Genomic DNA, 71,921 nt, shown 5'->3' with positions numbered 1-71,921 from the left:
TGGTTTGACAGGAGCGATTTCTCATAAACCCATGCTGATATGGAGTTAAACAGTTATTCTCATTGAGATAATCCAGAATAACATCCCTCAGAAACCCTTCAAATATTTTACCAACAATAGAGGTTAGACTTACTGGCCTATAATTTCCAGGTTCACTTTTAGAGCCCTTTTTGAATATTGGCACCACATTTGCTATGCGCCAGTCCTGCGGAACAGACCCTGTCGCTATAGAGTCACTAAAAATAAGAAATAATGGTTTATCTATTACATTACTTAGTTCTCTTAGTACTCGTGGGTGTATGCCATCCGGACCCGGAGATTTATCTATTTTAATCTTATTTAGCCGGTTTCGCACCTCTTCTTGGGTTAGATTGGTGACCCTTAATATAGGGTTTTCATTGTTTCTTGGGATTTCACCTAGCATTTCATTTTCCACCGTGAATACCGTGGAGAAGAAGGTGTTTAATATGTTAGCTTTTTCCTCGTCATCTACAACCATTCTTTCCTCACTATTTTTTAAGGGGCCTACATTTTCAGTTTTTATTCTTTTACTATTGATATAGTTGAAGAACAGTTTGGGATTAGTTTTACTCTCCTTAGCAATGTGCTTCTCTGTTTCCTTTTTGGCAGCTTTAATTAGTTTTTTAGATAAAGTATTTTTCTCCCTATAGTTTTTTAGAGCTTCAATGGTGCCATCCTGCTTTAGTAGTGCAAATGCTTATTTTTTACTGTTAATTGCCTGTCTTACTTCTTTGTTTAGCCACATTGGGTTTTTCCTATTTCTAGTCCTTTTATTCCCACAAGGTATAAACCGCTTACACTGCCTATTTAGTAGTGAAACAGATCAATCAACACATTCAGACAGGACTTACAAACCATTTACATCTTATACCTCAAGAACTGTCTATGCACAGGGGTGTGATATCCTCCACAAACAGCATTCCATTATACTGCAGTCCAATGGATAAAGAACTAATGACCACAAAATCAGCTTAGCTCAAGCATGCTAGATCAGCTTAGTCTCTGCTCGCTCCGCATCTGCCTCAACGCGTTTCCCTCCCGTGATGTACGTTCTTCAGGAGGCATATGGTATTCCAGTGCTCACTCAGAACACCACAGATGCAAGATGGAGCCTGGTTGCAGGTGTAAGTCCTGGTCTCCTTATATATAAGACAAAACCTTTTAGACCAGAAGATAGAGCCATCTCCATAGTACCAGACTATTCATTATTTGTCCCCATTAGCGGTGTTGCGCATGTCACCCCTTACATCTCGGTCAGTAGAGGCACTGACCCAAGATAATCTCAATACTTCCGAGTTAACATGCCCCCATTGTACGGAGCAGTATGTAGGAGGCACCATCTCATTCAGCGGTAGCCACACCGCTTGTGACAGCGCTCCACCCTTGGTATTATGGTCCCCTGTGCGCATGCGCCGCATCATGATATGGCGGGTGGAGCGCTGTGAGAAGCTGTGCGGTGATCGCTGCATAAGATTACGCTCACTCACTTACTGCCCTGCAATGGTGGCCCTCTATGCGCATGCTCCACATGACCTGGTCATATCAGTATAGAGTGGGTGGAGCGCTGTGAGAAGCGGTGTGGCTACCGCTGAATGAGATGGTGCCTCCTATGTACAGTCTTATATATAACGAGACCAGAGTCACACGGACTGTGATTTTCATGTATGTGTGAATGGACCTATAAACTCTATGAGTCCGTGTGTCATCCGCTAAAACAACCTGTAAGCACACGGACATTTCACACAACTGTGAGACTGTAGAGTAAGGGATGTTACAGATAACATTATCACTGCACGTCTCTCTGGGCCCGCTATGTCACCTCCTTCCGGGATCGCGTTACAATGGCGCCATAGGCACCACACGCGGTCACACGGCACATATGTAATAGACCCCTAACGCTACCAGCACGTCGCTATTCTCTTGAGCACTTTTGTGCCCTTCACCTCTGCGTACGGACGCGTGGTCTCTTGGTAAGCTAGGTCCTGGATCTAGGGGCCTTCTGTGACTTTGTGTGGATACCGTATATTCTCTTATGCTGCAACATCCTGTCTTTGTTTTTGAGCTCTCTTGACCTACTGTGCTGTCTACAATCACTGAAGACAATGTATGTGATTATACTACTTTATTTAGTCTCTGTCCAGTTGAGTCCGCCTCTCCATATAATAACTTCCTGTGAGGGATATTAAACCCAGGCGTGTGGGTGCATCTAAGTGGATATTGCCATTATCATTTTTCAATATTAAGCTAGAACATACATTACTTTGCTATATATCCTATTGTGGGGTAAACTACCTTTATGTAACCTCACGTCCCCACCGAGGGTCCAATATCATTGCTAACTGCTGACGGCTCCTAGATCTCCATTATATTTTGTACTTCCTATACCGCTTCGCCATTTGTTATTTTGCTTATTGTTATTTTTTCCACTACTGTTGATTCATGTTAGATCAATTTATGATGTATATGTATTATACTGATATTTTTCTGTATTTATGCTTATTTGTTAGAGTTCTGATGAAGGCCTAAGAATTGGCCGAAACGTCAACAACTACAACTTGGTAGTGCCGAATTTATCTTTGACAGTATTTGGAGTGAATATCCGATGCTTTTGGGCACAAAATATTAAGTCTCCTAAGAAACAGTTATATTATCCTATCAAAAAAGCTTGGAGAACTCTTCTTAAAATCAATAAATCTTTATTAAACCCAATAATTAATAAAACCTATAAATTATAGGGTAGCACATGATTGGACAATACATGTTACTCTCAAGTATGAAGTGGCATTAAACAATTATTTTTTAAAAATACATGATTGTTCTCGGACAAAAGCTGTTCTCATTATCTGGGATTATGGAACTATAGTCACTATATATCCACATAGAAAGGACTACAGTCACAGTCTCCATAAATACAGAATCAAGGGAAAGAATGCAGAGGAGAGTTGTAGATATTATTATATTGTTATACTGCCCTCTAGTGGGAGGGGAGGAACTACATCTTGTTGAAGATTTAGGACATATATCCCACTGCAGTCTTCCCTTTAGTTCCTTCGATGTATTTTGCAGAGAACACCGAGCACCAATTGATAGTTATGTATATCTCTCTTTATAAATCTGTATCATAGTAGCAGCAAGAATACGTATACAGATAATTTTCTAAAGTGCATTATCATAATACATTGCTGCAAGGGAAGCCTCATAAGAATTATGCATATAACCCTCTAGAGCGACATACCACAAGTTCAAACTGGAGGACCACGTGTGAGAGCCCCCTAACGTGCGTTTCGCATTGTTGCTTCTTCCGAAGGCGTGTGCCATGATTACAATTACAGGTCATATAGCCCTCTAATTATCCCCTGGTGCAGTACCTGCCCGATGCTGCCCCCATGAGAATCGCCGTCTCCATCATTAGTATCAGCTTCTGACAACACGCCTCCCACAAGCCACCACTCCACGCTTCAGAGCAGGGGTCGGGGAAACGTTGTCATAGTAACGCGTCTCGCGAGACCGCTAAGTCATCTGTGTAATTTCGCAATGCATCGCTGGGAACGGAAGCTGGCGGCAGCCGCGCGCATCGGGACAGCTTCGCTGGACGCCGGCGGGTGAGTATATAACTATTTTTTATTTTAATTATTTTTTTTTTAACAGGGATATGTGCCCACACTGCTATATACTACGTGGGCTGTTATATACTGTGTGGCTGCTATATACTACATGGGCAGAGTTATATACTGCGTGGGCTGTGTTATATACTGCGTGGGCTGTGCTATATACTACGTGGGCTGTGTTATATACTGTGTGGGCTGTGTCATATACTACGTGGCTGTGTAATATACTGCGTGGGCTGTTATATACTGCGTGGATGCTATATATTACGTGGGCTGTGTTATATACTGCATGGGCTGTGTTATATATACGTGGGCTGTGTTATATACTGCGTGGCACTCTATACTACGTGGGCAGTGTTATATACTACGTGGGCTGTGTTCTATACTGCGTGGCTTGTGTTATATACTGCGTGGCCTGTGTTATATACTGCGTGGGCTGTGCTATAAATTATGTGGCTGTGTTATATATTGCAATTCCTGTGTTATATACTGCGTAGGCTGTGTTATATACTGCGTGGGCTATGCTATATATTACACAGGCTGTGTTATATACTGCGTGGGCTGTGCTATATATTACGTGGGCTGTGTTATATACTACATGGCTGTGTTATATACTTCGTGTCTGCTATATACTACGTGGCCTGTGCTATATACTATGTGGCTGCTATATACATACATACATATTCTAGAATATTCGATGCATTAGAATCGTGCCACCATCTAGTAGCTTTTATAAACACGCATATAAACCAGTGGCATGACAGATCTTAAGTTAACAAACAATCTCTTTTATGTTTTTTAACGATACATATTACTAAAAAGTAACATAATTATGTGGTAAGTGAATAACCAATCTAATGGATATATAATCCTATCTAAAAAAATCAAGTGAATTACTACAGAAGTATCAAAAATATGTGTTATGAAGTGATGCACCATATATAAGTACAAGTGTCAGTGTTATTACAAACTATTATGTACAAAAATGATTCCTCATCACATATATACAGAAAAATCCTCTATAAAAAATTGATTATATCAAGTGATAATCCAAACTATCCAATCAAAAAATGTGATAAAATATTTAAAGTGATAAGTAATCATTCTCTTTCCTAAGAATAAAAAATAATCTTAAAAAACAAACACCAAGCTTCATAATATGTGTATATATCACAAAAATCTAAAATACGCGAATACCCAAAATTATATTGCTAAGGCCTCTTTCACACTTCCATCGGTACAGGTCCGTCGCTATGTGTTGGGCCGACGTACCGACGCACGTTGTGAAATTTGTGCACGACGTGGGCAGTGGATGCAGTTTTTCAACGCATCCGCTGCCCACTTGAACATTTCACTTGAACATTTCACTTGAAATGTTCACTTGAACATTTTTTTCAAGTTCACTTGAACATTTTTTCGTGCCGACGGTCCACCGAAACACGACGGATCCGTTGCACAACGGACGCGACGTGTGGCCATCCATCGTGATCCGTCGCCAATACAAGTCTATGGGAAAGAAACGCATCCCGCGAGCACATTTGCAGGATCCGTTTTTTCCCAAAATGACGGATTGCGACGGATGCCAAATGACGCAAGTGTGAAAGAGGCCTAAGGGTACCGTCTCACAGTGGCACTTTTGTCGCTACGACGGTACGATCCGTGACGTTCCAGCGATATCCATACGATATCGCTGTGTCTGACACGCAGCAGCGATCAGGGACCCTGATGAGAATCGTACGTCATAGCAGATCGTTTGGAACTTTCTTTCGTCGCTGGATCTCCCGCTGTCATCGCTGGATCGGTGTGTGTGACACCGATCCAGCGATGCGTTCGCTTGTAACCAGGGTAAACATCGGGTTACTAAGCGCAGGGCTGTGCTGGTGCTTTCACTTTACGGCCGGCAGTCAGTGAGTGCGGGAAGCAGACGGCAAGGGACCTGACGGACACCAGAATGTAAGTATGTAGTGTTTGGTTTTTTTTTACGCTGGTAACCAGGGTAAACATCGGGGTACTAAGCGCGGCCCTGGGCTTAGTAACCCGATGTTTACCCTGGTTACCTGGGGACCTCGGCATCGTTGGTCGCTGGAGAGCTGTCTGTGTGACAGCTCTCCAGCGACCACACAACGACTTACCAACGATCACGGCCAGGTCGTATCGCTGGTCGTGATCGTTGGTAAATCGTATAGTGTGACAGTACCTTAAGGCACACGGTCACATGTGCCGACTCCACCACACGAGATCTCAGGTGGTGGAATAAGTACATGCGAGCGAGTCCTTGAAATCAAATTATTACCCATAAACCAAAAGTAATCCTTGCACAAACCCACTAAATATGGGTCCGATACCAATGTTTCTTCAAGCAACAAATCTCGCATATTAAAATATGTACGAGAAATAATTTCTGAACCTTTTCTTTGCTATAAAATCCTTAACCCCACTTTCTGATAATCTTCTTCCAATGAACATCAGATTAAAAGATGGAGGATGAAAGGAGATAGGGGAATAAATGAACCTAAAAACATTAAGATCAAAATTAAAAAACAAATAACATATAAAACCAATAATCAAGTCATAAAAATGGTGCAAAGCTCCAAACTTCATTTAAACCTTTTTGGTGCAGAGAATCTACCCACCATATCCAGTGTGACTCAAGTTGAGCCAATCTTTTCTTCAAATCTCCTCCCCGGTTATTCAGATGGATCCTGTCTATCCGTCCAACCTTCAAAAGTCTTGAATCACAGTTATGTGCCAATGTAAAATGTTTGGGGATGGGTTTAAGTGGAGACAAATCTGAAATCTCAAAGGCCTTTCCAATATCTAGAACGTGTTCTCGCACACGAACCTTTAATTTCTGTGACATTAACCCCTTCACCCCCAGAACTTTTTTAGTTTTTTAGTTTTTCGCTCCCCTCCTTCCCAGAGCCATAACTTTTTTTTTATTTTTCCGTCAATATGGCCATGTGGGGGCTTATTTTTTGCGTGACGAGTTGTACTTTTGAATGACACCATTGGTTTTACCATGCCATCTAACAGAAAACGGGAAAAAAATTCCATGTGCTATGAAATTGCAAAAAAAGTGCAATCCCACACTTGTTTTTTGTTTGGCTTTTTTGCTAGGTTCACCAAATGCTACAACTAACCTGCCATTATGATTCTCCAGGTCATTACGAGTTCATAGACACCAAACATGTCTAGGTTTTCTTTTATCTAAGTGGTAAAAAAAATTCCAAAATTTGCTAAAAAAAAAAAAAAAATTGCGCCATTTTCCGATGCCTGTAGCGTCTCCAATTTTTGTGATCTGGGGTCGGGTGAGGGCTTATTTTTTGCGTGCCGAGCTGGCATTTTTAATCATTTTGGTGCAGATACGTTCTTTTGATCGCCCGTTATTGCATTTTAATGCAATGTTGCAGCGACCAAAAAAACGTAAGTTTGGCGTTTTGATTTTTTTTCTCGCTAAGCCATTTAGCGGTCAGGTTAATCCTTTCTTTTTATTGATAGATCGGGCGATTCTGAACGCAGCGATACCAAATATGTGTAGGTTTGATTTTTTTTTGTTTTTTTTTGATTGGGGCGAAAGGTGGGTGATTTGAACTTTTATATATTTTTTTTATATTTGTAAACTTTTTTTTTTTTTAATTTTGGCATGCTTCAATAGCCTCCATAGGAGGCTAGAAGCATGCACTACACGATCGCCTCTGCTACATAGAGGTGAAGCACAGAGCACATCTAGGTAGCAGAAATGCAGGGTAACTTTGAACGCCGACCACAGTGTGGCGCTCAAAGCAATTGGCCATCAACAACCATAGAGGTCTCAAGGAGACCTCTGGTTGTTATTGCAATGCACCGATGACCCCCGATCATGTGACGGGGTCAGCGATGCGAGAACAACCGGCCGTGCGGCCGGGAGCGCTAGTTAAATGCCGCTGTCAGCGCTTGACAGCGGCATTTAACTAGTTAATGGGCTCATTGCACGCACATGTCAGCTGTACAAAACAGCTGACATGTTGCGGCTTTGAGGTGGGTTCACCGCCGGATCCCACCTCAAACCAGGGGTTCTGCCAGCTGACGTACTATTCCGTCAGCTGGCAGAAAGGGGTTAACCCAATATAGATCAATTTACATGGACAAATTGCATAATAAATTACGCCTTCGGCCTCGCATGTTATATGCTGAGTTATTTTGAAGCTTTTTTCCCCACTGCTAGAATGGAATGAAAAGGATTTCTCCATGTTGGGACACGCTATACATTGGCCACATGGGAAAAAATCCCTTTTGGGGCCTTTGGATCCAAAAACATTGTTCACATTGGTGCCCTGATACTGACTCCTCACCAGTACATCCTTTACATTCTCAGCTCTTCTGTATGTAATTGAGGGATTTTTTGGAATATACAGTATTTATTCAACACCGAATCGTTAGTTAAAATGGGCCAATATTTGTTCAAGGCCTCTTATTTCCCTCAAGTGGTCATTATATGCTGAAATGAATCTTACCTCTCGAATCCACCCTACACTCTGCTGCCTGACTAATCCACCTGTCTCCCCGCTATTGCCTGGTCTCTCCTCTTTGCCAAGCCCTTCGCTGACTCCCCATTACCCAGAGGCTCCAATTCAAAACCCTAACCATGACATACAAAGCCATCCACAATCTGTGTCCTCTGTATATCTGTGACATGGTCACACGCAACCTTCTATCCTCTCAAGATCTTCTCTACTCCCCTCTTATCTCTTCTTCCACTACCGCATACAATACTTCTCCCGTGCTTCTCTCATACTCTGGAACTCTCTACCCCAACACATCAGACTATCGCCTACCAGGAAAACCTTCAAAAAGGACCTGAAGACCCATCTCTTTCGACAAGCCTACAACCTGCAGTGACCTTTAGTCTGCTGAACTGACACACAACCAGCTCTACCCTCTCCTAGTGTATCCTCACTCATCCACTGTAGACTGTGAGCCCTCGTGGGCAGGGTCTTCTCTCCTTCTGTACTTGTGTATGCCTTGTTTTGCTCATGTCTATTGTACTTGTCTATATTTGCCTCTTTCATGTGTAAAGTGCCATGGAATAAATGGTGTTATAAAAATGTATAATAATAATAAATTACCAACCAAGCTGGAGACTGCAGCTTCCTGGGTGCAGTGGTGGTTCAGCTATTACCATTGATCTGGTGACTTTACCCTGCTGTATGGAGCTTTGCAGCAGAAAGCTAAGTGCTGTATTTTGTTACCTCATCCCCTCTGTGTCTGTTCCTCTCCCCTTGTGTTTTTTAGCTGTAGGGGCTAGGCTAGTGGATCGACCCCACGTGCAGGGCAATGGGGTACTCGGCAATGCGGTACTCGGCACCGGGTCCTTCTGTCTCGGTTCTGGGGATGTCACAGTGGCCCGACCCGGTCCGTGGCCCTGTTGAGGGGCGCCCAATTAAAAGATGAAGTTTGTCAAGTATTCGTGACGCCACCTGTGGTATTCGGTCAGAATGACTGATGCTGCTAGGGGTCCGCTGGGGTGATGGATTGGCAGCTAGATGGTAAACCTTCCCACAGGTGAAGTATGTCCCCAGGACTTCCCAAGATATGTGGATGGTGATGGTGGACGTTGTAAGGCGCAATGAATAACGAGAACACAAAGGTTGCAGTCTCTTTACTGCAGACTTCAGTGTCCACAGTCCAGAGTACCGCTCACAGGGCTGGCTGAGTCCGACCAGTCCGAAGGCACATCCAGAGTTCCCTTAGCCAGGTAGAAATCAGTAGCCTTCCTACTAGTGCCTGTGTGTTGTAGTACCTCCCTGCTGAGCACCACGGGATAGTCCTCACAACCTTTGTAGATGTTTCTGATGTTCTCTCTCTCTGTCCCCCAGATGGTATGGATAGGACAACCCGTATGACAGGGTAGGCCTGGAGTTAATTTATAGGGACCCTAGAAACGCTCCTCTCCCACAGTTTGCCTCTGTGTCTTCTTAGGTATTAAGGTCGGGCAGCTAACTTGGAATTAACTGTCCTGCCGGTCTCTGAAGTAATACGTAGAGTCAGTACTCCCTCGGTGTTCCGGCCACCGGCTACGCGCCTCAGAAGGAGGCTGCCGATCTCAGGGCAGAACTCCTCCCGGTATTTTCTCCTTGTGCTGTGACTTCGTTTCTCACGCTCCACAATATACTTTGCTTCGTGTCCTTTCTTAGGATGCTGCCGCAATGGGGTGCAGGTGCAGCGCCGTAACGTTCTCTCTCTTGCTAGGCCTCTGTCAGGATCCCACCCCTGACAGGTCCTCTCTGGGTCAAACCCAGGCAGCTTCTGACTCACTTCCTATCCAACCCACCAGTTTTACCCGTGTGTGAGGAGTGCCCTAATAGATAGAAGCAAAGCTCCCCCTGGTGGACTGGAGTGTAAAGTGTAGTGTGTGACTGTGATACCTGGCAAGGTGAACTCCTTTAGTACCATCAGATGTAACATCACTCCCCCTGGTGGAAGAGCGACATTACTGCAACGACAAGGACTCTGGGGCGCTGCTGCACTAGCATCCTAAGCCGGCCAGTGCACTAGCAAGGGCAGTTTAAGGTGACAGTTTAGGGATGAGGTATACTGATGTCGGCAGGGGTAAGGACTTGCATAGGGAGTTAGGTGAGATCAGGAACAGAATCAGGTTGGAGCTCAGGAGGTGAACGTTCCTGGTTCCCTATTGTCAGGGCCTTCCTCTCCCCTATTCCATCGGCGTTGAGTTGCTGAAATTTTTGGTGACTGACCAATCGCTGGGTCATTTCACACTAGGCCAGTCACTCCGTGGCATATTCATACTAAATAATGGCACAGCTCTTCAATGCATTATGATTGCACACATACCTAGTCTTTATAACGATATTGCACTCATGGCCATTAGTTAGAAGCTGCTATTGATCTCTGGAGTAGGTAAGTTTTTCCTGAGTGGTACATATTGGGCCGTCTGAAAATGGAGTTTAGCCTAGGACAATTTGTCTGCACTACTAATTAACAGCTGTTACAATACCAAACTAGTTTAGAGAGAAACAGCCGCACACACGAAACTTGAAAGTTTATGCTAAAAATATACTTTTATTTGCGCATACAGTCATCACCAGGTGCTCAATAGCGTATGAAGAATTTGACGGACAATAAGTTAGGGTGAACGTTTCGACCAAGGATGGTCTTTGTCAAAAACTCACTTTCAGTAAAGGAACAGGGTATGCCAGGAAGATCAGTCCGGTATGGGCGGAATCTGTAAAGGTCCAGGAGCGCTATGTCCCTCTCATTGGTGATGCAGTCACCGCATCACCAATGAGACGGACATAGCGCTCCTGGACCTTTACAGATTCCGCCCATACCGGACTGATCTTCTTCCTGGCATACCCTGTTCCTTAACTGAAAGTGAGGCTTTGACAAAGCCCATCTTTGGTCGAAACGTTAACCCTAACTTATTGTCCGTCAAATTCTTCATTCGCTATTGAGAACCTGGTGATGACTGTACGCACAAATAAAAGCATATTTTTTGCATAAACGTTCAAGTTTTGTGTGTGCGGCTGTTTCTCTGTAAACATTGTGACTATTTGTTCAGCCTGCACGTTTCGCTCCTTGATACAGAGTGCACCACATTGTTTCAGACTGCGTAACAATACCAAACTAGGGCAGTCCCTATAGGAGAAAAACACAAGAATTATAGTGTTAACAAAAACCCAAATACATATAGGGAGTGTGGCAAATAATAATACCCACCCCCAGACTCACTAAATCCGCTCCAAAAATATCATATTTAGAAAAGGAGAAAATACGGAGCATCGATGAACAAAATATCAAAATTTAATTTTATAAATAGTCCATAATAAAACGTGAAATTCAATAACATTATATAGTAACATGCATGAAAAATGCCAAGAAATGCTGAAGGCCCCACCTCCCCACACTCAAATGGTGCCCCCACAATGGAGAGCATCAAAAAATCCCCCCATAATCACATTTAGTCAAATGCTGTGCAGCAATGGTCTCAATGGACCTGGCCCTGGTCCCAAATACCAATACCCCACACAAATATCCCAAAATGTAACTCTATCCCATGACAAATAAATAGGAGATAGGTATAAGTCCAGGGCTTACCAATAACGGGGGCAAGGTGGGGGAACAGCCGGAGAGTGGGAGGACCCCCTTGAGGAAGCAGCATGGCGTTGCCGCGAAACGCATATCGGGGTCCACTCTCCGGCTGTTCCCCCACCTCGCCCCTGTTATTGGTAAGCCCTGGACTTATACCTATCCCCTATTTATTTGTCATGGGATAGAGTTACATTTTGGGATATTTGTGTGGGGTATTGGTATTTGGGACCAGGGCCAGGTCCATTGAGACCATTGCTGCACAGCATTTGACTAAATGTGATTATGGGGGGATTTTTTGATGCTCTCCTTTTTGGGGGCACCATTTGCGCGTGGGGGGTGGGGCCTTCAGCATTTCTTGGCATTTTTCGTGCATGTTACTATATAATGTTATTGAATTTCACGTTTTATTATGGACTATTTATAAAATTTAATTTTGATATTTTGTTCATCGATGCTCCGTATTTTCTCCTTTTCTAAATAAGAATTATACTGTATTGTCACCTACTATCTATTCCTTACACTGGAGTGGCGTATAAACTTATGAAGTATATAGTTTGAGGTCTGGGGTCTGCCAATATGTGGCTGGTTTTCTGACTGTTTCGGATAACACGATACCCGATTTTAAGGTTTTTTTGTCTAGTCTCACTTGAATATAGGTCAATATTAAATAGTCTCCTGATGAGTCGCCTTTGGTGAGGACGATGAAACCCGTAGAAATGAGAGGCTTGGAGAGTGAGTGTGTATACGTCACCTCACACTATATACTGAACTGTGGGGTACATATTTTTTCTATTAGTCACCTACTGACTAACCATTCAGCGGGTGAACTATGGGTGTAGTTTTACATTTGGAATTAATAAAGTTTAGTTTTATCCTTTTATCAGCAAACATGAGGAATGACAAAAGACAACCCATTTCAGAAGATTCAATTTTGGTTAAAACTATTCCAACATTATGAACATAAAAAAGGCTTCTCCCCTATGTGACGTCTCTGATGTTTTTTAAGAGGTGATTTTTAATTAAAATATTTCCCACATTAAGAAAATGAAAAAAGGCTGCTCCCCTATGTGATGTCTCTGATGTTTATTAATAGTTGATTTCCAAGTAAAATATTTCCCACATTAAGTAACTGAAAAAGGCTTCTCCTCTGTGTGACTGCTCTGATGTCTAACAAGAAGAGCTTTCCTGTTAAAACAATTCCCACATTTTGAACAGGAAAATGGCTTCTCCCCTGTGAGAGTTCTCTGATGGCGATCATGATCTATTTTCCATTTAAAACATTTCCCACAATCTGAACAGGAAAAAGGTTTCTCCCCTGTGTGGGTTCTATGGTGCCTAACCAAATCTGATTTCTGGATAAAACATTTCCCACATTCTGAACAGGAAAAAGGCTTCTCCCGTGTGAGTTCTATGGTGATTAACCAAATCTATTTTCAATTTAAAACATTTCTAACAATCTGAACATGAAAAAGGCTTCTCCTATGTGTGAGTTCTTTGATAGGTATCAAGATTTATTTTCCATTAAAAACATTTCCCACATTCTGAATAGGAAAAATGCTTCTCCCCATGTGAGTTCTATGATGATTAACCAAATCTGATTTCCGGTTAAAACATTTCCCACATTCTGAACATGAAAAAGTCTTCTCCCCTATGTGAGGCCCCTGATGTTTATTAACAGTTGATTTCCAAGTAAAATATTTCCCTCATTAAGAAAATGAAAAAGGCTTCTCCCCTATGTGACGTCTCTGATGTTTATTAACAGTTGATTTCCAAGTAAAATATTTCCCACATTCAGTAAATGAAAAAGTCTTCTCCTCTGTGTTACTGCTCTGATGTCTAACAAGAAGCACTTTCCTGTTAAAAGAATTCCCACATTCTGAACAGGAAAAAGGCTTCTCCCCTGTGTGAGTTCTCTGGTGCTTAACAAGATGCCATTTCTGATTAAAACATTTCACACAATCTCAACAGCAAAAAGGCTTCTACCCTGTGTGGGTTCTATGGTGCCTAACCAAATCTGATTTCTGGATAAAACATTTCCCACATTTTGAACAGGAAAAAGGCTTCTCCTTGTGACTGCTCTGATGTCTAACAAGATGCCATTTCTGGTTAAAACATTTTCCACATCCTGAACAAGAAAAAGGCTTCTCCCCCGTGTGAGTTCTATGTTGATTAACCAAATCTGATTTCCAGTTAAAATATTTCCCACATTCTGAACATGAAAAGGCTTCTCCTCTATGTGACCTCTCTGATGTTTATTAAGAGTTGATTTTCAAGTAAAATATTTCCCACATTAAGTAAACGAAAAAGGCTTCTCCTCTGTGTGACTGCTCTGATGTCTAGCAAGAAGCGCTTTCCTGTTAAAAGAATTCCCACATTCTGCACAGGAAAAAGGCTTCTTCCCTGTGTGAGTTCACTGGTGCTTAAAAGGAACCTGTCACCCCCCCAGGCGTTTTTAACTAAAAGAGCCACCTTGTGCAGCACTAATGCTGCATTCTGTCAAAGTGGCTCTTTTAGTTTGGGTCCCTGCAAATGCTGAAATAATTACTTTTATAATTTGTCCCTGATACCTTGAAATAGACCTGGGGGTATCTCTTTTCCCCCGGACAGAAATGCCTCCCAGCCGTCACTCAATACTCTGCGCACCGGGCTGCGCCTCCTCTGTCTTCATTATTGTCCCACTGGGGCTCCCGGATTTACCGCCTTGTCAGTGACCACCGTGGTGCATCCCTCGCTTCCCAGACGACCTTCCGCGGTCAGAGTAGCAGCCGTAACAGCGACCACTTTGAGGGAGTCAACACGCAGCAGTTGCCCATGTATTCTGCTGCAGCCCTGGTGCCTGCGCTGTAAGTTTGAAGGGCAGCGCAAACTGCGCATGCCCGAAAAAACAACGGCGGAAGGTCATCTGGGAACTGGGAATCGAGGGACGCACCGCGGTGGTCACTGACAAGGCGGTAAATCCAGGAGCCCCAGTGGGACGTTAATGAAGGCAGAGGAGGTGGAGCCTGGCGCGCAGAGTATTGAGTGACGGCTGGGAGGCGTTTCTGTCTGGGGGGAAAGGACATGCCCCCAGGTCTATTTCAAGGTATCAGGGACAAATTATTAAAGCGATTATTTAAGCGTTTGCAGGGACCCGAACTAAAAGAGCCACCTTGGCAGAATGTAGCATTAGTGCTGCACAAGATGGCTCTTTTAGTTAAAAACTCCTGGGGTGGTGACAGGTTCCCTTTAACCCCTTTCTGCCATTAGACGTACTATTGCGTCCATGTGGGGTGGGCTTTACTTCCCAAGGACGCAATAGTACGTCATATGCGATCGGCAGCGCTCACGGGGGGAGCGCGGCCGATCGCGGCCGGGTGTCAGCTGTTTATCGCAGCTGACATCCGGCACTATGTGCCAGGAGCGGTCACGGACCGCCCCCGGCACATTAACCCCCGGCACACCGCGATCAAAGATGATCGCGATGTGCCGGCGGTACAGAGAAGCACCGCGCAGGGAGGGGGCTCCCTGCGGGCTTCCCTGAGCCCCCCGCAGCAACGCGATGTGATCGCGTTGCTGCAAGGGTCTCACCTCCCTCCCTGCTCCCTCCAGCCCCGGATCCAAGATGGCCACGGATCCGGGTCCTGCAGGGAGGGAGGTGGCTTCACAGAGCCTGCTCAGAGCAGGCACTGTGAAGGCTGCAGCGCTGCATGTCAGATCAGTGATCTGACAGAGTGCTGTGCAAACTGTCAGATCACTGATCTGTGATGTCCCCCCCTGGGACAAAGTAAAAAAGTAAAAAAAAAAATTTCAAATGTGTAAAAAAAAAATAAAAAAAAATATTCCAAAATAATGAAAAAAAAATAAAAATATTATTCCCATAAATACATTTCTTTATCTAAATAAAAAAAACAAAACAATAAAAGTACACATATTTAGTATCGCCGCGTCCGTAACGGCCCGACCTATAAAACTGGCCCACTAGTTAACCCCTTCAGTACACACCGTAAGAAAAAAAAAAAAAAAACGAGGCAAAAAACAACGCTTGATAATCATACCGCCGAACAAAAAGTGGAATAACACGCGATCAAAAAGACAGATATAACTAACCATGGTACCGCTGAAAACGTCATCTTGTCCCGCAAAAAACGAGCCGCCATACAGCATCATCAGCAAAAAAATAAAAAAGTTATAGTCCTGAGAATAAAGCGATGCAAAAATAATTATTTTTTCTATAAAATAGTTTTTATCGTATAAAAGCGCCAAAACATAAAAAAATGATATAAATGAGGTGTCGCTGTAATCGTACTGACCCGAAGAATAAAACTGCTTCATCAATTTTACCAAACGCGGAACGGTATAAACGCCTCCCCCAAAAGAAATTCATGAATAGCTGGTTTTTGGTCATTCTGCCTCACAAAAATCGGAATAAAAAGCGATCAAAAAATGTCACGTGCCCGAAAATGTTACCAATAAAAACATCAACTCGTCCCGCAAAAACCAAGACCTCACATGACTCTGTGGACCAGAATATAGAAAAATTATAGCTCTCAAAATGTGGTAACGCAAAAAATATTTTTTGCAATAAAAAGCGTCTTTCAGTGTGTGACGGCTGCCAATCATAAAAATCCGCTAAAAAACCCGCTATAAAAGTAAATCAAACCCCCCTTCATCACCCCCTTAGTTAGGGAAAAATTAAAAAAATGTATTTATTTCCATTTTCCCATTAGGGCTAGGGTTAGAGTTAGGGCTAGGGTTAGGGCTAGGGTTAGGGCTAGGGTTAGGGCTAGGGTTAGGGCTAGGGCTAGGGTTAGGGCTAGGGTTAGGGCTAGGGTTAGGGCTAGGGTTAGGGCTAGGGTTAGGGCTAAGGTTAGGGCTAGGGTTAGGGCTAGGGTTAGGGCTAGGGTTAGGGCTAGGGTTAGGGCTAGGGCTAGGGTTAGGGCTAGGGTTAGGGTTAGGGCTAGGGTTAGGGCTAGGGTTAGGGCTAGGGCTACAGTTTGGGTTGGGGCTAAAGTTACAGTTAGGGTTTAGATTACATTTACGGTTGGGAATAGGGTTGGGATTAGGGTTAGGGGTGTGTCAGGGTTAGAGGTGTGGTTAGGGTTACTGTTGGGATTAGGGTTAGGGATGTGTTTGGATTAGGGTTTCAGTTATAATTGGGGGGTTTCCACTGTTTAGGCACATCAGGGGCTCTCCAAACGCGACATGGCGTCCGATCTCAATTCCAGCCAATTCTGCGTTGAAAAAGTAAAACAGTGCTTCTTCCCTTCCGAGCTCTCCCGTGTGCCCAAGCAGGGGTTTACCCCAACATATGGGGTATCAGCGTACTCAGGACAAATAGGACAACAACTTTTGGTGTCCAATTTCTCCTGCTACCCTTGGGAAAATACAAAACTCGGGGCTAAAACATATTTTTTGTGGGAAAAAAAAAGATTTTTTATTTTCACGGCTCTGCGTTATAAACTGTAGTGAAACACTTGGGGGTTCAAAGTTCTCACAACACATCTAGATTAGTTCCCTGGGGGGTCTAGTTTCCAATATGGGGTCACTTGTGGGGGGTTTCTACTGTTTAGGTACATTAGGGGTTCTGCAAACGCAATGTGACGTCTGCAGACCATTCCATCTAAGTCTGCATTCCAAATGGCGCTCCTTCCCTTCCGAGCTCTGCCATGCGCTCAAACGTTGGTTTCCCCCAACATACGGGGTATCAGCGTACTCAGGACAAATTGGACAACAACTTTTGGGGTCGAATTTCTCCTCTTACCCTCGGGAAAATACAAAACTGGGGGCTAAAAAATAATTTTGGGGGGAAAGATTTTTTTTTTTAATTTTCACGGCTCTGCGTTACAAACTGTAGTGAAACACTTGGGGGTTCAAAGCTATCACAACACATCTAGATGAGTTCCTTAGGGGGTCTAGTTTCCAAAATGGTGTCACTTGTGGGAGGTTTCTACTGTTTAGGTACATTAGGGGCTCTGCAAATGCAATGTGACACCTGCAGACCATTCCATCTAAGTCCTCATTCCAAATGGAGCTCCTTCCCTTCCGAGCCCTCCCATGCGCCCAAACAGTGGTTCCCCCCCACATATGGGGTATCAGCGCACTCAGGACAAATTGGACAACAAATTGTGGGGTCGAATTTCTCCTTTTACCCTCGGAAAAATACAAAACTGGGGGCTAAAAAATAATTTTTGTGGGAAAAAATTTTTGTTTTATTTTTACGGCTCTCCATTATAAACTTCTGTGAAGCCCTTGGTGGGTCAAAGCGCTCAGCACACATCTAGATAAGTTCCTAAGGGGGTCTACTTTCCAAAATGGTGTCACTTGTGGGGGGTTTCTACTGTTTAGGTACATTAGGGGCTCTGCAAACGCAATGTGACACCTGCAGACCATTCCATCTAAGTCTGCATTCAAATGGCACTCCTTCCCTTCTGAGCCCTCCCATGTGCCCAAACAGTGGTTCCCCCCACATATGGTGTATCATCGCACTCAGGACAAATTGGGCAACAAATTTTGGGGTCCAATTTCTCCTGTTACCCTCAGGAAAATACAAAACTGGGGGCTAAAAAAATAATTTTTGTGGGAAAAACATTTTGTTTTATTTTTACGGCTCTGCATTATAAACTTCTGTGAAGCACTTGGTGGGCCAAAGTGCTCACCACACCTCTAGATAAGTTCCTTAGGGGGTCTACTTTCCAAAATGGTGTCATTTGTGGGGGGTTTCAATGTTTAGGCACATCAGTGGCTCTTCAAACGCAACATGGCGTCCCATCTCAATTCCTGTCAATTTTGCTTTGAAAAGTCAAACGGCGCTCCTTCCCTTCCGAGCTCTCCCATCCACCCAAACAGTGGTTTACCCCCACATGTGGGGTATCCGCGTACTCAGGACAAATTGTACAACAACTTTTGGGGTCCAATTTCTTCTCTTACCCTTGGGAAAATAAAAAATTGGGGGCAAAAAGATAATTTTTGTGAAAAAATATGATTTTTTATTTTTACGGTTCTACATTATAAACTTCTGTGAAGCACTTGGTGGGTCAAAGTGCTCACCACACCTCTAGATAAGTTCCTTAGGGGGTCTACTTTCCAAAATGGTGTCACTTGTGGGGGGTTTCAATGTTTAGGCACATCAGTGGCTCTTCAAACGCAACATGACGTCCCATCTCAATTCCTGTCAATTTTGCATTGAAAAGTCAAACGGCGCTCCTTCCCTTCCGAGCTCTCCCATCCGCCCAAACAGTGGTTTACCCCCACATATGGGCTATCAGCGTACTCAGGACAAATTGTACAACAACTTTTGGGGTCCAATTTCTTCTCTTACCCTTGGGAAAATAAAAAATTGGGGGCGAAAAGATAATTTTTGTGAAAAAATATGATTTTTTATTTTTACGGTTCTACATTATAAACTTCTGTGAAGCACTTGTTGGGTCAAAGTGCTCACCACACCTCTAGATAAGTTCCTTAGGGGGTCTACTTTCCAAAATGGTGTCACTTGTGGGGGGTTTCAATGTTTAGCCACATCAGGGGCTCTCCAAACGAAACATGGCGTCCCATCTCAATTCCAGTCAATTTTGCATTGAAAAGTCAAATGGCACTCCTTCGCTTCCGAGCTCTGCCATGCGCCCAAACAGTGGTTTACCCCCACATGTGGGGTATTGGCATACTCAGGACAAATTGTACAACAATGTTTGGGGTCCATTTTCTCCTGTTACCCTTGGTAAAATAAAACAAATTGGAGCTGAATTACATTTTTTGTGAAAAAAAGTTAAATGTTCATTTTTATTTAAACATTCAAAAAATTCCTGTGAAGCACCAGAAGGGTTAATAAACTTCTTGAATATGGTTTTGAGCACCTTGAGGGGTGTAGTTTTTAGAATGGTGTCACACTTGGGTATTTTCTATCATATAGACCCCTCAAAATGACTTCAAATGAGATGTGGTCCCTAAAATAAAATGGTGTTGTAGAAATGAGAAATTGCTGGTCAACTTTTAACCCTTATAACTCCCTAACAAAAAAAAATTTTGGTTCCAAAATTGTGCTGATGTAAAGTAGACATGTGGGAAATGTTACTTATTAAGTATTTTGTGTGACATATCTCTGTGATTTAATTGCATAAAAATTCAAAGTTGGAAAATTGCGAAATTTTCATAATTTTCGCCAAATTTCCGTTTTTTTCACAAATAAACGCAGGTACTATCAAATAATTTTTACCATTGTCATGAAGTACAATATGTCACGAGAAAACAATGTCAGAATCACCAGGATCCATTGAAGCGTTCCAGAGTTATAACCTCATAAAGGGACAGTGGTCAGAATTGTAAAAATTGGCCCGGTCATTAACGTGCAAACCACCCTTGGGGGTAAAGGGGTTAACAATATGTATTTTCTGGTTAAAAAATTTCCCACATTCTCAACAGGAAAAAGGCTTCTCCCCTGCGTGAGTTCTCTGATGTCGATCAAGATCTATTTTCCATTTAAAACATTTCCCACAATCTGAACAGGAAAAAGGCTTCTCTCCTGTGTGGGTTCTATGGTGCCTAACCAAATCTGATTTCTGGATAAAACATTTCCCACATTCTGAACAGGAAAAAGGCTTCTCCTCTTTGTGACTGCTCTGATGTCTAACAAGATGCCATTTCTGGTTAAAACACTTTCCACATTCTGAACAGGAAAAAGGCTTCTCCCCTGTGTGAGTTCTCTGGTGAATAACAAGAGGCCATTTCTGTTTAAAACATTTCCCACATTCTGAACAGGAAAAAGGCTTCTCCCCAGTGTGAGTTCTATGGTGGTTAACTAAATCTATTTTCCATTTAAAACATTTCCAACAATCTGAACATGAAAAAGGCTTCTCCTCTGTGTGAGTTCTCTGGTGACTAACAAGATGCCATTTCCGGTTAAAACATTTCCCACATTCTGAACAGGAAAAAGGCTTCTCCCCTGTGTGGGTTCTTTGATGGCTATCAAGATTTATTTTCCATTTAAAACATTTCCCACATTCTGAACAGGAAAAAGGCTTCTCCCCCGTGTGAGTTCTATGGTGATTAACCAAATCTGATTTCCGGTTAAAACGTTTCTCACATTCTGAACATGAAAAAGGCTTCTCCCCTGTGTGGGTTCTTCGGTGTTCATCAAGATTCCCTTTCTGGTTAAAACATTTCCCACATTCTGAACAGGAAAAAGGCTTCTCCCCTGTGTGAGTTCTCTGGTGACTTACAAGATGCCATTTCTGGTTAAAACATTTCCCACATTCTGAACAGGAAAACGGCTTTTCCCCTGTGTGGGTTCTTTGATGGCGATCAAGATCTATTTTCCATTTAAAATATTTCCCACATTCTGAACATGAAAATGACTTTTTTGCTTTTGCAGCAGTTTGTCTTTTAATGCCTCTTTTGTGACTTTGATTTTCCTTAGTAGTTAGTAATGAGTCAGAAGAAGGGACCTGTTTCATAGGATCAGATGACAGATCTTTGCTGTGAATTGATGATGATATATCTGTAATGACATCCTCTTCAGTTGTATCTTGTAGGATCTCAAGATCATCATCAGACTTAAAAATTGAAGATGTCAACTGTCCCTCTGATTTCCTGGTACAGTCATCTGCTAAGATAAAAGAAATATTTTTTTAATAAAATATCTTTGAGTTTTATATTTTTGAACATTTCTCCTTAAACTGTCCATAAAAATTGCAAGCTATGTAAACAAACTTTAAAGGGAACCTGTCACCTGAATTTGGCGGGACTGGTTTTGGGTCATATGGGCGGAGTTTTCGGGTGTTTGATTCACCCTTTCCTTACCCGCTGGCTGCATGCTGGCTGCAATATTGGATTGAAGTTCATTCTCTGTCCTCCATAGTACACGCCTGCGCTGTGCAAGATTGCCTTGTGCAGGCGTGTACTATGGAGGACAGAGAGTGAACTTTAATCCCATATTGCAGCCAGCATGCAGCCAGCGGGTAAGGAAAGGGTGAATCAAACACCCGAAAACTCCGCCCATATGACCCAAAACCAGTCCCGCCAAATTCAGGTGACAGAGTCCCTTTAATTATTTACCAAGACAATGACCATTCACAGTCTAATTTTAGATCTTGTTGAATGAACCAGTAGTGTGTGGTGTTCAACTGTGTGTTCATTCTGCCTCCCAAATATCAAATAAAAAGAAAACAATCAATGTTAAGTAGGTGAAAATAATTCCAATTCTCATCTCACAAAAACAAGTCTCCAGTCAGGTCCATCATCTGTCAATGGAAAAACAGCGGTTCCCACTCTATTAGTGGCTCAAAGGTTGTTGAAAAGCAACAGAGATTCTATAAACCAATTCACCAAAATACGCTCTCACTTCTGAGTCTTGCAGTGTGTTCAAACAACATTTAGGATCTCTGGATGTTATGGACTGGCGGAACATACCAAGTATAAGATGATATGGAACTAGGTGCGATCGCAGTCCGGGGTCCACCGTGCAGGTAAAAACCCTGCTGCTAGTAGAGACGCACTATATGGCGGTACTATAAGAATACACATATGGGTTAACTTCACCCTGTGTGAAGTTAGCGACCCTGTTGCGTCACAGGACCGTGGTACCGCACATAGAGCGCAAGCAAGGAGTCTCTAATCTCAAACCCCAGACTGGAGATTTGAGTTCAGAAGACCTCATGCGCTCGACACCGCAACTGGGGTGTCAGAGAAACGTAAACAATAATATATAAAGGCACGAGAGTGCGTGCAGTGACGCACTGACGGACGCCACTAACCACCCAGGCTTGGGTCAGGAAAGCGTAGAGAAAGCGCACGGCGCCATACTGGCGGACACAGCAACTGGACGCTGTAATGTGTGTTACATGCTGATGGCTAGTCGAGCGCTAGATAGCTACCTCCATTCACAAACAGACAATAACACTAGGAATGGGATATTTAGGAGCTTTCATCCTTCGACATACATCCATCTACACACACACATAATATCAAGACAATACTAGCGCATGGCCGTGCGGTCATGCGCAGCTTATATAGTTGCAGCACAGGAAGCTACTACCGAAGCTTTGCCCTTTCAGGACCTTCCTGGAGGACCAATGGGATGTGCTGCAGCACCTGAGCATGTGACCCTTGATCTCCAACGGGAGACCTTGCCCTGGGCATGCTCAGTGAGTGTAAATAAGGACTTAGTCCCAGAGAAGCCTGCTCGCCGAAGATCAGTGCAGGGTACAACAGGAAGGCCAGAAAAGGCAGTAGTAACCCTTTGCACAGAATCAGTCCCAGTGAGACGCTGGGAGCGACGCCTCCGCTGAGCAGACCCCACTGCGGCCGATGCAGAATGGGAGACCGCAGCAGACACGGATCGAGATTCCCCCTGTGCAGCAGAGGAAACTCGACTCCTAACATTACCCCTCCTCCTAGGGCCCCCTCCTCCTTGAGCCTCACTACGCTCAAAAGCTGCAATAAGCAGCGGAGCCCGCATGTGCTCCACAGGCTCCCAGGTTCTATCCTCTGGGCCGTGACCCTTCCAGTCCACCGGATAAAATTTCTTGCCACGTACCACCTTGCACCCCACAATAGCATTCACCTCAAACTCATTGGTGGATGAACCCGATGTCCCAGCAGATGACTCAGAAAACCGGGACAAATGAACGGGCTTTAAGAGGGAAACGTGAAAAGTATCAGTGATACCAAGGCGTGGAGGAATAGCCAAACGGTAGACCACAGGGTTGACCTGTTCCTGAACCTTAAACGGGCCAATGTAGCGAGGAGCAAACTTAGTGGACTCAACTCGCAGCCTGATGTTACGGGCGGAGAGCCACACTAAGTCGCCAGGAGCAAAGATCGGAGCGGGGCGCCGGTGTGTATCAGCTGAAACCCTCATTCTCTCCTTGGAGGCCCGGATGGCATCCTGTGTGCGGTCCCAGATGTCACGCTCCTCCACCGCCCAGTCTGCCACCCTAGAATCGGTGGATGACACGGGCATGGGCACAGGGACACGCGGATGCTGGCCGTAATTAAGGAGAAAAGGAGTCTGACCAGAGGAATCGGCTACGGCGTTGTTCAAGGCAAATTCCGCCCAAGGTAGCAAAGATGCCCAGTCATCCTGCCTAGCAGAAACGAAATGTCGCAAATATGTCACCAGAGTCTGGTTGGTTCTCTCCACCAACCCATTCGTCTCAGGATGGTATGCAGAAGAGAGGTTCAACTCTATGCTGAGTAAACAGCAGAGCTCTCTCCAAAACCGAGACACGAACTGGGGACCCCGATCGCTGACAATCTTATCAGGCATACCATGCAATCGTAAAATGTGCTTAATGAACAACACCGCCAAAGCCCGTGCAGAAGGTAACCGAGGAAGCGGCACCAAGTGCACCATCTTAGAGAAATGGTCGGTGACAACCCAAATGATGGAGCAACCACGCGACTTGGGTAAGCCCACCACGAAGTCCATACCGACCATCTCCCGGGGCCTGTCTGCCACCGGTAGAGGGTAAAGCAACCCAGCAGGCCGTTGCTGAGGAGACCGATTCTGGGCGCAAGAAACGCACGCCTGGATATAGTCCCTGACATCTCGGGCCATATGCGGCCACCAGTATGTTCTCGCCAAAAGCTCAGATGTCCTCTTGGCCCCAAAATGCCCACCCACTCTGGAGGAGTGAGCCCAAGAGAGAACCTCCGGTCGCAAGGTAGCTGGTACGAAAGTCTTGCCCAGGGGCACAGACTCTAGCGAAACCGGAGCTACAGTTCTCAGGCTCTCAGAATGGACAATAAGCCGAGGCTCCTCCTCCTCCTCCTCAGATGGCACTACGGAGCGGGAGAAAGCGTCGGCACGAACGTTCTTCTCCCCGGAGAGAAAATGGAGAGTAAAATGGAACCGGGAGAAGAACAGGGACCATCTAGCCTGGCGAGAATTCAGCCGCTGGGCCGTTTGTAGATATACCAAGTTCTTGTGGTCAGTGAAGACTTGGAAGGGAAAGCGAGCTCCCTCCAAGAGGTGTCTCCACTCAGAAAAAGCCAACTTCATGGCTAGCAACTCCCTGTCCCCGATGGAATAATTCCTCTTCGCTGGTGTGAAGGTCTTGGAGAAGAAGAAGCAAGGATGCTTCCGACCTTGAGCATCCTTTTGGAAAAGGACTGCTCCAGCACCAACGGATGAGGCATCCACCTCCAAGATAAATGGTTTATCTACATCGGGGCGATGTAGGATGGGAGCGCTAGCGAAGTGTGACTTGATCGAGAGAAAGGCTTTGGAGACCTCCTCTGACCACAACTTGGGATTTGCTCCCTTCTTGGTGAGGGCAACCAAGGGAGCCACCAAAGTTGAGAAGTGTGGAATGAACTGGCGATAGTAATTAATGAACCCCATAAAGCGCTGCACCGCTTTAAGAGAATGGGGTTCCTGCCAGTCCATTACAGCCTGTAGCTTGGCAGGATCCATAGCCAAACCCTGGGCAGAGACGATATAACCAAGGAAAGGCAAGGACTCCTGCTCAAACACACACTTCTCCAACTTGGCGTAGAGGGAGTTTGCCCGTAAGAGGTCGAAGACTTTGCGAACATCTCTCCGATGGGAGTCAATATCTGGAGAGTAGATGAGAATATCATCCAGATAGACTACGACCGAGGTGGTGAGCATATCTCGGAAGATGTTGTTCACAAAGTTTTGGAAAACGGCTGGGGCATTGCAGAGCCCGAAGGGCATCACCAGATATTCATAGTGCCCATCCCTGGTGTTAAAAGCCGTCTTCCATTCATCCCCCTCACGGATGCGAATCAGGTTGTAAGCACCCACGCAGATTTAGCTTTGTAAATACCCTTGCTCCCCGTAGCCTATCAAAAAGCTCAGATATCAGGGGTAGTGGGTATTTGTTCTTAATGGTGATGGCGTTAAGACCCCTGTAGTCTATGCATGGACGTAAGTCTCCAGTCTTCTTCTGTACGAAGAAGAACCCAGCCCCTGCCGGTGACACTGACTTCCTAATGAATCCTCTTGCCAGATTCTCTTGGATGTACTGAGACATTGCCTCCGTCTCCGGGAGAGATAACGGATAGACTCGACCCCGGGGAGGCTCAGCACCAGGCAAGAGGTCAATAGGACAGTCATAGGGGCGGTGAGGCGGAAGGGTCTCTGCAGCTCTTTTGGAGAACACGTCTGCATAGGACCAATAGTGCTTGGGGAGAGAGGAAAGATCTGCGGGTACCTGTGTAGTAGCAACCAGAACGCACTCCCTCTGACATCTACCCTCGCAGGATTTACTCCATCCCAAAATTCTTCCAGAGGACCACTCAATATGAGGAGAATGGTAGCGAAGTCATGGTATCCCCAACAGGACCTCATCAATTCCCTCAGGAATGACTAATAGGGAGATTATCTCCTGAAGTGATGGAGACACAGAAAGCGTGAAAGGAATGGTTTGGTGGGTAATCTGTGAGGGTAGTGATGACCCATTTACCACTCGAACGGTTACTGGCTTGGCGAGCATCACCAAGGGTATTGCGTGACGCTGGGCAAAAGCGGAAGACATAAAGTTACCCTCTGCCCCAAAATCCACACATAGCTCGACCATAAGAGTGGATGGGCCTATGGTAATTGTCCCCTAGAAGGGCAACTTTGAGGCAAACGTCGCCGTGTCTAGTGTACCTCCTCCAACTGCCACTAGACGCTGACATTTCCCCGACCGCTGAGGACCCTTGGAGGCAAGATGTCCTGACTGCTGGCAAACATGACGGACCTTGTGTGCACGGGCGGACTGAGATCTGGATCCCGCTGGTGTCACCTCTAAGGTCTCATGTGACTCAGATGCCTGGACTGGAGATTCCAAAGGTTTGGCGAAGGTGGGAGCCAGCCGAAACCTTTGCCTACACTGGGCTCGCTCCAACCTCCGCTCGTTAAAACGGAGGTCAATACGAGTAGAGATAGTTATTAATTCCTCCAGTGTGGCAGGAATCTCCCTAGTGGCCAGAGCGTCCTTAACATGATCAGCCAGGCCCCTCCAAAATATGGGGATAAGGGCCTTATCCGACCACTCCAGCTCGGAAGCTAAAGTACGGAAGCGGACGGAAAAATGGCTGACCAAGGACTCACCCTGAGTTAATGCCAGTAGTTGGAGCGCTGTGTCATGGGTGACTTGGGGTCCTAAAAAGACCTTTTTCAGAGTGCTCAGGAACAGCGGAGCACTCTGCACCACATGATCACCACGCTCCCACAGCGGCGTAGCCCACTCCAACGCCCTGTCCGACAAGAGAGACACAATAAATCCCACCTTAGCCCGTTCTGTAGGAAAACGTGCAGCCAGGAGCTCGAGATGAATAGAGCACTGACTCACGAATCCCCTACAAGTCTTGCAATCTCCAGAAAATTTTTCTGGCAACGGGAGGCGAGATAATGTCGGAACAGGGGTGGCAGTGGACAAAGTTGCTGCAGCCACTGTTGTGATTAGATAATTCAGAACCACAATGGACCTTGAAGTTCAGAGCACACAAAGTGACCTGACTATAACCAAAAGACATAGGACGAGCTCTGAGACGTGGGAACTCTGCTGACCGCAATCCCTAATCCTATCCAACTACACTAGAGGCAGCCGTGGATTGCGCCTAACGCTCCCTATGCAACTCGGCACAGCCTGAGAAACTAGCTAGGCCTAAGATAGAAAAATAAGCCTACCTTGCCTCAGAGAAATACCCCAAAGGAAAAGGCAGCCCCCCACATATAATGACTGTGAGTAGAGATGAAAATACAAATGCAGAGATGAAATAGATTTAGCAAAGTGAGGCCCAACTTACTGAACAGACCGAAGATAGGAAAGATAGCTTTGCGGTCAACACAAAACCCTACAAACAACCACGCAGAGGGGCAAAAAGACCCTCCGCACTGACTAACGGTACGGAGGTGCTCCCTCTGCGTCCCAGAGCTTCCAGCAAGCAAGAAAAACCAATTAAGCAAGCTGGACAGAAAAAATAGCAAACAAAAATAGCACAAGCAAAACTTAGCTTATGCAGAGCAGACAGGCCACAGGAACGATCCAGGAGGAAGCAAGACCAATACTAGAACATTGACTGGAGGCCAGGAGCAAAGCACTAGGTGGAGTTAAATAGAGCAGCGCCTAACGACTTCACCACATCACCTGAGGAAGGAAACTCAGAAGCCGCAGTACCACTTGTGACCACAGGAGGGAGCTCTGCCACAGAATTCACAACAGTACCCCCCCCTTGAGGAGGGGTCACCGAACCCTCACCAGAGCCCCCAGGCCGACCAGGATGAGCCATATGAAAGGCACGAACAAGATCGGCAGCATGGACATCAGAGGCAAAGACCCAGGAATTATCTTCCTGACCATAACCCGTCCGCTTAACCAGATACTGGAGTTTCCGTCTCGAAACACGAGAATCCAAAATCTTCTCCACAATATACTCCAACTCCCCCTCCACCAAAACCGGGGCAGGAGGATCAACAGATGGAACCATAGGTGCCACGTATCTCCGCAACAATGACCTATGGAATACGTTATGGATGGAAAAAGAATCTGGAAGGGTCAAACGAAAAGACACAGGATTAAGAACCTCAGAAATCCTATACGGACCAATGAAACGAGGCTTAAACTTAGGAGAGGAAACCTTCATAGGAATATGACGAGATGACAACCAAACAAAATCCCCAACACGAAGTCGGGGACCCACACAGCGTCTGCGATTAGCGAAACGTTGAGCCTTCTCCTGGGACAAGGTCAAATTGTCCACTACATGAGTCCAAATCTGCTGTAACCTGTCCACCACCGTATCCACACCAGGACAGTCCGAAGACTCAACCTGCCCTGAAGAGAAACGAGGATGGAACCCAGAGTTGCAGAAAAACGGCGAAACCAAGGTAGCCGAGCTGGCCCGATTATTAAGGGCGAACTCAGCCAAAGGCAAGAAGGACACCCAATCATCCTGATCAACAGAAACAAAGCATCTCAGATATGTTTCCAAGGTCTGATTGGTTCGTTCGGTCTGGCCATTAGTCTGAGGATGGAAAGCCGAGGAAAAAGACAAATCAATACCCATCCTAGCACAAAAAGCTCGCCAAAACCTCGAAACAAACTGGGAACCTCTGTCAGAAACGATGTTCTCTGGAATGCCATGTAAACGAACCACATGCTGGAAGAACAATGGCACCAAATCAGAGGAGGAAGGTAATTTAGACAAGGGTACCAAATGGATCATCTTAGAGAAGCGATCACAAACCACCCAAATGACCGACATTTTTTGAGATACGGGGAGATCCGAAATAAAATCCATAGATATGTGTCCAAGGCCTCTTCAGGACCGGCAAGGGCAAAAGCAACCCACTGGCATGAGAACAGCAGGGCTTAACCCGAGCACAAATCCCACAGGACTGCACAAAAGAATGCACATCCCGCGACAGAGACGACCACCAAAAGGATCTAGCCACTAAATCTCTGGTACCAAAGATTCCAGGATGACCAGCCAACACCGAACAATGAACCTCAGAGATAACTTTATTCGTCCACCTATCAGGGACAAACAGTTTCTCCGCTGGGCAACGATCAGGTTTATTAGCCTGAAATTTTTGCAGCACCCGCCGCAAATCAGGGGAGATGGCAGACAAAATTACTCCCTCTTTGAGAATACCCGCCGGCTCAGACAAACCCGGAGAGTCAGGCACAAAACTCCTAGACAGGGCAACCGCCTTCACATTTTTAGAGCCCGGAAGGTACGAAACCACAAAGTCAAAACGGGAGAAAAACAGCGACCAACGAGCCTGTCTAGGATTCAACCGTTTGGCAGACTCGAGATAAGTCAAGTTCTTGTGATCAGTCAAGACCACCACGCGATGCTTAGCTCCTTCAAGCCAATGACGCCACTCCTCGAATGCCCACTTCATGGCCAGCAACTCTCGATTGCCAACATCATAATTTCGCTCAGCAGGCAAAAACTTCCTGGAAAAGAAGGCGCATGGTTTCATCACCGAGCAATCAGAACTTCTCTGCGACAAAACAGCCCCCGCTCCAATTTCAGAAGCATCAACCTCGACCTGGAACGGAAGCGAAACATCTGGTTGACAACACAGGGGCAGAAGAAAAACGACGCTTTAACTCTTGAAAAGCTTCCACAGCAGCAGAAGACCAATTGACCACATCAGCACCCTTCTTGGTCAAATCGGTCAATGATTTAGCAATACTAGAAAAATTACAGATGAAGCGACGATAAAAATTAGCACAGCCCAGGAACTTTTGCAGACTCTTCAGAGATGTCGGCTGAGTCCAATCATAGATGGCCTGGACCTTAACAGGGTCCATCTCGATAGTAGAAGGGGAAAAAATGAACCCCAAAAATGAAACCTTCTGAACACCAAAGAGACACTTTTGATCCCTTCACAAACAAAGAATTAGCACGCAGGACCTGGAACACCATTCTGACCTGCTTCACATGAGACTCCCAATCATCCGAGAAGATCAAAATGTCATCTAAGTACACAATCAGGAATTTATCCAGGTACTCTCGGAAGATGTCATGCATAAAGGACTGAAACACCGATGGAGCATTGGCAAGTCCGAAAGGCATAACTAGGTACTCAAAATGGCCTTCGGGCGTATTAAATGCAGTTTTCCATTCATCGCCCCGCTTAATACGCACAAGATTATACGCACCACGAAGATCTATCATGGTGAACCAACTAGCCCCCTTGATCCGAGCAAACAAATCAGATAGCAGCGGCAAGGGGTACTGAAATTTGACCGTGATTTTATTTAGAAGGCGGTAATCTATACAAGGTCTCAGTGAACCATCCTTCTTGGCCACAAAAAAGAACCCCGCTCCCAATGGCGACGATGACGGGCGAATATGACCCTTCTCCAAGGACTCCTTCACGTAACTCCACATAGCGGCGTGCTCAGGTACAGATAAATTAAACAGTCGACCTTTAGGAAACTTACTACCAGGAATCAAATCGATAGCACAATCACAATCCCTATGCGGAGGTAGGGCATTGGACTTGGGCTCATCAAATACATCCCGGTAATCAGACAAGAACTCTGGGACCTCAGAAGGGGTGGATGACGAAATAGACAGAAATGGGACATCACCATGTACCCCCTGACAACCCCAGCTGGACACAGACATTGATTTCCAATCTAATACTGGGTTATGGACTTGTAGCCATGGCAACCCCAACACGACCACATCATGCAGATTATGCAACACCAGAAAGCGAATATCCTCCTGATGTGCAGGAGCCATGCACATGGTCAGCTGGGTCCAGTACTGAGGCTTATTCTTGGCCAAAGGCGTAGCATCAATTCCTCTCAATGGAATAGGACACTGCAAGGGCTCCAAGAAAAACCCACAACGCCTAGCATACTCCAAGTCCATCAAATTCAGGGCAGCGCCTGAATCCACAAATGCCATGACAGAATAAGATGACAAAGAGCAGATCAAAGTAACGGACAAAAGAAATTTTGACTGTACCGTACCAATGGTGGCAGACCTAGCGAACCGCTTAGTGCGCTTAGGACAATCGGAGATAGCATGAGTGGAATCACCACAGTAGAAACACAGCCCATACTGACGTCTGTGTTCCTGCCGTTCAACTCTGGTCAAAGTCCTATCGCACTGCATAGGCTCAGGTTTATGCTCGGATAATACCGCCAAATGGTGCACAGATTTACGCTCACGCAAGCGTCGACCGATCTGAATGGCCAAAGACATAGACTCATTCAGACCAGCAGGCATGGGAAATCCCACCATGACATCCTTAAGGGCTCAGAGAGACCCTTTCTGAAAATAGCTACCAGCGCACCTTCATTCCATTGAGTGAGCACGGACCACTTTCTAAACTTCTGACAATAAATCCCTATCTCATCCTGACCCTGACACAGAGCCAGCAAATTTTTCTCTGCCTGATCCACCGAATTAGGTTCATCGTACAGCAATCCGAGCGCCAGGAAAAACGCATCAATATTACATAATGCAGGATCTCCTGGCGCAATGGAAAATGCCCAGTCTTGAGGGTCGCCACGTAATAAAGAAATAATGATCCTAACATGTTGAACTGGGTCACCAGAGGAGCGAGGTTTCAAAGCCAGAAACAGTTTACAATTATTTTTGAAACTCAGAAATTTTGCTCTATCTCCAGAAAACAAATCAGGAATAGGAATTCTTGGTTCTAACATAGAATTCTGAACCACAAAGTCTTGAATATTTTGTACTCTTGCAGTGAGATGATCCACACATGAAGACAGACCTTTAATGTCCTTCACTACACCTGTGTCCTGAACCACCCAAATGTCTAGGGGAAAAAAAAGGCAAAACACAGTGCAAAGAAAAAAAAATCGTCTCAGAACTTCTTTTTTCCCTCTATTGAGAAGCATTAGTACTTTGGGCCTCCAGTACTGTTGTGATTAGGTAATTCAGAACCACAATGGACCTTGAAGTTCAGAGCACACAAAGTGACCTGACAATAACCAAAAGACATAGGACGAGCTCTGAGACGTGGGAACTCTGCTGACCGCAATCCCTAATCCTATCCAACCACACTAGAGGCAGCCGTGGATTGCGCCTAACGCTCCCTATGCAACTCGGCACAGCCTGAGAAACTAGCTAGGCCTAAGATAGAAAAATAAGCCTACCTTGCCTCAGAGAAATACCCCAGAGGAAAAGGCAGCCCCCCACATATAATGACTGTGAGTAGAGATGAAAATACAAACGCAGAGATGAAATAGATTTAGCAAAGTGAGGCCCAACTTACTGAACAGACCGAAGATAGGAAAGATAACTTTGCGGTCAACACAAAACCCTACAAACAACCACGCAGAGGGGCAAAAAGACCCTCCACACCGACTAACGGTACGGAGGTGCTCCCTCTGCGTCCCAGAGCTTCCAGCAAGCAAGAAAAACCAATTAAGCAAGCTGGACAGAAAAAATAGCAAACAAAAATAACACAAGCAAAACTTAGCTTATGCAGAGCAGACAGGCCACAGGAACGATCCAGGAGGAAGCAAGACCAATACTAGAACATTGACTGGAGGCCAGGAGCAAAGCACTAGGTGGAGTTAAATAGAGCAGCACCTAACGACTTCACCACATCACCTGAGGAAGGAAACTCAGAAGCCGCAGTACCACTTGTGACCACAGGAGGGAGCTCTGCCACAGAATTCACAACAAGCCACGCTAGCAGCCTGTACAGCAACTGCTGTAACATCCACAGCTGAGGTTGAGCCCTCGAGAGCCGCCAACCTACCCTCCAGCTGCTGGATATACCGCAAAGATTGCTTAATGTCCGCCATTTACTAGCCAGACCCTGGCGCTAGTATTATGTTATGGACTGGCGGAACGCACCAAGTATAAGATGATATGGAACTAGGTGCGTTCGCAGTCCGGGGTCCACCGTGCAGGTAAAAACCCTGCTGCTAGTAGAGACGGACTATATGGCGGTACTATAAGAATACACACATGGGTTAACTTCACCCTGTGTGAAGGAAGCGACCCTGTTGCGTCACAGGACCGCGGTACCGCACATAGTGCGCAAGCAAGGAGTCTCTAATCTCAAACCCCAGACTGGAGATTTGAGTTCAGAAGACCTCATGCGCTTGACACCGCAACTGGGGTGTCAGAGAAACGTAAACAATAATATATAAAGGCACGAGAGTGCGTGCGGTGCCGCACTGACGGACGCCACTAACCACCCAGGCTTGGGTCAGGAAAGCGCAGAGAAAGCGCATGGCGCCGTACTGGCGGACACAGCAACTGGACGCTGTAATGTGTGTTACGTGCTGATGGCTAGTCGGGCGCTAGATAGCTACCTCCATTCACAAACAGACAACAACACTAGGAATGGGATATTTAGGAGCTTTCATCCTTCGACATACATCCATCTACACACACACATAATATCAAGACAATACTAGCGCATGGCCAGGCGGTCATGCGCAGCTTATATAGTTGCAGCACAGGAAGCTACAACCGAAGCTTTGCCCTTTCAGGACCTTCCTGGAGGACCAATGGGATGTGCTGCAGCACCTGAGCATGTGACCCTCGATCTCCAACGGGAGACCTTGCCCTGGGCATGCTCAGTGAGTGTAAATAAGGATTAGTCCCAGAGAAACCCGCTCGCCGCAGATCAGTGCAGGGTACAACAGGAGGGCCAGAAAAGGCAGTAGTAACCCTTTGCACAGAATCAGTCCCAGCGAGACGCTGGGGGCGACGCCTCCGCTGAGCAGACCCCACTGCGGCCGATGCAGAATGGGAGACCGCAGCAGACACGGATCGAGATTCCCCCTGTGCAGCAGAGGAAACTCGACTCCTAACACTGGATTTAGCAATATTATAGGGAGAAGAATCCACTTACTCTGCGAAGTGTGTCTGGCTGTGGAGTCAAAATATTCATTCCTCCTAAATACGTGGTCAAAATTGTTGGTACCTCTCGTTTAATGACCAAAAAACCCACAATGGTGACAGAAATTACTTTAATCTGACAAAAGTAATAATAAATAAAAAATCTATGAAAATGAACAAATGAAAGTCGTATATTGCTTTTTAACCATGCTTCCACAGAATAAAAAAAAATAAATAAAACTCATGAAATAGGCCTGGACAGAAATGATGGTACCCTTAACTTAACCGCTCCGAGACCATCAATGGTAGATAAACGTCGGCGTTGCACAAAGCTCTGTTAGCGCTGACGTCTATCTACCGCTTGTCTACAGTCAGCGGTTTTGTCCTGACTGGGAGACCCACAAACCTTATAACGAGAGGATTCCGGCGCACAATGCTACGACCCCCGACCTCATCAAACTAGTTTACATCATAGAATGTGTGGAGTGTAAATTATTCTATGTAGGATCTACAATAAGAAGAATGAAGGACAGGTTTAGGAAACACCTTTATGATATTGTACAACCGACCCTTCGCCATGTTTCTAATGCATCCAACCATTTTATAAAAACACATAATAGACAGACAACATACCTAAGAGTTTTTGCAAAAGAACAAGCCCACAAAGACATACATGGAGGAGACAGAGAAAAGAGGTTGCGAGATAGGGAATCCTTTTGGATTTATTTACTGAACACCCGGGTACCCTTAGGGTTAAATGTTAAAGAGGAAATTATGTTGCACTACTAATGTGTTTATTGTAGGGCTTTTTTTCTTGCAGAGTTATTTCATATATACGTTTTCATGTTGTTATTAATTCGTTATTTATTTTTTGGTTTTCACTTTATATTTTTGTTAGCATTGTTTTATGTTTTTTTCATTCAAGCCAATAGCGATCATGTGATTATCGTTAATGTTATTCACCTGTCGGAAATGTTTTTACCTGTGATACAGACTGCTCCCTTTCATACTGAGGACTAAGAACACAGGGAGTGTTCGAAACGCGTTCAGCAGTTCATGGCTGTTCTTCATCAATCTGTTGGTGATCTGTAAGTAGCTTTCTAATTTTAAAATGTTTAAATACATTTTTTCAATTTTAATTCCAGAGCTTGATTCCTCCATTTTCTTCATACAAACGTTTTAGCGTTCGGCAGAGATGCTTTTTCCGTGCTCAGATTTCCTTTGGACCACGAGGAATCTATCTACAAGAGTGAGCTGAAATACTAACTTTTTTTGTGTAAAAATGTAAAGTATTTTTCGCATTGTAAGACGCTCCGGATTATTATAAGACGCACCCCAAATTTTGAGGAGAAAAAGAGGAAAAAACTTTTTTTAATAAATTGGGGGGCTTCTTATAATCCATGCGTCTTATTGCTTACCAGGGGTTGTGGCTGCGGTGGATCAGGGTCCCAGGGTCGTTGCTGGAGGCAGGAGTGGAGCATTGCTGCAGGCTGGGATGAGGGGGTCTGCAGGGGGGATCCTGTGCTTCAGGGGGGCTCCTGTGCTGCAGGCTGGGATGAGGGGTGCTGCAGGGGGGCTCCCGTGCTGCAGGGCTGTCTCCGGTGCTGCAGGGCTGTCTCCGCTGCTGCAGGGGGCTCTGGTGCTGCAGGGCTTTCTCCAGTGCTGCAGGGCTGTCTCCGGTGCTGCAGGGCTGTCTCCGGTGCTGCGGGGGACTCTGGCGACATTTTGTGAAAGGCCAGAGCCCCCAGCAGTTCGTCCATGCTTTCCTGTGCGGTGGACTTCGGGAAAATGGCTGCCGGGATCTCGAGAGATGAGATCTCAGCCCTGAAATTTCATCTCCCAAGATTCCGGCGGCCATTTTCCCAGGGTCAGTTATACAGGAAAGCATGGACGAACTGCCGGGGGACTCGGGTCTTTCACAAAATGTTGCCAGAGCACTCCGCAGCACCGGAGCCTCCAGTGTCATGATCCCAATGGCAGGGGATCACTAAAGGACAAGCACAGATACAAACAAGCTCTAGGGCGATGGAACCTGAGCTGACCGCGACCCTGAACCTAACACACAAATAAAAGTAGCCGGGGAACGTGCCTACGATGATCCTAGACGTCTCGCTCCAGCCGAAGATCTAACTTCCCCTATTAGAAGAAACACAGACCTCTCTTGCCTCCAGAGAAATACCCCACAGAAATAGCAGCCCCCCACATATAATGACGGTGAAATGAGAGGAAAGCACATACGCAGTATGAAAACAGTTTCAGCAAAATGAGGCCCGCTAAAGCTAGATAGCAGAGGATACAAAAGTGAACTGCGCGGTCAGCGAAAAACCCTTCAAAAAACCATCCTGAAATTACTTGAACTCATGTGCCAACTCATGGTACATGAGGAGCAATTTCAGCCCACTAGAGCAACCAGCAGCAAAGAATCACATATCTGCAGGCTGGACTAAAAAAAACAAATAAAGCAAAACACCAAAACAGGAAAATCCAAACTTAGCTTGACCAGAAGGTTCTAGGAGCAGGGAGCAGAGGTAACAAGACACACTGGATACATTGATAACCGGCGAGGAAATGCCAGCAAAGCCAGGTTAAATAGGAAACTCCCATATCCTGATGGAACAGGTGGAACCCAGAGACCCAGGAAAGACAAGTCACCCAGTACCATCAGTAACCACCAGAGGGAGCCCAAAAACAGAACTCACAACAGTACCCCCCCTTGAGGAGGGGTCACCGAACCCTCACGAGAACCACCAGGGCAACCAGGATGAGCCCTATGAAAAGCGCGAACCAAATCATCAGCATGAACATCCGAGGCAACCACCCAAGAATTATCCTCCTGACCATAACCCTTCCACTTGACCAAATACTGGAGTTTCCGTCTGGAAACACGAGAATCCAAGATCTTCTCCACAACATACTCCAATTCTCCCTCCACCAGCACTGGAGCAGGAGGCTCAAGCGAAGGAACAACAGGTACCTCATACTTCCGCAACAACGACCGATGGAACACATTATGAATCGCAAACGATGCCGGGAGATCCAAACGAAACGACACAGGGTTAAGAATTTCCAAGATCCTATAGGGACCGATGAACCGAGGCTTGAACTTAGGAGAAGAAACCTTCATAGGAACAAAACGAGAAGACAACCACACCAAGTCCCCAACAAGAAGTCGAGGACCCACGCGGCGACGGCGATTAGCAAACTGCTGAGCCTTCTCCTGGGACAACTTCAAATTGTCCACCACATGACTCCAAATCCGATGCAACCTATCCACCACCATGTCCACTCCAGGACAATCAGAAGGTTCCACCTGACCAGAGGAAAAACGAGGATGAAACCCCGAATTACAAAAGAAAGGAGAAACCAAGGTAGCAGAACTAGCCCGATTATTAAGGGCAAACTCGGCCAGCGGCAAAAAGGTAACCCAGTCATCCTGATCAGCAGAAACAAAACACCTTAAATAAGTTTCCAAGGTCTGATTAGTTCGTTCAGTCTGGCCATTCGTCTGAGGATGGAATGCAGACGAAAAGGACAAATCAATGCCCATCTTAGCACAGAACGTCCGCCAAAATCTAGACACAAACTGGGATCCCCTGTCAGAAACGATGTTCTCAGGAATCCCATGCAAACGAACCACATTCTGAAAAAACAGAGGGACCAACTCAGAGGAGGAAGGTAACTTAGGCAAGGGTACCAGATGAACCATTTTAGAAAAGCGATCACACACAACCCAGATGACGGACATTTTTTGAGAGACAGGGAGATCCGAAATAAAGTCCATGGAAATGTGCGTCCAAGGCCTCTTCGGGATAGGCAAAGGTGACAACAATCCACTGGCCCGAGAACAGCAAGGCTTAGCCCGAGCACAAACCTCACAAGACTGCACAAAAGAACGCACATCCCTCGACAAGGAAGGCCACCAAAAAGACCTGGCCACCAAGTCTCTAGTACCAAATATTCCAGGATGACCTGCCAACGCAGAAGAATGGACCTCGGAGATGACTCTACTGGTCCAATTATCCGGAACAAACAGTCTCTCAGGCGGACAACGATCAGGTTTACCCGCCTGAAACTCCTGCAAAGCACGTCGCAAGTCTGGGGAGACAGCAGACAAAATCACCCCATCCCTAAGGATACCAGAGGGCTCAGAATTTCCAAGGGAGTCAGGCACAAAACTCCTAGAAAGAGCATCCGCCTTCACATTCTTTGAACCTGGCAGGTATGAAACCACAAAATTGAAACGAGAGAAAAACAGTGACCAACGAGCCTGTCTAGGATTCAGACGCCTGGCAGACTCAAGGTAAATCAAATTTTTGTGATCAGTCAAGACCACCACACGATGTCTAGCACCCTCTAGCCAATGACGCCACTCCTCAAATGCCCACTTCATGGCCAAAAGTTCCCGATTACCAACATCATAATTCCGCTCAGCCGGCGAAAACTTTCTAGAAAAAAACGCGCATGGCTTCATCACTGAGCCATCGGAGCTTCTCTGTGACAAAACCGCCCCCGCTCCAATCTCGGAAGCATCAACCTCAACCTGAAAAGGAAGCGAAACATCTGGCTGACGCAACACAGGAGCAGAAGAAAACCGGCGCTTAAGTTCCTGAAAGGCCTCCACAGCCGCAGGAGACCAATTAGCAACATCAGCACCCTTCTTAGTCAAATCCGTCAAAGGCTTAACAACACTAGAAAAATTAGTTATAAAACGACGATAGAAATTAGCAAAGCCCAAGAACTTCTGTAGACTCTTAAGAGATGTAGGCTGCGTCCAGTCACAAATAGCCTGAACCTTGACGGGATCCATCTCAATAGTAGAAGGGGAAAAAATATACCCCAAGAAAGAAATCTTCTGGACTCCAAAGAGACACTTTGAGCCTTTTACAAACAAGGAATTGGCCCGCAGGACCTGAAACACCTTCCTGACCTGCTGAACATGAGACTCCCAGTCATCAGAAAAAAACAAAATATCATCCAAATACACAATCATAAATTTATCCAGATATTCACGGAAAATATCGTGCATAAAGGACTGGAAGACTGAAGGAGCATTAGAAAGTCCGAAAGGCATTACCAAATACTCAAAATGGCCCTCAGGCGTATTAAATGCGGTTTTCCACTCATCACCTTGCTTTATTCGTATAAGATTATACGCACCCCGAAGATCAATCTTAGTGAACCATTTAGCCCCCTTAATGCGAGCAAACAAATCAGTCAACAATGGCAAAGGATACTGATATTTTACGGTAATCTTATTCAAAAGACGATAATCTATACAAGGCCTCAAGGAACCATCTTTTTTGGCCACGAAAAAAAAGCCTGCTCCCAAAGGGGACAAAGATGGACGGATATGTCCCTTTTCCAAGGACTCCTTAACATAATCCCGCATAGCAGTATGCTCTGGCACTGACAGATTGAACAAACGACCTTTAGGAAATTTACTGCCTGGAATTAAATTTATAGCACAATCGCAATCCCTGTGAGGAGGAAGCGAACTGAGCTTAGGCTCCTCAAAAACATCCCGATAGTCAGACAAAAACACAGGAATCTCAGAAGGAGTAGATGAAGCGATAGAAATCGGAGGTGCATCATCATGAACCCCCTGACAACCCCAGCTTAACACAGACATCGATTTCCAGTCAAGGACTGGATTATGAGTTTGTAACCATGGCAGACCAAGCACTAGGACATCATGCAAATTATACAGTACCAGGAAGCGAATCACCTCCTGATGAACAGGAGTCATACGCATGGTCACTTGTGTCCAGTACTGAGGTTTATTCATAGCCAAAGGTGTAGAGTCAATTCCCTTCAAAGGAATAGGGACTTCCAGAGGCTCCAGACTAAACCCACAGCGATTGGCAAATGACCAATCCATAAGACTCAGGGCAGCGCCTGAATCCACATAGGCATCGACGGAAATGGATGATAATGAACAAATCAGAGTCACAGACAGAATGAACTTAGACTGTAAAGTACTAATGGCAACAGACTTATCAACCTTTTTTGTGCGTTTAGAGCATGCTGATATAACATGAGCTGAATCACCACAATAAAAGCACAACCTTTTTTTTCGCCTATAATTTTGCCGTTCACTTCTGGACTGAATTCTATCACATTGCATTATCTCAGATAACGGTTCAGACGACACCGCCAAATGATGCACAGGTTTGCGCTCCCGTAAACGCCGATCAATCTGAATAGCCATAGTCATAGACTCATTCAGACCAGTAGGCGCAGGGAACCCCACCATAACATCTTTAATGGCCTCAGAAAGGCCATCTCTGAACTTTGCAGCCAGGGCGCACTCATTCCACTGAGTAAGCACCGACCACTTCCGAAATTTTTGACAATAAATTTCTGCTTCATCTTGCCCCTGAGAGAGGGCCAACAAAGCTTTTTCAGCCTGAATCTCTTGGTTAGGTTCCTCATAGAGCAAACCCAATGCCAGAAAAAACGCATCCGCATTAAGCAACGCAGGGTCCCCTGGTGCCAATGCAAATGCCCAATCCTGAGGGTCACCCCGCAGGAAAGATATAATAATCTTGACTTGCTGAGCAGGGTCTCCAGAGGAGCGAGATTTCAAAGAAAGAAACAACTTGCAATTGTTCCTAAAATTCAGAAAACGAGATCTATCTCCAGAAAAAAACTCTGGGACAGGAATTCTAGGTTCAGACATAGGAGCATGTACAACAAAATCCTGTATATTTTGAACCTTAGCGGCAAGATTATTCAGGCTGGAAGCCAAACTCTGGACGTCCATGATAAACAGCTGGGATCAGAGCCATTCAAAGATTAAGAAGGAGGAGGAAGTAGCCAGGCAGCAATAAGGCTAGGCAGCAAACTCTGAGGGAAAGTGAAAAGAAAAAAAAAAAAAAAAAAACTTCCTCAGACTACTTATCCTCCTACTTCAGCCAATACAATTAACACTTTGTGGGCCGGTTATACTGTCATGATCCCAATGGCAGGGGATCACTAAAGGACAAGCACAGATACAAACAAGCTCTAGGGCGATGGAACCTGAGCTGACCGCGACCCTGAACCTAACACACAAATAAAAGTAGCCGGGGAACGTGCCTACGATGATCCTAGACGTCTCGCTCCAGCCGAAGATCTAACTTCCCCTATTAGAAGAAACACAGACCTCTCTTGCCTCCAGAGAAATACCCCACAGAAATAGCAGCCCCCCACATATAATGACGGTGAAATGAGAGGAAAGCACATACGCAGTATGAAAACAGTTTCAGCAAAATGAGGCCCGCTAAAGCTAGATAGCAGAGGATACAAAAGTGAACTGCGCGGTCAGCGAAAAACCCTTCAAAAAACCATCCTGAAATTACTTGAACTCATGTGCCAACTCATGGTACATGAGGAGCAATTTCAGCCCACTAGAGCAACCAGCAGCAAAGAATCACATATCTGCAGGCTGGACTAAAAAAAACAAATAAAGCAAAACACCAAAACAGGAAAATCCAAACTTAGCTTGACCAGAAGGTTCTAGGAGCAGGGAGCAGAGGTAACAAGACACACTGGATACATTGATAACCGGCGAGGAAATGCCAGCAAAGCCAGGTTAAATAGGAAACTCCCATATCCTGATGGAACAGGTGGAACCCAGAGACCCAGGAAAGACAAGTCACCCAGTACCATCAGTAATCACCAGAGGGAGCCCAAAAACAGAACTCACAACACTCCAGCATCACCCGGGGCAGCAACGGACAACCGCGGCAGCGGTGGCGGGCGGCAGCGGTGGCGGACAACCGCGGCGGCGGACACCCCCTCATCCCAGCCTGTAACGGTAAGCGGTATATCCGCTATGTAAGACGCACCCCCATTTCCTCCCCGAATTTGGGGGAAATGAAGTGCGTCTTACAAAGCGGAAAATACGGTAATTATTTTTTCTTCACTGCCCAATGGTATAATTTTTTATGGCGCAGCTGTAATGTCATTATGCTTTTTTTTTTAATCAGATAAATTTTTATTAAGGAAAACAATTATAACAAATATGACATCAGGCTATTGTTCACATATAATCATACATTTTTTGATCAAAACTCCCCCCACCCTTTTTCCCCCCTACCCCCCCCCCTTTGAGACCCCTTTAGTGCCTTCCTCATTTCCCATCCAATATTCTTTCCCCAATCCATATGCAGTTGTATAGTATGAACATCATCTATAACATAATGCATCCTCCCCACAAATCTAATCCCATTCTATCCATGGCTGCCATATCTTTTAAAATACGTCGAGTTTATTTCTTTTAGTATAGATACTTTTTTCCAATAAAATTATATGATCCGTCTGCGTAAGAAAGTCTCGTCTAGTCGGAGGCTCCTCTCTGATCCAGAACCGAGCTATCAATTTCCTTGCTATGAATAACAGTCTAGCAATCGCCAGTTTAACCATAGATACCGCTGCTATTTCTTCCACATAACCTAATATACAGACCAAAGGGTCTCTGGGAATGACGCACCTATATATCAATCCAATCCGATTCAATACTACTGTCCAGAAGGCAGACAATCTAGGGCAGTGCCACAGCATGTGTAACATGTCTGCCCGTTCCTGCGAACATCGTGGACACTCGGAATCAGACCTCAAACCCATCTTGAACAGTCTATCGGGAGTTCTGTAAGCTCTATCAATCACGTATAATTGAGACATCCTCCCAGGTTCGCTCATAGAGATCTTAGGCACATATTCTAAAATAGATTCCCATCTATCATCATTTATCTCTCCCAATTCAGCTTCCCATTTCACTCTAGACTTGATGGGATGTTTGACTAGAAAGGTGAATAATAAATCTCTATACACTTCTGAAATTGCCCCCCTTGTCCCGCTGTTCCCCAAAATGGAAGCCAGCGTGATATCAATCTGGATCTCAATAAGTTTTCTCCGACATTGCGACTGATACGCATGCTGAATTCTTTTATAATGATATAAATTTAAATGTGATAACTGGAATTCTGTTTGTAACTCCACAAATGACTTAAGTCTCCCTTGACCCAGTAGCTGACCCATGCTTCTAATTCCTGCCTCTCTCCAGGGCACAAATCCTTCCATTTGCTTAAATTCTTGTAAATTCATATTATCCCATATAGGAGAGTATTTGGTAAGGCCTGTGACACCCCTAATCTGTTTGACTTTTACCCATACCTTATGAATTAGGAGAACAGTAGGAAACCGTGAACCCAGTTTTAAAAATTGCTCCCCTTCCAAACTCTCACCCAGAGGCCATTTTCCAATCAAATATCTCAAACTACTGGGCGATTGCCCCTTTCCCGTCTCCTCTCCCCATCCTCCAATATGCTGGCATTGTGCTGATAAAAAATATACCCAAGGGTTAGGGAGCGCCAAGCCTCCTTCCGCCTTTGGCCTCTACAAAGTTTCTTGTTTAAACCTTGGGCTTTTCCCCCCCATAGTAGTTCGCCAAACAGCGATTTAATTTTGTGGAACCTACTCTGCGGAATCCAAATTGGAGAATTATGCAGTACGTATTACAGCTGTGGCATCACAATCATCTTCAAAAGGTTCACTCTTCCAAATACAGAAAGATCAAGAAAAGCACATCCAGCCCATGAATGGCAGCGCTTCCCAGGACTCACATTCAAAGATGATATTTCATATTTTTTTTTATTTCATAACTTAAAATAGAAGAGATATTTTAAGTTATGAAATAAAAAAAATATGAAATATCATCTTTGAATGTGAGTCCTGGGAAGCGCTGCCATTCATGGGCTGGATGTGCTTTTCTTGAACTACTCATCCTGTGTGAGCCTTACTCTGGCTCTCTCACTTGGATCCACCCGAGGCAAGCTGCAAGCCCTGTATATTGAAAAGTATCTCAGAGGGAATTTGGAGGATACACGATCTAAAGCCATTTTAGTCTTTTATCAGGTGAGTGCATAAAATTGTGCACCCTTTAAAGACTATAATATTGTGTTTACGCACTTAGGGCGCCGCAATTTGTCTGTTCTTCTCTCCCAAACAGGGTTTTTTTGTAAATACAGAAAGATGTAATTTATTCCACGCCGAAATTTTTGTACGTATTTTTTGTAACAGAGGGCTTAGATTAAGTTTTTCAAACCTCATCAGAGGGAGGGCGATTTGTATCCCCAAATATTTAAATTTCAAAACTACCTTCAATTTTGCTGACATTTCCACCTCCCCAGTACCCCTTTCTACTTCATCAATGGGCATAATGCATGATTTGTCCCAATTTATTTTGAGTCCGAATTCTCCGAATTCCTCAATTAATGCCACTGCGTTATCCAGATTCTCCAGAGTCTCCCAAAAATAACAAAATATCGTCGGCATACAAAGACACCTTCTCCTCCTTCATTCGATAGACAAATCAATTTATCTCTCGTGCATCCCTTATTTTAGTGGCCAGGGGCTCCACGGCTAGGGCAAATAGCAACGGAGACAATGGGCACCCCTGCCTTGTACCCCTATGCAATGAGAAACTATCAGATAATTTATTATTTACTCTAATTTTTGCCACTGGAGAGGAGTATAGCAACCCCACCCAAGATATAAACCTAGGCCTGAACCCAAGGCACAACAGAACCGACCACAAGTAATTCCATTCTACACAATCAAAGGCCTTATGGGCATCCAAAGACACTACTACTCTCTTTCCAGCATTTTCGGCTGGAATTTGCATATTTAAATATAGTCTCCTTAAATTGATTGCTGTAGATTTATTGGGCATAAATACAGATTGATCTGGGTGGATTACTTTATCAATCACGTGGGTTAGTCTATTGGCGAAGGCCTTTGCCAAAATCTTTATATCCGCCGTAAGGAGTGAGATTGGTCTGTAGGACTCCGGATTCAACGGATCCTTATCAGCTTTAGGAATGACCACAACAATGGCCTCTCTTATAGGTGTAGGTAATATTCCCCTCTCCAACGACTCATTAAATACTTTCTCCAATTTAGTTATTATTTCTTCATTAAAAATTTTATACACCTCTGTAGGAATGCCGTCCGCCCCCGGGGCCTTATTACCCGCCATGTCCGCCAGTGCCATCCTCAACTCCTCCGCTGCAAGCGGCCTATTCATCCATTCTCTGTCTTCATCACCTAGTCTAGGAAGCTTAATCACACTCATATACTGTCCATTTCCTCTTGACCTTTATGTATCTTAGAGGAGTATAACTCACTGTAAAATTGTTTGAATGCATCCAAAATTTGATCCCCTTGTGTGACCACATTACCTTCCTTTGTTTTAATTGCGTACACATGCGAGGATTCCCGTTGTGCGAAGCTACCACTGAGAGCAGGTGCCCCACTTTTTAACCCTCCGCATAGAATGCCTCATTCTGAAATGCCCGCAGTTTCTCTGCCTTACGGATGTGAAGTTTATTAACCTCTGAATGGGCCACTCTCATGCGGGTCTGCGTAGCTTTGGAACACTGCGCACCCAGTGCCTCCTCCGCTGCCCTTAATTCCTCCATCACTGCTTTGTCTAGATTTTGAGACCTAGTCTTATATCGGGATACTTCTCTGAATTAAATCCCCCTCAAAAATGCCTTCATAGTATCCCAAACTATATGACCCTCTGCACTACCTTCGTTTATCCTAAAGAATTCTCCCAGTTTGTCTCCTATCTTTCCCATCTCCAGCAACCGTAACCAAAAGGGGTGAATTTTCCATCCCATACCTGCCAACCTCCCCCGTTCTCCTAATTGTAGAGATACCATCAGAGGACAATGATCCGATTGGACTCTGGGCAAATATTTCACTTCCTGCACCAAGTTATCCATCACCTCGTTTCCCAAAGCCACATCAATGCGAGACAAGGAACAATACGTCGCCGAGTAGCACGAGTTAAGTGTAGTTCTCCTTATTTCATTCTCTCCACAAGTCTATCCATCCAATTTCCCTCATGTAGTTTCCAAAAGGTGTTACATTCCCTTCCTCTCTGTTCCCTGTATGTTTGCCCTTATCCCAATGATCATTTGCAATATTATTCAAGTCGCCTATTACAAGCAACGGGACTCCAGTCCATTTCCTCGATATGTCTAGAATTTCCTGTATCTTTTTTCCCCGAAAATGGTGGAGGGATATACAAAGACACAATACATCATAATCTATTCAATATCTTACATACAATAAACACGTATTGCCCATCCTTGTCTATTATAACCTCTACTTCTTCATATGGAGTAGAAGTGTGGATTAATACCAACACTCCCCTAGCATAGGCTGAGTATGTCGATGATAAGCTTTCCTCGCCCATCTTTTTTGTCTTCAACCAGGTGTGTTTCTTGAAGGCATATCACTGAGGGCCTCAGTTTTAGCAGATATTGTAGAATTGCGGCCCGCTTTGAGAAATTGGCGAGACCCCTAACGTTCCAGCTTAGAATTTTAATTCTACCCCCCATGATATCTCACAATACCAAACATTTGACTCGTAATAAATAAGGTCCCGGTCCCCCCCCCCCCCCTTGCCCTTACCCCCCACCTTCCCAACATTCCAACTGAAATAACTCCCAACCTTCCCTTCCATCCCCCTCCCAAAAGATTGATTGTCTCCCACAACTTTTAAGCTGGTAAGAATTCACTCTCCCTCTCTATTTGAGATCTAGGAGGGCGTTTTTACAGCCTAACAATACAAGCTCTGTACTCCAACTACTCTCCCGTCCACATTTATCAAACTGCAATAACCGTTGCGCCGCCGAACACAACCCACATATATCAACATAGCATTACGTCATCTCAGAGGTGACCATTAACTTATCAAATTCAAACTGAATAACAGTTAATCACTGTTACAACAACACTCAGAGTTTGCTTCAACGGAACCGTTCCGCTCTGATATTTTTAGTGTTAGAATCAAGCCAGTGTGTCACCTCCTCTGGGTTTTGAAAAAAGTGCACCCGATCCAAGGCTACGACTCTCAGCTTAGCTGGGTAAATCATTGAATAGCGCAAATCCATGTCTCGTAGTCGTCTTGACTTTTCCCAAATGTCATTCGGAGCTTTTGGAACGCTGCAGAATAATCTGGGTAGATGGAGATGCGATTGCCATCTATGGTTAGATCCGCACAGTTCCTGGCTTTCCTCAGCAGTGTATCCCGGTCCCGATAATTCAGAACTCTAGCCAAGATGACTCTAAGGGCTGATCCTGGGGTCAGGGGTCTAGTGGGTACTCGATGTGCCCTTTCAACGGAAAACATTTTAGTGAGACCATCCCCTCCTACAGAATTTTTCAGCCAATGTACTCAGTGGGGTTATTTCCTTCCGCTTTTTCTGGCACCCCCACAATCCTCAGGTTGCTCCTGCGGGAGCGGTTCTCGAGATCATCGGTTTTAAATTCCAGTTCAGCTATACGCTGCACATACTTTTTTTTCCCTCTTCAACAGTTCATTAACCTGGTCTTCAGTGCTCCCCACACGTTCTTCCATCACCTCCTCTCTGTTCAACTTTGCGCACTGCAGCATTAATCGCAGCCATCTCTCCTTTAAATCATCCACACGACAGTTCAGAGCTGCAAGGGCAGACTTGTTGTACATTACCACAGAGAATATATCTTTGCCCCCTCCTTCTTGTTTTCCCCGGGGACATATGTTGTTTCAGATCTCTCACCTTCAGCTGCTGACCGCTAATTACCAGCCACCCCTGACCTCGCAAAGCGTTCAAGCCAAGCGATCACCTCCATCTTCCTTTGATATGCCGCGGTCGCCCTTGCCGCCTCCTCTGCAGTCTTGGCGCCATCTTGGGCCTGTGAGCTTCCCGACGCTGCTGGCTCCTTCTGTCTCCTGCGCGTCATCCTCTTGCGGGACTCCTCTCCACCAGACTACACACCGCTCATTGCTGCTCCCCAGGTCCCTGCACACTCTTTAGAGTGATTTCAGCATTCGGCGGCACCTCAGTTACCGATATTAAGGGAGATTGTGGCAGGAGAGCTCAGCCGCACGTCTTTTCGCATTGCACGCTAGGCCACGTCCTCGTGATGTCATTATGCTTACTGCACCTCTAGAAGAATTCATTCAGGGAACTATTTTGTACAATGCAGTCACTTTTGGGGGCTTATGCTGTACTGGCACCTCAGGGGCTCTGACAATGTGACATGTCACCCACAAACAATACCAGCAAAATCTGCTCTCCAATATGGCGCTCCTTCCCTTCTGAGCTCTGCTATGCGCCCAAACAGTGGTTTACCCCCACATATGGGGTGTCAGCATACTCAGGACAAATTGCACAACAACTTTTGGGGTCCAATTTCTTCTGTTACCCTTTGGAAAAAATTGAGGGTGAAAAGATATTTTTTTGTGGAAAAAAATATGATTTTTTATTTTCATGGCTCTACGTAATTAACCTTTATGAAGCACTGGGGGTTCAAAGTTTCCATCACACATCTAGATAAGTTCCTTCGGGGTCTAATTTCCAAAATGGGGTCACTTGTTGGGGGTTTCCACTGTTTTGACATGTCAGGGGCTCTGACAATGTGACATGTCACTCACAAACAATTCCAGCAAAATCCGCTCTCCAATATGGCGCGCCTTCCCTTCCAAGCTCTGCTATGTGCACAAACAGTAGTGTTCCCCCACATATGGGGTATCGGTATGGTCAGGAGAAATTGCACAACAAATTGTATAGAGCAATTTCTCCTGTTACACTTACGAAAATGCTAAATATGGAAATAAAAAGATTTATTTGTGAAAAATATTTTTTTTTTATTTCCACGGCTCTACATTATAAAACTTCTGCGAGGCACCTGTGGAATCAAGGTGTTCAATATACATTCAGATAAGTTCCCTAAGGGGTTTAGTTTCCAAAATGGTGTCACTTGTGGGGTGTTTCCACTGTTTAGGCAAACGCGACATGGCAACCACTAATTATTCCAGAATATTTTACATTCAAAAAGTCAAATGGAGCTCCTTCTCTTCCAAGCCCTGCCGTGCACCCAAACAGTAGATTTCCCCACATATGGGGTATCGGCATGCTCAGGAGAAATTACAAAACAAAATGTATAGTCCATTTTCTCCTGTTACCATTGCGAAAGTTAAAAAAAAAATAGGTCTAAAGGAAAATTTTTGTGAAAGAAAATGTTTATTTTTTCCTTCCACATTCCATTCATTCCTGTGAAGCACCTGGAGGGTTAATAAACTTCTTGAATGTAGTTTTGAGCACCTTGACGGGTACAGTTTTTAGAATGGTGTCACTTTTGGGTATTTTCTGTCATATTGACCCTCCAAACTCACTTCAAATGTGATGTGGTCCTAAAAAAATGGTTTTGTAAATTTTTTTTGTAAAAATGAGAAATCGCTGGTCAACTTTTAACCCTTATAATTTCCTAATCCAAAAACAAATTTGTTTCCAAAATTGTGCTGATGTAAACTAGACATGTGGGAAATGTCATTTATTAACTATTTTGTGTGATATGACTCTCTGATTTAAGAGCATAAATATAAAAATTTAGAAAATTGTGAAATTTTCAAAATTTTCACCAAATTTCTATTTTTTTTAACAAATAAATGAAAGTTCTATCAGAGAAATTTTATCACTATCATAAACTACAATATGTAATGAGAAAATAGTCTAAGAATCACCAGGATTCATTTAAGCGTTAGAGTTATGACCTCATAAAGTGACACTTGTCAGAATTGAAAAAATTGGTCCGATCACGAAGGCAAAAACAGGCTCTGGCGCGAAAGGGTTAATATTTTGCTGCACAACCTTTTGAGGCAATCACTGCAATCAAACGAGTCCTGTAACGGTGAATGAGACTTCTGCACCTGTCGATGGGTATTTTGGCCACTCAAGAGCAAACTGCTCCAGTTGTCTCGTGACTGAAGGTTGCTTTTTCCAGATGGCATGTTTCAGCTCTTTCCAAAGATGCTCAATAGAATTTATGTCAGGGCTCATAGAAGTCCACTTCAGAATAGTCCAATGTTTCCCTCTTAGCCATTCTTGGGTGTTTTAGCTGTGTGTTTTGGGTCATTATCCTGTTGCGACTGAGACCAAGCTTTCTGACACTAGGCAGCACATTTCTCTCTAGAATCCCTTGATAGTCTTGAGATTTCATTGTACTATGTACAGATTCTAGACACCCTGTGTCAGATGCAGCAAAGCAACTCCAGAACATAACAGAGCCTCCTCCATGTTTCACAGTAGGGACAGTTGTTGTTAGGAGTCGAGTTCCTGCCACTGCGCAGGGGGAATCTCGAACCATGTCTGCTGCGGTCTCCCATTCTGCATCGGCCGTAGTGGAGCCTGCTCAGCGGAGACGTCGGTCCCAGCTTCTCACTGAATCTGATACTGTGCAAAAGGTTACTGCTGCCTCTCCGGGATTTACTATTGTACCCTGCACTGTTCTGCGGCGAGCAGGCTTTTCTGGGACTAAGTCCTGCTTTGCACACACTGAGCATGCCCAGGGCAAGATCTCTCAGTGGAGATCTAGGGTGTTATGATAAGGTAATTCAGTACCACAATGGACATAGAGGTCAGAGCACATACAGTGACCTGACAATAACCCAAAAACATAGAACGAGCTCTGAGACGTGGGAACTCTGCTGACCGCAATCCCTAATCCTCTCCAACCACACTAGAGGCAGCCGTGGATTGACCCTAACGCTCCCTATGCAACTTGGCACAGCCTGAGAAACTAGCTAGCCTGAAGATAGAAAATAAGCCTACCTTGCCTCAGAGAAATACCCCAAAGGAAAAGGCAGCCCCCACATATAATGACTGTGAGTTAAGATGAAAAGACAAACGTAGAGATGAAATAGATTTAGCAAAGTGAGGCCCGACTTTCTGAACAGAGCGAGGATAGGAAAGGTAACTTTGCGGTCAACACAAAACCCTACAAAAACCACACAAAGGGGGCAAAAAGACCCTCCGTACCGAACTAACGGCACGGAGGTACACCCTCTGCGTCCCAGAGCTTCCAGCAAGCAGGAAAAAACAAATAGACAAGCTGGACAGAAAAAAACAGCAAACAAAATAGCAAAGCAAAACTTAGCTATGCAGAGCAGCAGGCCACAGGAACGATCCAGGAGGAAACAGGTCCAATACTAGAACATTGACTGGAGGCCAGGATCAAAGCACTAGGTGGAGTTAAATAGAGCAGCACCTAACGACTTCACCACATCACCTGAGGAAGGAAACTCAGAAGCCGCAGTACCACTTTCCTCCACCAATGGAAGCTCACAGAGAGAATCAGCCGAAGTACCACTTGTGACCACAGGAGGGAGCTCTGCCACAGAATTCACAATACTAGGGTCACATGCTCAGGTACTGCAGCATCTTCAATTGGTCCTTCTTGGAAGGTCCTGTAGGTGCTACAACTATAAAAGGTTCTCATGACCGCACGGCCATGCGCTAGTATCAAACATGTACGAGCTCAGTGCCAGTGTGGTCATGTATGTGGTCAGGGACCCGGCTGAAATAAGCCCTTAGAATGCTGGCACCTCCGGCGAGGAGTTTTTGTGTGTATGCACTCAGGGACCCGGCTGAAATAAGCCCCTAGAATGCTGGCACCTCTGGCGAGGAGTTTCTCATGAGTGAATTCAGGGCTGGCTAATAGCCATTAGAATTCCGGCTCCACCGGAGAGGAGCAGCGTGTTTGGTTCGGACTGCATGACCACTGTCGGCTCTACTCAGTAGCTGTGTTCCCTGTGAGCTAAACAGGACACAGCGTTCTCTTTACTACGGGCTCTGTGAAGTAACAGAGTTCGTTTATTCTAATTTACTTCACTGCCTTACTTAGCAGCAGGTTCTTTCCTGCACGGTGGATCCTGGGTTGCGAACGCACCTATCTCATTAATAAATATATTCGGTGCGTTCCACCAACCCTAACAGTTGTCTTTTCTTAATATGCTTCATTTTTCCGTCTCTGACCATAGAGCTGATGTGCATTGCCAAAAAGTTCCATTTATGTCTCATCTGTCCATAGGACATTCTCCCAGAAGCTTTGGGGCTTGTCAACATATAGTTTGGCAAATTCCAGTCTGGCTTTTTTAGGATTTTTTTTCAACAATGGTGTCCTCCTTGTTCGTCTCCCATGAAATCCACTTTGGCTCATACAAGGACAGATGGTGCGATCTGACATTGATGTTCCTTGAGCTTGAAGTTCACCTTTAATATGTTTCGAAGCTTTTCTGGGCTCTTTTGTTACCATTCATATCATCAGTCTCCATGATTTGCCATCAATTTTCCTCCTGCGGCCACATCCAGGGAGGTTGGCTACAGTCCCAAGGATCTTACATTTCTGAATAATATGTGCAACTGTAGACACAGGAACATCAAGCTGCTTGGAGATGGTCTTATAACTTTTACCTTTAACATGTTTGTCTATAATTTTTCTTCTAATCTCCTCAGACAACTCTTTCCTTCACTTCCTCTGGTCCATGTTGAGTGTGATACACACCATGTCACCAAACAGCACAGTGAGTATCTGTAGCCCTATATACAGGCCACGCACTGATTCCAAGATTGTAGACACCTGTGATGCTAGTTAGTGGACACACCACGATTTGACGTGTCCCTTTTGTCACATTATTTTCAGGGGTAACATCATTTCTGTCCAGGCCTATTTCATGAGTTTTATTTTTTTTTGTCTGACTTTCATTTGTTCTTTTTCATAGATCCTTTATTTATTATTACTTTTGTCAGATTCAAGTTATTTCTGTCACCATTGTGGGTATTTCTGTCATTAAACGAGGGGTACCAACAATTTTGACCACATATGTATAGATTATAACCCTCAAAGAATTAATTTATAAAATCAAATCACTTTATGGGGATTTCAACTATTCTGGTTTTCTGTCATTTAGTCATATTAGGGCTTCTGCATAAGGTGTGTCCAATCTCATCTGGGATCTGTTCCTGCTGTCCAGCTGGAGTAATCTGCTCCCTACTTCAGCCAATTGGAAAGTACCACACGCTACTAAAGCCCAAAGCACATGGCTGGAATCTGCCAGAAACAGCGTTGTTCTCCTCTGGTTCAGTCCTCTGTGCTCAGCTTGCGGCTTGTGTATTTGTTTCCTGTTGTGACCGTGGCCCGTTTACTGACTACTCTTGTGTCTTCTGATTCTGTATTCTGTTTTTCTGGTTCTGACCAAGCTACCTGACTATTCTTCTTGCCATCTAATACCACAGAATAGCAGGTAACACCATGGTCCAAGCCTAGGTGTCCCAGTGTAAGTCCAGATCCATGTAATGGGGTTAAAGGGCGATGAGCGAGGCAATCCTTGGGATATGGAAAGCAGAGAAGATAGTGCCAAGCATGTTCATGGTGGAGATCTTTTGAGCTGCCAGTTGACCATGAACAGTGCTCCCAATACATTGTGTCTGCAAACTATTCCAGCTAGATCTGCAGTCAAACAGCTAAATGGCTCCTTCCCTTCTGAACATGGCCATGTGCCCAGAGAGTAGTGTACAATCGTATGTAGTGTATTGTGAGAAGTTGGAAAATAATTTGTAAGATCCATTTGTTTTCTATTATCCTTTGTGAATAATTTCAAAGTCACACGTCAGATTATAAAAATGGGGCCTGATTAAGAACGCAGGCGCCGATGGTGTAGTTTTGCTGGATGTAATTTTTTTCTCTAAGCCTCCCAATAGCCACAATATTATAGGCATTATCAACAATAATATCAACACTATTATATGCATTATGTAAAAATGGGGGCAGGTCAGTGAGGGATCAGCGACCTGTCTTAAGCCAATACAATGAATATGTAATCAGAGCACAACATAAAGCCCCGCCCCAGAGCAACACACGCCCACAGCCCAGCCCCAGAGCACGAGAATCTCATTAACTGAAAACTACAAATACAGATTACACAACAGTAAACCAGAGTTGCATTCGTTTATGGTGGACCATTGGAGCTACTATGAATCCTGACCAGAAGATTAGGGAAAATAATATTGCTCCCCATTTCAGGAGAGATTGTGCAGTAATCTGAATTTCTTAGGATCAGAAACAATGTAATTTATGAGGTAGAGTGAATCCATGAAACCAGGGCTGGAGCCAACACATCTCCTGCAGGGGGAATACATGTATATTACAGCCATCAGGCACGCACAGCTCAGAGATATATCATGGCACCGGTGTGAGGGGTTTATGTAGATTATTACAATCCTCCTGGAAGTTAGTCAGTTTTAATTTGCGTGTGGGGTCAGGCACGCGCATTCCTGCAGCAAAGCATTACGCAGCTAAGCATAAAGATGCCGCAGTATTTCAATGGCCGGGAATTAACATCCATCTCCTCTCTTCACCCAGGTACAATCTCTGCTTCCTGTCAACTGCTCCCTATCACCCTGCAACATTCCCTTTAATGGTACAAACTCTGCTTCCTGTCAACTGCTGCCTATCACCCTGCAACATTCCCTTTAATGGTACAATCTCTGCTTCCTGTCAACTGCTGCCTATCACCCTGCAACATTCCCTTTAATGGTACAATTTCTGCTTCCTGTCAACTGCTGCCTATCACCCTGTAACAATTCCTCTAATGTGCCTGTGGAATGTTTGCTTAATACATTTGTTGTATTGTATTACTTACTGCTGCACATCCATGCTGGGGTCACAGGAGATATTATCATGTGCAAGGTGTTAGAGCATATGGTTGCAGCCAGGCCCAGTGCCTTTGATCATGTAACCTCCCCTGGGGTGTTGGCCAATTGCTAATTTATCCCAAGTAAGGTCCCACAATCCCTCTCACCTGATCCTTTACTCAGTCCTATAAATTTAGTAGCATCTTAAGGAGTACACGCGTGTGGGGTCAGGCACGCGCATTCCTGCAGCAAAGCATACAGATGCCGCAGTTAGTTCAATGGCAGTTAGTCATGGCAGGAGTCAGGACCCCACACTATGTCGCTGTCTGTTTTGGGTATGTCTGCTGAGTAAGCACTTCTTATTACTTGGACCTAGCTTTTCTATTAACCCATCTTACTCCTTCACCATGTTTACCTATGCCATTACAGTGCTTGCTCCACTAATCCTCTCTCTCCTTCGCTATCCACAATCCCCAGCACCCTCTAACCAAATAATCATCTCCCCTTCATTCTTACCTCCCCACCTGTCCTCCTCTGCTGACTTGCTCCTTAACCTCAAATCTGTCCTAATAAAACGTTATGCAAGTTGCCCACTGTCCTTCTCCCACCTGCTCTCCCTTTCTCTGCTTCTCTTCATTGCTGGCGACATATCTCCCAACCCTGGACCCCCACAGCTCATGCCTCACATGACTACCCCCTCCTATCGCTCCCTATCTAATAAAAATAATACAAGCAATCATATAGATGTCGCTTTAAGGGATCACCCTCTCTCTAATACCAGGGGGTAGGTGGATTCTAGATTGTCAGCCCCATTGGGGACAGTGATGATGTGTGCAAAACTGTAAAGTGCTGTGGAATATGTTAGCGCTATATAAAAATAAAGATTATTATTATTATCCTCCAGGTTGTAAGTTCTATAGAAAAGGGCTTTCAATGACCAAAGTCATTAGAGCAGTTTTGGGTGGAGGAGAATGTTGTGGTCTAAAGGCAAAATGGTGATCATGGTAATACGGCCGGACTACACCACCGATAAAGCAGCCACAGCCGGTGACTGAGAAGAATCTGTGACTTCTCTGCATTTAGTGGTCACTACTCACCTGGGTAGTCATATGTAGGAATCTCCTCTTTACACCACTCATCCCCCCTCACATATGTCTCTGTAGTATTAATATGGGTCAGATCTTCACCCTGAAACAAATATTATAAAAGTCACTGACAGATGGAGAAGTCACATCTATGATCAGCTCTAATCCTGCCATCTTCACCGCTCTCATTACACAAGTATAAAACATATAATACTGGTGGATAAAACAAGACTGAGCACAAGACCTTCACCGGCGTCTACACATCATAGGGGAGATCTCCTGACACCTTCTCTCCATCTACCTGATGGTCCTGAGGAGCATTGGGATCTTCTTGGTTACAGTCTTGTGGAAGAAGAGGACGGGGACATCTCTCTGATGTTGTCCTCTTACTGGATAGATCTGGAGGAAACACATACAGGGAGTGAATTCATTCTTTACATACAGATAATTAGAGGCCATGTGTATTTAGTCCTGTCTATTACCTGGAGATGTGAGGGGCTGGGGAACCTCCATTATGGCGTTCTTGTACAGATCTCTGTGTCCTTCGAAATACTCCCACTCCTCCATGGAGAAATAGACAGCGACATCCTGACACCTTATAGGAACCTGACACATACAATGATACCGTCATCCCCCGATCCCTTCATAGTGTTACTGTATAATGTCCCAGCATTCCCAGCAGTGTCACCTCTCCAGTCAGCAGCTCAATCATCTTGTAGATGAGTTCTAGGATCTTCTGGTCATTGATGTCCTCATGGATCAGGGGGTGCGGTGGAGGCCCCGTGATTGGGCTCAGGGGTCTTCCCCATCCCTCAAACACAGGGTCCTGACAGCGATCACTAGAGGTCTTCTTCACCACTGTGTAATCCTGGTAATGGAGAGATACATTAATAAATCTCACTACAGACATTTCCAGAGTCCTCACCTCTCCAGTTCTGTCCATCTGTTATTCCCATAGATAAGAATGATGTAATGTGACGTCATCAGAATCTCTCACCTCTCCAGTAAGCCAGAAGAGGATCTCTAGGGTGAGGTGTAATATCCTCTCCGCCATCTTGTCTCTGTCCATATCCATCACTGATGGGTAAATCAGGAAAATTCTCTTTTATAGAAGATCTTCACTGAGACGATCCGATATTGTAGAGACCTGAATGAGAAGATGAGCCGATGTAACATCATAAGAATCCTGTGTAATAATACAATTACTGGAGATAATAAGGGAAACATATGAGGAGATTTATTATTTTACAGTATTTAGTTTCCTTCTTTACATCTACTAATAAATACTATATATTTAGGCCACAGACAACAAGCAGTTTCCTCCTCGGAGTCGGCAGCTGAATACGTTTCTCATAGACTCATCTTCCATAACGCTAATTCTCGTCTCATTTACCGACCCTGGAATCTGCATTAGCAATACTGCAAGAGATATTCATTACACGCGACATGAGAAATAACTACTTCATGATGAGGACAACATCTTCATCTTCTACTACGGCTCTAGAGACAGATTTGGCCAGAGCCGGTCACTGACTCCATCACCATCGGCCTCTATATGAAGGTTTCCCGTCTTCCCCACACTGTAATCTTCTATCACGTTAGATCTCAGCTCTGATTCACACACAGAAGTTTGAGGCTTTTAGAAAAGGTTTTTTGTTTCCACAATCAACACGGACAGAAATGATCTGATCCCAAAATCTCCATGTACAGTGATTTATGGGGTTTATTTCTGGCCTTAGGCTTTCCTATATTACAGGAAAAACACCAGAAGATATTGAAATATTTCTAAATAAAATTGGCTCCAACAATTCTTTTAATTTCGTGATATCTTCCCTCCGACTATCAACCACATTCAGATCCTTCAGACGGAACCTGAAAACCAACCTCTTCAGGAAAGCTTACAGCCTGCACTGACCCCGCTGCCTCCTCACCACTACCGGAGCTCCTGCAACCCCCCAACCTACTGTCTCCTTCCCCACCATCCTGTAGAAGGTAAGCCCGCAAGGGCAGGGACCTCGCCCCTCTGTATCAGTCTGTGATTGTTAGTTTACTGTAAGTGATATTTGTATGGAACCCCTCCTCATGTACAGCACCATGGAATCAATGGGGTTATATAAATAATAATAATAATAATAATACTATATGGGCACTGGACTATGGGATGGAGGATTTGTGATGATCTCCCGCTTCGACTACTGCAACATCCCAACATCCTTTTCTGTGGCCTCCCTGCTAAAACCCTTGCTCCTCTCCAGTCCATCCTTAACTCTGCTGCCCGACTAATTCATCTCTCTCCTCACTACTCCTCCGCTTCTCCCTGCAAATCTCTTCACTGGCGACCATTCCCTCTTGCCTTGTCCATGTATGGTTTGGTCCAGTAGCCCGAGTATCATCAGATTGTCCTGGTTCCTCGACATTTGACGTGGACCTTGTTATTCCAGGTGACGTCTGAGCCGGCATGACTCTTTGCTCGTGACACTCTCATGTTTATTGAGGTAGGCGCCATAATGTTATGGACCACTACTGGTATATTATGTCCACAGGGCAGAGCCAGGATTTGAACCCCAGTCTCCCACATTGGTGGCTGTGATTTTACTAAACGCGGCACATGTATTGCCGGCTTCTATTATATCTTTTACCGCATGTTACCGACTTTTTCCGAAAAATGCTCATGTTACCGATCATGAATCCGAATGTATCATATTCGTGCCGAATTTGTTTGCTTATCGTTTTCCGAACATATTCGCACATCTCTAATTATGGCCACCACAAGGTGCTACACAAAATAATAATCCCCACTCAGTATGGAGGCATTTACAGTCCACCACAACCCCAGTATAATGGCACCTACCAGCCACACATTCAGTATGAGAGTCCCAAAAGCTCTTCTCTTAATATGATGCCCCCACAATTCCTGATATTTGGGAAAAAAACCCACACACTCCTCAGCCAACCCGGTTCCTGAGGAGCGCTGCTCTGGTCTGTGCAGTGTGAGTACTGAGGCTCCGTACTACAGGTGTGATGTAGTGACGTCATTGTGCCTGCAGTGCACGGAGTCTCAGACTCAGAAGTGAAGGCTGAATGGTGGATCAGGAGCTTTCCACTCCCTGATTCACTAATCTATTCAGCGCTATCACTGTCATGGGAATGTGGATATCGCTGACATTGTGATGATGGGAAGGAGAGGGTGACCGATACCACACCCCACCGAGCCCTGTCACTTCATAGGCATCATAGCAACCGAGTGGGCGACCTTTATGGATGATACACTCCTGCCTATCCAACTATCGTATGGTAAATATCTCATAGATCCTGGGTTCATTAGTATCTGCACCAAAAATGAGGCTAAGGGAGTATTTATTCACCCCTTTATGACCTTTGGATTTTTCGTTTTTCCGTGTTCGTTTTTCACTCCCCTCCTTCCCAGAGCCATAACTTTTTTATTTTTCTGTCAATTTGGCCATGTGAGGGCTTATTTTTGCGGGACGAGTTGTACTTTTGAACGACATCATTGGTTTTAGCGTGTCGTGTACTAGAAAACGGGAAAAAATTCCAAGTGCGGTGAAATTGCAAAAAAAGTGCAATCCCACACTTGTTTTTTGTTTGGCTTTTTCGCTAGGTTCACTAAATGCTAAAACTGACCTGCGATTATGATTCTCCAGGTCAGTACGAGTTCATAGACACCTAACATGACTAGGTTATTATTTACCTAAGTGGTGAAAAAAAATTCCAAACTTTGCTAAAAAAAAAAAGAAATTGCGTCATTTTCCGATACTCGTAGCGTCTCTATTTTTCATGATCTGGGGTCGGTTGAGAGCTTATTTTTGTGTGCCGAGATGACGTTTTTAGTGATAGCATTTTGGTGCAGATACGTTCTTTTGATCGCCCATTATTGCATTTTAATGCAATGTCGCGGCAACCAAAAAAACGTAATTCTGGCGTTTCTAATTTTTTTCTCGCTACACTGTTTAGCGATCAGGTTAATGCTTTTTTTTAATTGATAGATCGGGCGATTCTGAGCGCGGCGATCCCAAATATGTGTAGATTTGATTTTTTTTATTGATTTATTTTGATTGGGGCGAAAGGGGGGTGATTTAAACTTTTATATTTTTTTTAACTTTTTTTTTTTAACTTTTGCCATGCTTCAATAGCCTCCATGGGAGGCTAGAAGCAGGCACAGCACGATCGGCTCTGCTACATAGCAGCGATCTGCTGTTCGCTGCTATGTAGCAGAAAATCAGGTGTGCTGTGAGCGCCGACCACAAGGTGGCGCTCACAGCTGCCGGGGATCAGTAACCGTAGAGGTCTCAAGGACCTCTATGGTTACAATGGAGACGCATCGCCGACCTCCGATCATATGACGGGGGTCGGCGACGACGTCATTTCCGGCCACCCGGCCGGATGCGGTAGTTAAATGCCACTGTCTGCGTTTGACAGCGGCATTTAACTAGTTAATAGGCGCGGGCAGATCGCGATTCTGCTCGCGCCTATTACGGGCACATGTCAGCTGTTCAAAACAGCTGACATGTCCCGGCTTTGCATCAAAGCAGGGGATCTGACCTCGGACGTACTATCCCGTCCGAGGTCAGAAAGGGGTTAATTGTCGGTGGTCGGAGGTAGTCAGTGAGGTGGATGGTACCATATTGTGCAGGGGGCAGTACTGTGGGAACATTAGAAAGTGGGGGATGGCAGTACTGTGGGGACATTATACTGTGTGTGAGGGGGATGTCAGTCCTGTGGAAACATTGTCCTGTGTCTGTGGGAAGCCACTATTGTGGGAACAAAATACTGTGTGTGTTGGAATGGAGGTACTGTGAGAAAATTATACTGTGTGGGGGTATGGCGGTACTGTAGAAACATTATATTGTGTGTGGGGGTATGGCGGTACTATCAGAACATTATACTATGTGTGTGGGTATGGCGGTACTATGAGAACATTATACTGTGTGTGGGGGTATGGAGGTACTGTAGGAACATTATACTGTGTGTTGGGGTATGGCGGTACTATGAGAAGATTATACTGTGTGTGGGGGTATGGAGGTACTGTAGGAACATTATACTGTGTGTGGGGTATGGCAGTACTATGAGAACATTATACTGCGTGTGGGGGTATGGCGGTACTGTAGGAACATTATACTGTGTGTGGGGGTATGGCGATAGTATGAGAACATTATACTGTGTGGGGGTATGGCGGTACTATGAGAACATTATACTGTGTGGGGGTATGGCGGTACTATGAGAACATTATACTGTGTGTGGGGGTATGGCGGTACTATGAGAACATTGTACTGTGTGTGGGGGTATGGCGGTACTATGAGAACATTATACTGTGTGTGGGGGTATGGCGGTACTATGAGAACATTATACTGTGTGTGGGGGGATGTCGGTACTATGAGAACATTATACTGTGTGGGGGGTATGGCGGTAGTGTGAAAATACCTTTTTACGAGAGATGCCAGTACTGTGGAAACATTACACTGTGTGAGCGCCATCATATATATTACATAAGGGTTGTAAAAAGGAGAGTCATAAAAAAGACTCCTCAGGGCTGTGCTGCATTTGTACAGACTGCTATCTGCCGTCCAGACGGGACCATGTGACATCAATGGGAAGAGGGAGGGTTTCCGGAGGGAAGAGTCTAGAGGGTGCACCTGGTCAGGAGACCTTGATGACGCAGTTACTGATATTATAAAGGCCGGAGCCCCAAAGGCAGAACAGATTTGGCGCCAACAAAGGAAAGGGGTGCGGGGAAGAATCTGAGGTACCAGCTGATGGTAAAGTGCCCGAGGCAGCTGGGTGTGGGGCAGAACCTGCTTACAGGGCATAATGGTGGCATTACACTGTGTGGGGCCAAGAAAGCGGCCCTGTACTAGGAGAACAATCCGCTCCCTCACTTCCTGTCCTCCATAGTTGGCTCGTATGTATCTATTACAGGAAACAGAACAACAACGTTATGATTCTTATAAAGAGTCTCCGTGCAGAAGGGGTTAATGTCCCCGCGCTCAGTAATGGGGAATCTCCACATACCTCCACCTGCAGAGCCGCACTCCACATATGGTAGAGGCTAAATCCAAGTCGGCTAAGGGACCTCTGCTGACGTCGTGCCCATGTGACCGGAAGGGGCGGCGCTTCTTCCTCCATAGAGCAGACAGAGCAGACAGGAGGAAGCTGTGGATGTCATGGCGGGATTTCGTGCAGGATTTGGATTTTGAGTGTTTTGTGCAGGATTTGCCTCTTCCTCCATAGAGCAAAGCAGACAGGAGGGAGCTGTGGATGTCAGGGCGGATTTCGAGGATTTTGTGCAAGATTTGGAGTGTTTTGGGTCGTTCTCCATAGTCACAGATCAGGTAAGTGCCTGGGGAGAAAGGAGTGATGTTGCATGGGGCTGCATGTGCATGCTGGAGGGGGTCTGCCTGGGGAGAAAGGGTGATGCTTGCATGGGGCTGCATGTGCATGGGACTGCATGTGCATGCTGGACGGGGGGGTCTGCCTGGGGAGAAGGGGGTAATGTTGCTTGAATGGGGCTGCATGTGTATAGTGGAGGGGGGTCTGCCTGGAGAGAAGGGGGTGATGCTTTCATGGGGCTGCATGTGCATGCTGGAGGGGGGTCTGCCTGGGGAGAAGGGGTGGTGATGTTTGCATGGGGCTGCATGTGCATGCTGGAGGGGGTCTGCCTTGGGGGAAGTGAGTGATGTTGCTTGCATGGGGCTGCATGTGCATGCTGGAGGGGGGCTTGCATGGGACTGCATGTGCATGCTGGAGGGGGTCTGCCTGGGGAGAAGGGGGTGATGTTTGCATGGGGCTGCACGTGCATGCAGGACGGGGGGGGGGTCTGCCTGGGGAGAAAGGGTGATGCTTGCATGGGGCTGCATGTGCATGGGACTGCATGTGCATGCTGGACGGGGGGTCTGCCTGGGGAGAAAGGGGTGATGCTTGCGTGGGGCTGCATGTGCATGCTGGGCGGGGGGTCTGCCTGGGGAGAAGGGGGTAATGTTGCTTGCATGGGCCTACATGTGTACAGTGGAGGGGGGTCTGCCTGGAGAGAAGGGGGTGATGCTTTCATGGGGCTGCATGTGCATGCTGGAGGGGGGTCTGCCTGGGGAGAAGGGGTGGTGATGTTTGCATGGGGCTGCATGTGCATACTGGAGGGGGTCTGCCTTGGGGGAAGTGAGTGATGTTGCTTGCATGGGGCTGCATGTGCATGCTGGAGGGGGTCTGCCTGGGGAGAAGGGGGTGATGTTTGCATAGGACTGCACGCTGGAGGGGCCTGCCTGGGGACAGGGGTGATGCTTGCATAGGACTGCACGCTGGAGGGGCCTGACTGGGAACAGGGGTGATGCTTGCATGGGACTGCACGCTGGAGGGGCCTGCCTGGGGAAGGGGGTGACATTGCTTGCCTGGGACTGCGTGCTGGAGGGGCCTGCCTGGGGAAGGGAGACTGCATGCTGGGGGTCTCTGTTGGAAGGGGGTCATGTTCCTTGCGAGCGGGGCTGGGTGTCTGTTGGGAAGGGGGGCAGCGTGCTGGGGGTCTCTGGGGAAGAGAGGCTGTGTGCTGGAGTCTCTGTTGGGAAGGGGGTCATGTTGCATGCGTGGGGGATCTGTGTGCAGGGGGGTCTACCTGCTGAGTGGGGCTGATGTTATTTGCATGGGTCTGCATGGTGTGGGGGGCTGTTGTCACATACTGTGCAGGTCAGTGTGTGATGTCACTTGCGGTGGGGGGTGTGTAGGGAAGTATAGTGCTACCTGTGAGGGGGGAACAGGGGAGGGGATGAATGATGATGGAGATCTGAGGGATTGATATTACTTAACATGAGAATCTCTGCCTGATGGTGAGTCGGTCCTGTTGTGTGTTGTTTTTTTTTTTTTACATAAAACTTTCTCATTAATATTATTGGGAGCACATGACGTCAGGATGATGACTGACCTATGACCTCTGGGAGCAAAACTGCGTGATAATGTCTCCAGATCCCGGGCTTTATTCTCTCCTCGCACGCTATTCTGTTCAGTATTAGCCTGGTGGCCACTGGTGTCAGCCACTACTTGAGTTTTCTGCATGATTTTTTCTGTTTTATTCTAGGTATTGTGGCTTTACCCCATCCTGTGTCATCCAGAGCAGTGACCTCCCTGCAGATGTCATTTCATCACTGGACTTCTCTTCACCAAGTGGAATGCTTGTGCCCCCACAATCCATGCGAGGACCCAAAGTGATGGCACTGTGGGTGTCTGATAATGTCAGATAGATGAGTATATTTCCTACAAAAAAACCCCAAGAAAGCAAAACGTCCCTCCGCCTCCCCGGCCCCGTCGGGTCCCTCCGCCTCCCCGGCCCCGTCGGGTCCCTCCGCCTCCCCGGCCCCGTCGGGTCCCTCCGCCTCCCCGGCCCCGTCGGGTCCCTCCGCCTCCCCGGCCCCGTCGGGTCCCTCCGCCTCCCCGGCCCCGTCGGGTCCCTCCGCCTCCCCGGCCCCGTCGGGTCCCTCCGCCTCCCCGGCCCCGTCGGGTCCCTCCGCCTCCCCGGCCCCGTCGGGTCCCTCCGCCTCCCCGGCCCCGTCGGGTCCCTCCGCCTCCCCGGCCCCGTCGGGTCCCTCCGCCTCCCCGGCCCCGTCGGGTCCCTCCGCCTCCCCGGCCCCGTCGGGTCCCTCCGCCTCCCCGGCCCCGTCGGGTCCCTCCGCCTCCCCGGCCCCGTCGGGTCCCTCCGCCTCCCCGGCCCCGTCGGGTCCCTCCGCCTCCCCGGCCCCGTCGGGTCCCTCCGCCTCCCCGGCCCCGTCGGGTCCCTCCGCCTCCCCGGCCCCGTCGGGTCCCTCCGCCTCCCCGGCCCCGTCGGGTCCCTCCGCCTCCCCGGCCCCGTCGGGTCCCTCCGCCTCCCCGGCCCCGTCGGGTCCCTCCGCCTCCCCGGCCCCGTCGGGTCCCTCCGCCTCCCCGGCCCCGTCGGGTCCCTCCGCCTCCCCGGCCCCGTCGGGTCCCTCCGCCTCCCCGGCCCCGTCGGGTCCCTCCGCCTCCCCGGCCCCGTCGGGTCCCTCCGCCTCCCCGGCCCCGTCGGGTCCCTCCGCCTCCCCGGCCCCGTCGGGTCCCTCCGCCTCCCCGGCCCCGTCGGGTCCCTCCGCCTCCCCGGCCCCGTCGGGTCCCTCCGCCTCCCCGGCCCCGTCGGGTCCCTCCGCCTCCCCGGCCCCGTCGGGTCCCTCCGCCTCCCCGGCCCCGTCGGGTCCCTCCGCCTCCCCGGCCCCGTCGGGTCCCTCCGCCTCCCCGGCCCCGTCGGGTCCCTCCGCCTCCCCGGCCCCGTCGGGTCCCTCCGCCTCCCCGGCCCCGTCGGGTCCCTCCGCCTCCCCGGCCCCGTCGGGTCCCTCCGCCTCCCCGGCCCCGTCGGGTCCCTCCGCCTCCCCGGCCCCGTCGGGTCCCTCCGCCTCCCCGGCCCCGTCGGGTCCCTCCGCCTCCCCGGCCCCGTCGGGTCCCTCCGCCTCCCCGGCCCCGTCGGGTCCCTCCGCCTCCCCGGCCCCGTCGGGTCCCTCCGCCTCCCCGGCCCCGTCGGGTCCCTCCGCCTCCCCGGCCCCGTCGGGTCCCTCCGCCTCCCCGGCCCCGTCGGGTCCCTCCGCCTCCCCGGCCCCGTCGGGTCCCTCCGCCTCCCCGGCCCCGTCGGGTCCCTCCGCCTCCCCGGCCCCGTCGGGTCCCTCCGCCTCCCCGGCCCCGTCGGGTCCCTCCGCCTCCCCGGCCCCGTCGGGTCCCTCCGCCTCCCCGGCCCCGTCGGGTCCCTCCGCCTCCCCGGCCCCGTCGGGTCCCTCCGCCTCCCCGGCCCCGTCGGGTCCCTCCGCCTCCCCGGCCCCGTCGGGTCCCTCCGCCTCCCCGGCCCCGTCGGGTCCCTCCGCCTCCCCGGCCCCGTCGGGTCCCTCCGCCTCCCCGGCCCCGTCGGGTCCCTCCGCCTCCCCGGCCCCGTCGGGTCCCTCCGCCTCCCCGGCCCCGTCGGGTCCCTCCGCCTCCCCGGCCCCGTCGGGTCCCTCCGCCTCCCCGGCCCCGTCGGGTCCCTCCGCCTCCCCGGCCCCGTCGGGTCCCTCCGCCTCCCCGGCCCCGTCGGGTCCCTCCGCCTCCCCGGCCCCGTCGGGTCCCTCCGCCTCCCCGGCCCCGTCGGGTCCCTCCGCCTCCCCGGCCCCGTCGGGTCCCTCCGCCTCCCCGGCCCCGTCGGGTCCCTCCGCCTCCCCGGCCCCGTCGGGTCCCTCCGCCTCCCCGGCCCCGTCGGGTCCCTCCGCCTCCCCGGCCCCGTCGGGTCCCTCCGCCTCCCCGGCCCCGTCGGGTCCCTCCGCCTCCCCGGCCCCGTCGGGTCCCTCCGCCTCCCCGGCCCCGTCGGGTCCCTCCGCCTCCCCGGCCCCGTCGGGTCCCTCCGCCTCCCCGGCCCCGTCGGGTCCCTCCGCCTCCCCGGCCCCGTCGGGTCCCTCCGCCTCCCCGGCCCCGTCGGGTCCCTCCGCCTCCCCGGCCCCGTCGGGTCCCTCCGCCTCCCCGGCCCCGTCGGGTCCCTCCGCCTCCCCGGCCCCGTCGGGTCCCTCCGCCTCCCCGGCCCCGTCGGGTCCCTCCGCCTCCCCGGCCCCGTCGGGTCCCTCCGCCTCCCCGGCCCCGTCGGGTCCCTCCGCCTCCCCGGCCCCGTCGGGTCCCTCCGCCTCCCCGGCCCCGTCGGGTCCCTCCGCCTCCCCGGCCCCGTCGGGTCCCTCCGCCTCCCCGGCCCCGTCGGGTCCCTCCGCCTCCCCGGCCCCGTCGGGTCCCTCCGCCTCCCCGGCCCCGTCGGGTCCCTCCGCCTCCCCGGCCCCGTCGGGTCCCTCCGCCTCCCCGGCCCCGTCGGGTCCCTCCGCCTCCCCGGCCCCGTCGGGTCCCTCCGCCTCCCCGGCCCCGTCGGGTCCCTCCGCCTCCCCGGCCCCGTCGGGTCCCTCCGCCTCCCCGGCCCCGTCGGGTCCCTCCGCCTCCCCGGCCCCGTCGGGTCCCTCCGCCTCCCCGGCCCCGTCGGGTCCCTCCGCCTCCCCGGCCCCGTCGGGTCCCTCCGCCTCCCCGGCCCCGTCGGGTCCCTCCGCCTCCCCGGCCCCGTCGGGTCCCTCCGCCTCCCCGGCCCCGTCGGGTCCCTCCGCCTCCCCGGCCCCGTCGGGTCCCTCCGCCTCCCCGGCCCCGTCGGGTCCCTCCGCCTCCCCGGCCCCGTCGGGTCCCTCCGCCTCCCCGGCCCCGTCGGGTCCCTCCGCCTCCCCGGCCCCGTCGGGTCCCTCCGCCTCCCCGGCCCCGTCGGGTCCCTCCGCCTCCCCGGCCCCGTCGGGTCCCTCCGCCTCCCCGGCCCCGTCGGGTCCCTCCGCCTCCCCGGCCCCGTCGGGTCCCTCCGCCTCCCCGGCCCCGTCGGGTCCCTCCGCCTCCCCGGCCCCGTCGGGTCCCTCCGCCTCCCCGGCCCCGTCGGGTCCCTCCGCCTCCCCGGCCCCGTCGGGTCCCTCCGCCTCCCCGGCCCCGTCGGGTCCCTCCGCCTCCCCGGCCCCGTCGGGTCCCTCCGCCTCCCCGGCCCCGTCGGGTCCCTCCGCCTCCCCGGCCCCGTCGGGTCCCTCCGCCTCCCCGGCCCCGTCGGGTCCCTCCGCCTCCCCGGCCCCGTCGGGTCCCTCCGCCTCCCCGGCCCCGTCGGGTCCCTCCGCCTCCCCGGCCCCGTCGGGTCCCTCCGCCTCCCCGGCCCCGTCGGGTCCCTCCGCCTCCCCGGCCCCGTCGGGTCCCTCCGCCTCCCCGGCCCCGTCGGGTCCCTCCGCCTCCCCGGCCCCGTCGGGTCCCTCCGCCTCCCCGGCCCCGTCGGGTCCCTCCGCCTCCCCGGCCCCGTCGGGTCCCTCCGCCTCCCCGGCCCCGTCGGGTCCCTCCGCCTCCCCGGCCCCGTCGGGTCCCTCCGCCTCCCCGGCCCCGTCGGGTCCCTCCGCCTCCCCGGCCCCGTCGGGTCCCTCCGCCTCCCCGGCCCCGTCGGGTCCCTCCGCCTCCCCGGCCCCGTCGGGTCCCTCCGCCTCCCCGGCCCCGTCGGGTCCCTCCGCCTCCCCGGCCCCGTCGGGTCCCTCCGCCTCCCCGGCCCCGTCGGGTCCCTCCGCCTCCCCGGCCCCGTCGGGTCCCTCCGCCTCCCCGGCCCCGTCGGGTCCCTCCGCCTCCCCGGCCCCGTCGGGTCCCTCCGCCTCCCCGGCCCCGTCGGGTCCCTCCGCCTCCCCGGCCCCGTCGGGTCCCTCCGCCTCCCCGGCCCCGTCGGGTCCCTCCGCCTCCCCGGCCCCGTCGGGTCCCTCCGCCTCCCCGGCCCCGTCGGGTCCCTCCGCCTCCCCGGCCCCGTCGGGTCCCTCCGCCTCCCCGGCCCCGTCGGGTCCCTCCGCCTCCCCGGCCCCGTCGGGTCCCTCCGCCTCCCCGGCCCCGTCGGGTCCCTCCGCCTCCCCGGCCCCGTCGGGTCCCTCCGCCTCCCCGGCCCCGTCGGGTCCCTCCGCCTCCCCGGCCCCGTCGGGTCCCTCCGCCTCCCCGGCCCCGTCGGGTCCCTCCGCCTCCCCGGCCCCGTCGGGTCCCTCCGCCTCCCCGGCCCCGTCGGGTCCCTCCGCCTCCCCGGCCCCGTCGGGTCCCTCCGCCTCCCCGGCCCCGTCGGGTCCCTCCGCCTCCCCGGCCCCGTCGGGTCCCTCCGCCTCCCCGGCCCCGTCGGGTCCCTCCGCCTCCCCGGCCCCGTCGGGTCCCTCCGCCTCCCCGGCCCCGTCGGGTCCCTCCGCCTCCCCGGCCCCGTCGGGTCCCTCCGCCTCCCCGGCCCCGTCGGGTCCCTCCGCCTCCCCGGCCCCGTCGGGTCCCTCCGCCTCCCCGGCCCCGTCGGGTCCCTCCGCCTCCCCGGCCCCGTCGGGTCCCTCCGCCTCCCCGGCCCCGTCGGGTCCCTCCGCCTCCCCGGCCCCGTCGGGTCCCTCCGCCTCCCCGGCCCCGTCGGGTCCCTCCGCCTCCCCGGCCCCGTCGGGTCCCTCCGCCTCCCCGGCCCCGTCGGGTCCCTCCGCCTCCCCGGCCCCGTCGGGTCCCTCCGCCTCCCCGGCCCCGTCGGGTCCCTCCGCCTCCCCGGCCCCGTCGGGTCCCTCCGCCTCCCCGGCCCCGTCGGGTCCCTCCGCCTCCCCGGCCCCGTCGGGTCCCTCCGCCTCCCCGGCCCCGTCGGGTCCCTCCGCCTCCCCGGCCCCGTCGGGTCCCTCCGCCTCCCCGGCCCCGTCGGGTCCCTCCGCCTCCCCGGCCCCGTCGGGTCCCTCCGCCTCCCCGGCCCCGTCGGGTCCCTCCGCCTCCCCGGCCCCGTCGGGTCCCTCCGCCTCCCCGGCCCCGTCGGGTCCCTCCGCCTCCCCGGCCCCGTCGGGTCCCTCCGCCTCCCCGGCCCCGTCGGGTCCCTCCGCCTCCCCGGCCCCGTCGGGTCCCTCCGCCTCCCCGGCCCCGTCGGGTCCCTCCGCCTCCCCGGCCCCGTCGGGTCCCTCCGCCTCCCCGGCCCCGTCGGGTCCCTCCGCCTCCCCGGCCCCGTCGGGTCCCTCCGCCTCCCCGGCCCCGTCGGGTCCCTCCGCCTCCCCGGCCCCGTCGGGTCCCTCCGCCTCCCCGGCCCCGTCGGGTCCCTCCGCCTCCCCGGCCCCGTCGGGTCCCTCCGCCTCCCCGGCCCCGTCGGGTCCCTCCGCCTCCCCGGCCCCGTCGGGTCCCTCCGCCTCCCCGGCCCCGTCGGGTCCCTCCGCCTCCCCGGCCCCGTCGGGTCCCTCCGCCTCCCCGGCCCCGTCGGGTCCCTCCGCCTCCCCGGCCCCGTCGGGTCCCTCCGCCTCCCCGGCCCCGTCGGGTCCCTCCGCCTCCCCGGCCCCGTCGGGTCCCTCCGCCTCCCCGGCCCCGTCGGGTCCCTCCGCCTCCCCGGCCCCGTCGGGTCCCTCCGCCTCCCCGGCCCCGTCGGGTCCCTCCGCCTCCCCGGCCCCGTCGGGTCCCTCCGCCTCCCCGGCCCCGTCGGGTCCCTCCGCCTCCCCGGCCCCGTCGGGTCCCTCCGCCTCCCCGGCCCCGTCGGGTCCCTCCGCCTCCCCGGCCCCGTCGGGTCCCTCCGCCTCCCCGGCCCCGTCGGGTCCCTCCGCCTCCCCGGCCCCGTCGGGTCCCTCCGCCTCCCCGGCCCCGTCGGGTCCCTCCGCCTCCCCGGCCCCGTCGGGTCCCTCCGCCTCCCCGGCCCCGTCGGGTCCCTCCGCCTCCCCGGCCCCGTCGGGTCCCTCCGCCTCCCCGGCCCCGTCGGGTCCCTCCGCCTCCCCGGCCCCGTCGGGTCCCTCCGCCTCCCCGGCCCCGTCGGGTCCCTCCGCCTCCCCGGCCCCGTCGGGTCCCTCCGCCTCCCCGGCCCCGTCGGGTCCCTCCGCCTCCCCGGCCCCGTCGGGTCCCTCCGCCTCCCCGGCCCCGTCGGGTCCCTCCGCCTCCCCGGCCCCGTCGGGTCCCTCCGCCTCCCCGGCCCCGTCGGGTCCCTCCGCCTCCCCGGCCCCGTCGGGTCCCTCCGCCTCCCCGGCCCCGTCGGGTCCCTCCGCCTCCCCGGCCCCGTCGGGTCCCTCCGCCTCCCCGGCCCCGTCGGGTCCCTCCGCCTCCCCGGCCCCGTCGGGTCCCTCCGCCTCCCCGGCCCCGTCGGGTCCCTCCGCCTCCCCGGCCCCGTCGGGTCCCTCCGCCTCCCCGGCCCCGTCGGGTCCCTCCGCCTCCCCGGCCCCGTCGGGTCCCTCCGCCTCCCCGGCCCCGTCGGGTCCCTCCGCCTCCCCGGCCCCGTCGGGTCCCTCCGCCTCCCCGGCCCCGTCGGGTCCCTCCGCCTCCCCGGCCCCGTCGGGTCCCTCCGCCTCCCCGGCCCCGTCGGGTCCCTCCGCCTCCCCGGCCCCGTCGGGTCCCTCCGCCTCCCCGGCCCCGTCGGGTCCCTCCGCCTCCCCGGCCCCGTCGGGTCCCTCCGCCTCCCCGGCCCCGTCGGGTCCCTCCGCCTCCCCGGCCCCGTCGGGTCCCTCCGCCTCCCCGGCCCCGTCGGGTCCCTCCGCCTCCCCGGCCCCGTCGGGTCCCTCCGCCTCCCCGGCCCCGTCGGGTCCCTCCGCCTCCCCGGCCCCGTCGGGTCCCTCCGCCTCCCCGGCCCCGTCGGGTCCCTCCGCCTCCCCGGCCCCGTCGGGTCCCTCCGCCTCCCCGGCCCCGTCGGGTCCCTCCGCCTCCCCGGCCCCGTCGGGTCCCTCCGCCTCCCCGGCCCCGTCGGGTCCCTCCGCCTCCCCGGCCCCGTCGGGTCCCTCCGCCTCCCCGGCCCCGTCGGGTCCCTCCGCCTCCCCGGCCGTCGGGTCCCTCCGCCTCCCCGGCCCCGTCGGGTCCCTCCGCCTCCCCGGCCCCGTCGGGTCCCTCCGCCTCCCCGGCCCCGTCGGGTCCCTCCGCCTCCCCGGCCCCGTCGGGTCCCTCCGCCTCCCCGGCCCCGTCGGGTCCCTCCGCCTCCCCGGCCCCGTCGGGTCCCTCCGCCTCCCCGGCCCCGTCGGGTCCCTCCGCCTCCCCGGCCCCGTCGGGTCCCTCCGCCTCCCCGGCCCCGTCGGGTCCCTCCGCCTCCCCGGCCCCGTCGGGTCCCTCCGCCTCCCCGGCCCCGTCGGGTCCCTCCGCCTCCCCGGCCCCGTCGGGTCCCTCCGCCTCCCCGGCCCCGTCGGGTCCCTCCGCCTCCCCGGCCCCGTCGGGTCCCTCCGCCTCCCCGGCCCCGTCGGGTCCCTCCGCCTCCCCGGCCCCGTCGGGTCCCTCCGCCTCCCCGGCCCCGTCGGGTCCCTCCGCCTCCCCGGCCCCGTCGGGTCCCTCCGCCTCCCCGGCCCCGTCGGGTCCCTCCGCCTCCCCGGCCCCGTCGGGTCCCTCCGCCTCCCCGGCCCCGTCGGGTCCCTCCGCCTCCCCGGCCCCGTCGGGTCCCTCCGCCTCCCCGGCCCCGTCGGGTCCCTCCGCCTCCCCGGCCCCGTCGGGTCCCTCCGCCTCCCCGGCCCCGTCGGGTCCCTCCGCCTCCCCGGCCCCGTCGGGTCCCTCCGCCTCCCCGGCCCCGTCGGGTCCCTCCGCCTCCCCGGCCCCGTCGGGTCCCTCCGCCTCCCCGGCCCCGTCGGGTCCCTCCGCCTCCCCGGCCCCGTCGGGTCCCTCCGCCTCCCCGGCCCCGTCGGGTCCCTCCGCCTCCCCGGCCCCGTCGGGTCCCTCCGCCTCCCCGGCCCCGTCGGGTCCCTCCGCCTCCCCGGCCCCGTCGGGTCCCTCCGCCTCCCCGGCCCCGTCGGGTCCCTCCGCCTCCCCGGCCCCGTCGGGTCCCTCCGCCTCCCCGGCCCCGTCGGGTCCCTCCGCCTCCCCGGCCCCGTCGGGTCCCTCCGCCTCCCCGGCCCCGTCGGGTC

General features: G+C 49.8%; 1 protein-coding gene across 2 annotated transcripts; it reads right to left on the bottom strand.

The window, feature by feature from the left end:
- Positions 1 to 18,664: 18,664 nt before the first annotated feature.
- Positions 18,665 to 61,708, bottom strand: LOC138662995 (oocyte zinc finger protein XlCOF22-like). 2 transcript variants are annotated; one of them, XM_069749030.1, is made up of 7 exons: positions 61,621 to 61,691; positions 56,591 to 56,740; positions 56,282 to 56,461; positions 56,076 to 56,199; positions 55,895 to 55,992; positions 55,606 to 55,696; positions 18,665 to 21,294 (listed from the first exon to the last, which is right to left on the bottom strand). In XM_069749030.1, the coding sequence occupies exons 2-7, from the start codon at positions 56,666 to 56,668 to the stop codon at positions 20,105 to 20,107; spliced, it is 1,761 nt and encodes a 586-aa protein (XP_069605131.1). In that variant the 5' UTR covers positions 56,669 to 56,740; positions 61,621 to 61,691; the 3' UTR covers positions 18,665 to 20,104. The 2 variants fall into 2 exon arrangements, with proteins under 2 accessions (XP_069605131.1, XP_069605132.1); XM_069749031.1 differs by having other exon boundaries at positions 19,055 to 21,291; positions 61,621 to 61,708.
- Between the last annotated feature and the right edge of the window lie 10,213 nt (positions 61,709 to 71,921).

The sequence above is a fragment of the Ranitomeya imitator genome, chromosome 2 (assembly GCF_032444005.1).
Source record: "Ranitomeya imitator isolate aRanImi1 chromosome 2, aRanImi1.pri, whole genome shotgun sequence".
Taxonomy (NCBI): domain Eukaryota; kingdom Metazoa; phylum Chordata; class Amphibia; order Anura; family Dendrobatidae; genus Ranitomeya; species Ranitomeya imitator.
The sequence above is the reverse complement of the archived record's forward strand: the minus strand, read 5'-3'. Positions and strand labels throughout refer to the sequence as shown.

Excerpts from the sequence above, each read along its gene's own strand:
- LOC138662995 (XM_069749030.1), bottom strand. The coding sequence starts at position 56,668 with ATGGATATGGACAGAGACAAGATGGCGGAGAGGATATTACACCTCACC. Across the intron at positions 55,993-56,075 it reads CCAGCCCCTCACATCTCCAG|ATCTATCCAGTAAGAGGACA; the intron begins GTAATAGACAGG and ends TGTTTCCTCCAG. Across the intron at positions 21,295-55,605 it reads TCCTACATATGACTACCCAG|CAGATGACTGTACCAGGAAA; the intron begins GTGAGTAGTGAC and ends CTTTTATCTTAG.